Here is a 72,089-nt window from a genome sequence, read left to right as displayed (position 1 = left end):
ATGCTAGATGAGATGCATACACTAGATCTATATAATGAACCTCTTTGTACTCACTTTAAATCAATTAGTAATCCATTTTGTGTCTGCACTTTACTCCATTATTTAGTGTATAAGTGTTCATTATTATGCCAATGACATAAATGGTTATCATATTTATCCTCCCTAAACTCTACAAATGGTATAAGAGCCATTAAGTGTGATTACCACTTTCTAAATATTGTTAAGAATCATTGGTATTTCTTCTAGCTAGTTGCATAACTCTAATCTGGCTAGGTGTGTGCATGTCCTTGGTAAACCCAAGAGGCCACTACCCTTCGTAGTTAGGCAGGCTCAATTAGGAAGAGAAGTCTCTGAATAACAGAATTACGAGTACATTTTTTGCTAGTTTCTCTCCACACTCCGAAGCTCTAACTCATAAAGGGATTGTATGCTTCAAAAAACTTGCACAAGAGCTCTCATTAGCATCCCCAAGCTCCGCAGTCAAGTTCTATTAGCCTTGCTAATCACTACATTAATCTCTTCTATGTGTATGTGTAGTTTATCCTACATAGTCAAACACAATGCTCTATTTTGGGGAGCCTTTACACAAAACAAGCATGCATGGGCACGTGGTTAGCTCATCAAAAGTAGTGTGTTTACCTACAAGTCATGGGCTCAAGTCTCACGGGCTTTTTGGGCACAATGGACAGATGCCAAACCGCTTATCAAATGTTCTCTTAGCCTTGTGATGGGTCCACATGTGCTGATTCTCGCACACAAGGCCTTTTCGACTTAATCCAGGTGCCACCCTCCAATTCAAAACAATTTATCATCTTTCAAGTCCGTAGGGGTTCATCCTTGCAACCCTCCTTAACCCAAGGCCTTCAAAAGGATTAAACACTTAGCCCCCTTGCCTAAGAGCCCTTTCCCATGTCCAACTTCATATCAAATTAATTTGTTTGCACCAAGCCCCATCTTGGTAGAGGTTCCCACCAAGGCCAAAAGTATTGTCTTTAGCCGTGAGGAGTTTCTCGTAGGCTAATAGAAAGTAAAAAAAGTTACAATCGAAGGAGCCTCAAAGGAGTCTTGAGAAAAGCAAGGAGGAGGTGTTCTAAGTGCTCCCTATTGAAGGGTGACTTCACCTTGAGCGAAGATGTACTTCACATAGGTGAAGGAAGAACCTCTCTCTCTCTCTCTCTCTCTCTCTCTCTCTCTCTCTCTCTCTCTCTCTCTCTCTCTCTCTCTCTCTCTCTCTCTCTCTCTCTCTCTCTCTCCCTTTCTACAAAATTAACTAAAATCTAAAATTTGGAACCAAACACAATACTTTCAAAATGTATGCTCTCATATTCATCACATTTGGAGATGACTTTGCCATTATAAGGGGCTAGGCACTTGCTTCTAAGAGAGTTTCCTAAGCTAAGACCCCTCTATATTTGCACAAATGGAGGAGAAGGGAATTCAGGAAATTCAACGAAGATGGGTTTCACACGTGGTAGACCAAATTGAAAGGGTATTTAATAAAAAAAGTCGCTATGGAGAATAGTCAAACCAAAAATTAGTGACCCCTCATCTAGTGAAGGAACACATATGCAAACACATTCTATAAGCACACAAAATTGGGCCAAGGATGAGCAAGTAGTAGGAATGATAATCACTGCACTACATGCCAAGTATGTACATTTCACAAATGATTGTGAAACCTCGTGAGCTGCATGGGTGAGCTTAAAGAAATATCTCTACTTGTCACTAAAAATATGGAGCCTGACATTGCAAGCCTTGCCAATCGTCTTAAAAGCATGACCACACAGCTTGCCTCTATGAACTGTGCATTACCATAGGAGGAAAAGATTATAGTTCTTCTAGGGGTCTTGCCATATAGCTTTAACTAAATAGTGACCGTTATTCAAGAGAAGGATCCAACACCCAACTTGCAAGATGTGATCAACTCTTTACAGCTCGAAAAGAAGAAGTAAAGGAGGAATTCTACTTCAAATTGAGGAGCATTTGCAATTATTTTTAGCAATAAAGCTTTCTTTATGACAAACAAGGGACACATAGCCAAAGATTGCTTAGCATGGAAGGCTTGTAGTATTTGTGGGAAGAAGGGCCATCCTCCTTTCAAGTGCTTCAAGAGAGACAAAGGCAGCACTAGTAGAAAATTGAAGCCTAGAAGACAGTCTGTTTTTAGAAGAAGACAAAGAAGAAGATGAAACAAAAGACAGCAACATCCTTTTAGTCTCTTACGACTATGACCATGATGGCATTCTCTATCTTCTTTTTGCCTTTACCTCTAAGTGTATTATGTTGAAGATAGCATGGATTAGCTTGGTCTTTATACATCTATTCATTGAGAGGAGGTGTGTATTGTATTTTGGAATAGAGATGTATTCTCTTGGATTGGGGATGTTCTTCTAGATTGAATTGTCAGATTTCATAGTCTACACCCCAATGGGAGGGCTATTAGGTTTATGGGCTTTAGCCTAAGCTTGTGTGTAACCCCTCTTATCTATTGGGATGCTTAGGTGGCATGGAACCATTCGACAACAAGTAGAAAAGACACCTGAGGTTTGTAGGTACCCATGAGGGCTATTTCTAGAGGGTGTGGACTCACCTACACTTAGTTAAGAGGTCCCTAAAGTGCTATAAAAGGACACCCACTAGTTCACAAGTAGATTTGGACTGATTTGAAGTTCCGTATGATGTCATGTATGGTGCCATCTAAGATGCTTACACTATCTCTATATAATGGGCCTCTTTGTACTCGCAATTTAGTAATCAAGTTTGTGTCTACACTCTTGTGCGCGTCTATCGCACGTGTCAATGCAAGGGACTTGCCGATACACTGTGTGCGAGCCACAAATGGCTGCAAGTACACAACCAGACTAATCTAGCAAGCTCAAGAGAGCAAGGGTATATCACTCACCGCCCTATGCTCGCCTTCGTGGAGGATTCCTCGCCGCCAAGAAGAAGGAGCTACTGCCGTGTCACGCTCAACCGCCTCGCCGCCGCCGTGCCGTTGTCGCAATGCTCTCTCTCTCTCTCTCTCTCTCTCTCTCTCTCTCTCTCTCTCTCTCTCTCTCTCATGCACGCATACACACACACACAAGGAGATGAAGAAGAAGAAGATGAAGATGGAGCAAGAGCACTCTTCAATTGCACAAATGAGAGAATGAGTGATTTTTAGGTTTAGGTGACTTTTATATGAGCTCGCCCCATTCACACTTGGGCGCCCATACTTAGCCAACTAACCCTTGCATGTTCCTGTTAGAGTGCGCCTCTCATCGGTGATCACTCTTACCCTTTTCCTATTGGACAGACAAGCCCAGCCCATGACTACTAGAAGTGGACGCCAGTGGTTAACATGTCCCCCTTCCTGATGTAGATTCCGTCCTCGGAAGCTATTGAGTTGAAGTTCGTTCGTCGAGGTGGAAGAGCATTTGAGATGAATGTCCTTAGCCTTCTTCAGTCACTGCAAAATCAAACAACATTGGCACAGTAATTGCATTCTCATATACAATTAAAAAGCATATGCAGTTGTAGGCAGACAAATTGATTGGTAACAGAATAGTAAACCATTTGTCGGCAATAAACATTAAATTGTAATATAGTCAAATGCATAAACAGTTGTGAAGGTCAAAAACTAAACAAGTTTGGCGTTGCTAATTTAACGATCGAAAGGCACTAGAGATCAACTATTAATACCATGGGCAAGCTTCTCAATTTTCTCTAGTCGATTAAGTTGTTTAATCGCAAGAGCCAAATATTTCATGTCCGAGGGCTGACTAGAGGCTATACCTAGAAGACCTTGTAGTTAAGAGACGATAAAAGGAATTGCTCATGAAATCATCGCCTGACTGATTTCCTTTTCTTTGACCCCCCGAAAGTCTTTTCTCATTGATTTACTTTTGATGTGTGTGCTTATTTTGTGTGCCTTGGGTTTTTTGCTTTTCAAGGAAAAGCGCCCACACTGGGAACCTCTAGGGCTCTAGTACCATAGGTGATACATGTGAGTGAAGTACCAAATCAAGCTGAGATCTCTTCCAACTTAACATTTTACATTGTGGCACTTTGATTTTATTTTATTTTTTTGTTTTCAGCATTTGAATCTTGTAACTTTGGGGGGTCATATAACACTGTTACCCTCCCCAGGCTCATCACATTCGTAAACTCCCTCTATAATACTTAAGCTAAAGGTCAATAGGGACTAAGCCCACTAGAAAGCCCTAGTACATCGCACACAATGCTGCCTAAATCGGATTAAGAACCTAAGTAACCATTGATTATTAGGAAGGCATTCCCCATGGTATTAAGAGAAGATCTCTAACGCCTAGCATGGTCAAACTAGCTTAGTCATACTGCTTGCTTTTTAAACTTAGACAAGTGATTATGACAAAAAATTGCATTGAATTTAATGTTTGGTACTAAGCAAATGTGTTGAATATTATGCTACCAATCAGAATTAAAGCAGACAAACATAGATGCAAAAAAGATAAGGGACAATGCTAATGGACAAGAAACACCTGCTTGTGTTGATGATCGCGCTTGGTTTGAAGAGTGAACGAGAGAAAGATCCCATGAAGGTCTAAATCCTAACAACATTAACACATTCCTGTACACACTAGGAAACACAAAGAATACCTCTAGGAGGCACATCAGTGGGAAGAAAGAACTTTGCTAATCACTAAACTCTAAAACAGAGACACTCCTATCGTACTAATCCTACCTACCCTCCATCACTCAAGTCATGAGGATCAAAGGTGTTTGATGACATAGGTTTCTGTTTCAGTGTACTGGATGTGAATATGTAGGTCTAGGTCAATGTTTTGACTTTTATTGTGCACACTCGTTTTATTGTGCTGATTGCTCTTGCTCTTTACTATTTTTGTTTTTTGTGAGTATAAAGCTTTATATATACATTCCCTAAGATTGTGAGATTGAGAGGTTAGGGAGGAAGGTTGAGAGGGGAGTGAGTGAATGATGACTGTCAGCAAACACTCCCCCCTTCCTTGGATAGATCATACCGTTTGAAATGTGCTCGTCACCCTTTGAAACCAATTGTTCCAGTTGGTACTAGGTGAGGATTTTTGCTAGTATTTTTCTATTACCTTAGGTGCCTCGTCGAGTTGTAAGGGTGGTAAGGTACTCTCCCAGGATCGAACTTGAAGTGGTTCATCAGTTGATTCTTGAACACTGGGAGGTGTGGATTCCTTTGTAGCTTCATGGAGGTCCACTATTGTAGGTGGAGGCTGTGGAGAAGCTTTTACCTCTATGGATGCATTACATGAGGAGCTAGAAGCTTTATTCGTTTTTCCTATGGTTGAGTTCAACAAAACAAGACTTTCTCGCTTGGGAACCCATACTAGCTCCGGATCCGGTGTATAGTGTTCTGTGATTTTTCCTTTCCCACGATCTTTCATCGGCTTCGTCGTCTCACAGGGTTTGACACACATGGGTCAGGTGATAGGTAAGAACACAATCTACATTTTGGCACCCAGATTTGTGTTGGAATTAGGGTTGCAGAGAAACACACACAGCTTGGAGAAGATGAAGGAAGCTCAAGGCACACAATAGAGAGTGTGTACTTAGTGTGCAATGGAAAGATGGATAGCCCTATAGTGATGGGCTTATATACAATGCACGGGGGAAAAAACCTCCTAAAGAGGGAAAAAATGCCCCGGAGGTCCTACTGTGTTCACACACATCACTACCACATGTATATGGTAACAAATCCCCCCTGGAGTGATGCAATGAACGAGAGCTGGCACATGAGTAAAGGGAAGTGCCATGCCCTGAGGACAGGATCAGTCCACAAAGGGGAGTAAGCCCAAAGCTTTGCGGAAAGCTTCAAGCTTCTCACGAGACAATGCCCTTGTGAAAAGATCTGCAAGGTTGTCCTGTGTTAGCACATAAGCCAAGCTAATCTCTCCTGCTGAGAGCCTCTCCCTAACAAAGTGGTAATGCGCCTCAATGTGCTTTGTGTGAGCATGAAAAACTGGGTTCCTCGCAACTGCCAATGCGCTCTGACTGTCAGTGTAGATAGTGTTGGCAGTGTCCTGTCCAACACCCAAATTAGCCATAAGGCGTCTGAGCCATACACACTCAATCGTAGCTATGAAGACTGCCCTGTACTCAGCCTCACAACTCAAAGTTGCCAAAGTAGGTTGCTTCTTGCTCAACCATGAAATACATGAACTGCCAAGCATGAAACAAAAACCACTTGTGGACACTCGCGTGTCAAAACAACCAGCCCAATCTGAGTCCGAAAAAGCATGTAAGTCTGGCGGCAATGATCCCCCCTTGGGATAAAACAAGCCAAGATGTAAAGTGCCACTAAGGTAGCGGAAAGTCCTCTTGACAGCCTGCCAATGCTTAGACCCTGGGCTATGCATAAATCTGCTGACCTGTGAGACTGCAAATTGAATATCCGGCCTCGTGTTGCATACATAAATGAGGTAGCCAACAGCAGTTTGGTAAAGAGTGACATCAGCAGGATCGCCAGCATCATGTAGACTCAACTTCAAATCTGTTTCCATGGGAGTGGCAATAGGTTTGCAATCCTCAAGTCCAAACTTACATAGCAATGTCTCTATGTAACTTTTCTGACACAAGGCAATACCACCATCACACTGCTTAAACTGTATACCCAAGTAATGATGCAACATCCCCAAATCTTTCATCTTGAAAGTAGCATTCAAATCAGCCTTAAATTCAGCAATATGTCTCTCATTTGTCCAGTGATCAGCAAATGATCAACATAAAGAACCACAATGATAAGTACATCACCCTCACGCTTTACATACAATGTGCTTTCTGTTGGACTGTTACGAAAGCCTCGTTCAACCAAATGAGTGTCAGCTTTCTCATACCAAGCACGAGGAGATTGCTTCAACCCATACAAAGCCTTCTTACATCTGCACACTTTGTCCTCTTGTCCTTTTATGACAAAACCGCGAGGATGCGTTACATAAACTTCCTCAAATATGTCACCATTCAAGAAAGCAGTAACAATAACTGATTGATGTACATCCCAACCAAAATGAGCTGCCAATGCACATAGAAAGCGTACAGTAGTCATATGACAAGTGGGAGCAAAAGTCTCTTCATAATCTATGCCTTTTTGTTGTGCATAACCTTTTGCAACAAGTCGAGCCTTATGGCGATCGATCTCAGCATCCGGCTTGCGTTTCAACTTGTAAACCCACTTCATACCAATGGCCTTTTTGCTAAGAGGCAAATCACATAAAGTCCATGTGTCATTTTCTATAAGTGCATCATATTCTGATTGCATGGCAACCATCCAATTTTCTAAATTCTATGCTTCATCAAAAGACAGAGGCTCCTCAACATCATGTAAGCTAGACACAGCCAAAGCATAACAATCTAATGCATAAGATGCATGGCGAGAGCCTGAACGAGTATGACTAGACAAAGGTGCATCCAATTTACTGTCACGCAAAGTGTGCACCAACCATTTTGGCATACCTCTAGCCTGCTCATTTTCAGCCCTTTTCTCATCAAGTACATCATGTACATCTGCATCAGTAATAGGCTGATCTAAAACATTTTCAGAAACCCCCATAGGCTGTACATTTGCCTCATTGGAACTTACATTCGTATTTCCACCATTGAAAAGAGGCAACAAAGTGTCATAAATGTCCTGTGAGCTTACATTACTGTCTCTAGTACATGACAGCAAGGGCTGAACAGAATCTTCCACAAACACTACATCCCGAGAAATCAGAATACGTTTTGTTTGCGGATGATACAACCTGTAACCTTTGCTTTAAGCACTATAACCAACAAAAATACATTTGACAGCCTTATCATCCAATTTTCTACGCTGCACTTGTGGCACCAAAGCATATGCCAAACATCCAAAAACACGCATATGCTCAATAGAAGGCTTTCTATCATTCCATTCTTCATATGGAGTAATAGACTGCAAAGCTTTCGTAGGACACCTGTTAAGTACATAAGTGGCACACATGATGGCGTCAAGCCAAAAAGAATGCGGCAAAGCTTGACTTTTGACCATACAGCGTGCCATTTCCGTCAGTGACCTCTTTTTCCTCTCAGCAACACCATTTTGCTGAGGTGTATAAGGCACTGTACATTGGTGTTTTATCCCACGACTAGCCAGAAATGCATTAAATTCATGAGACATATACTCCCCCCCTCGATCGGAACAGAGGGTGCCCATAGTACATTTCGAGACATTTTCAGCCATAGCTAGAAATTGTTTGAAGCACATAAAGACTTCGGACTTCGCTTTAAGCGGAAATACCCATGCATGCCTCGAGTAATCATCAATGAAAGTCACAAAGTACAGGTAATTGCCCAAGGAAGGAATTTGCATGGGCCCACAAACATCACTATGCACAAGCTGCAACCTGCATGTGGCCCGAACTGAACCATCCTTTGGAAAGTTAGAACGCTTCATCTTACCCAAGATACAGCCTTCACAAACATGTTTGACAGGTGCTTCAAGAGGAGGCAAAGAAGCAACCATATCAGATTTCTGCAAACGCAGCAAACTAGCAAAATTCAGATGAACAAAACGTGCATGCCAATGTTTTGCATCTGAAATAGCCCTTGAATCTGTAACAGCATTTGCAAAATTTTGTCCACACTTGTCATACAAAGTGAGCTTATACAACCCATGGCACAAAAGCCTAGATGCAACAATTTCATCACCAAACCTGAGATCATGAACTGTACATCTGTCATCCACAAATTTGACTACAAGTCCAAGTCTAGCAAGTGCGGATACAGACAAGAGATTCTTCTTGATCCCAGGTACATAAAGTGCATCAACAAGTGTGAAGGAATTTCCATTAGCAGCAGTGAGAACAATCTTTCCAACTCCCTGAACTGGATAAGAGGCGTTGTTGGCACAAGTGACTGAATTCCCATGATGGACAGACTCGAGAGAGGTAAACAATTCACGATGTGAGGTAATGTGCTTTGTAGCACCACTGTTGAAATACCACACATGTGAATCTGCAGCATGGACAGCAGGATTGTAAGTGCACTCTGCGCTAAAAGCCCATTCTGTATCAACATCAGCATTACAGCCTCCTTTCACAGAAGAATCAACAATGGCTACATTTATAGTGGAACCAGCATTTGCAGTGGAACCACCCTCTTTCTTCTTAGCCTCTTTGGCCTTCAACTTAGGACACAACTTGATCAAGTGATCATTAGCTTTACAATAATGGCAACGCATTTTCTTTTTGCCCTTATCACCACAATTTCCAAACGAATTGCTGCCAGCAGAAGCATTAGGAACATAATTTTTGCCACTCGCAGTAGAACCATAAGAAGTGGTTGCATTGCTGTTTACCACCCTTTCTTTGAGAAGCAATAAAAGCCTGTTCAACTGCACGCTGTCTAGTCCTGTTTTTTCTAGAAAGTCACTCTTGCAACAGCAATGTGCATAATGCATCAAACTTAACAACTTCTGGATTTCCTTGGGTCATAAGACTCCAAGTACTAGCAAAAGTCTGGTAAGAATCTAGTAAGGCATCAAGAACATTCTGCACAAGGGAACTGTCTGAAATAACTTCACCTGCAGAAATAAGTTGCTCATTGATATCCTTGACACTAGCAAGGAAAGTGTCCATATCATCTTCCTCATGCATAATCTTCGACTCCAGCTCTTTACACAGCAAAGCAAGTTTAGCCTCATTGCAGCTTGCATAAAGACTTGCTAGAATATCCCAAGCCTGTTTTGCAGATTTTGCTAAATGGATGATAGGAATAATGGTGAGCTTCACAGACAACACAATCAATGCATGAGCCTACGCATCCTTAACATCCCAACGAGCTTGTTCTGCCGTAGGCAAAACAACTCTAACAGTTGCAATCCTTGCAGCAAGACCTGCAACATCCTCAACATCGCCTACATCCTCAGAACCAGGACGTACATCAATGCCCTGCACAATGTTCCAGACACCCTTTGACACAAGAACATGTTGCATCATATAAGCCCACATAGGGTAGTTGTCCCCATCCAACCTGTCCTCAACAGCAAACATCTTGAACACATCTGTGTTGTTGGCAGCCATGGTAAATGTTGCACCTGATGTGAAAACTGCCCGAAAATAGGAGAAACGGAGCGAGAATAACCTGTGCTATATAGCACAAACTGTAGAAGACTATAAGGCACCTGTTATGCAGAAAACGGCACTGACATAAATTCTGCACAAAATGACGAAATAGCCTGTGCAGTACTGCTTGTAGTTGAAACGGAGGACGAAATGAGTTCTCTCAAAATATTTGTCGACGTGCGAACGCTTGCCAAAGCTCACTGAAATTGGAGAAAGTGAGCAGGCATGTGCTGGAGCAGCTGGCAACTAAGCCCGGGAGGACGTAACCTGCTCTGATACCAATTGTTGGAATTAGGGTTGCAGAGAAACACACACAGCTTGGAGAAGACGAAGGAAGCTCAAGGCACACAATAGAGAGCGTGTTACTTAGTGTGCAATGGAAAGATGGATAGCCCTAGAGTGATGGGCGTATATACAAGCACGGGGGGAAAAACCTCCTAAAGAGGGAAAAAATGCCCCGGCGGTCCTAGTGTGTTCAGACACATCACTACCACATGTATATGGTAACAATTTGATCATTTCTTTGATAGTAGCCTTGGGCTTCCAATAGTCGTTTACGAATCCAATGCCACGTTTCCTTACATTTCTTGGAGCGAGTGGGACATTTCTTACAAGGCTTCTGTTTTTTAGCACTAGCTATGGTCTCTAAAGAAGCTTTAGGGACTCACTTGTATGTTTTCTTTGTTATATGAGAATGAGTCTTGTCAGAAGCTATATGCACTGATTCTAGCATATTTAAGGGTATGAGTGGTGGCATTTCATCCCCCTCATGGGTTACCCAGGTCGTCCCCCTATTTCCCCAAGTGTCTATGTTTGCTGCTAGGTGGACCCAATCCACATTGTCTGACTCCGTCATCCCAGGTAGTACATCCATATAAGGTGAACTGTGGTGTCAGATCTATGATCAATTATAAACCTGTTTCCTAGAGGATGTGCTCGACCATTTACAAGATCCACTCGAATGACAGAATCTTGGAACTGCAAGTAGACATGGTTTTTAGACCAGTCATGCACCATGTTTGCTTCCCTCATGAAAGGACGTCCTAAGATCATCTCCGATGCCATAGTGTGCTTGGAGAAATCCATAACAATGAAGGTAACTCTTATTTTATGTCCAAAGACCTTGATCTTGAGATCTTCTAGCATCCCTATAGGTTTAACAATAGACCCATTGGCCATCTTCAATACTATGGTTGTGGTCGCGTTGTGGTCACAAGGTGAGGTATTCCCATAATTTCCTAGCAATTTTTAGTCACAATGCTAACCCCAGCGCCACCATCAAGGATTCCCTTCACGGTTAATGGTCGCATTGGATTCATCACCCTCAAAGTATTGTCCCAACTTGTTAACATGTATATCTACCACAAGATTCTCATCTAGTTGGGTTGTGGATCTAAGGTCTTTATATAGTTTGGACATAATGGTGGTTCTAACTTTTGAAGACATGAAATCCATCAATTTGGCAATGTTTAATGGCACCTTTTGGGCTTCAGTCCTTCAGTCCCTTGACGTGGGAAAGATGGGATCTCCATTTCTTCGATAGGATCACGTAGTCCCTCTGTAAACATTCTTTCCATCAAGAAGTGAGTACGCCCACTTTCCCATGACTTTTGCCTAGGTGCTGGTTCTAGATCCCTTTGGGTATCTTCTACCAAACTCCTTAATTGCTTGACTCACTCGATCTCCTCTGTATAGTTTGAATAAGTTCCTATCTTCTTCTTGGATGCTGGCCATTGTGGCTCATGAAGATCTTCCTTGTTGGTTTCTATCTTAGTGGTTGTTTTGGTCTCCACGGTTTCACCTGAATCAGAATCCTCTTCAGCGTTGTTCATATATATGGGGTCTCCATGGTTTCACCTAAATCAAAATCCTCTTCAGCGTCGTTCATATATACGGGGTAATCACCAGTCCCTATGTTGGTCTTTGAACTGGGGTTTGACTTCGCTGCTTTTTGCGATCTCTTCCTTCGTGATTTCTTCTTTTTCTGAGATTGGGCAATTGATGTCTCTTTCCTCAAGAATATAATTTTGTTTTTGGAGCATCGATCATGTGAATACGTTTACCGGTACCACAGGTGTACTTTGTGATGGCTCCTCGGTAACCTCAATCAAGTTTCATGGCGTGATCTTCGGTGCATTTGGATTATTTGGACATTGGGAAATCAAATGATCTATGCCACATCGATTACACATGAGTATCGGCATTGTATACGTGCTCGCTTGATTGGTTTGCATTAGTGCGGCGTTCTTTTGTAGCCTAATAGGACACTCGGCCACACGATGTGGACCTCCACACTCATAGCATTGAAGAGGTGGTCTCTTAGCAGTGTAATTGATATTTTGGCCTCTTGCAGCAAGAGCGGCTACTTGATAGATAGGTTTGACTTGTCCCCAATAGTCCTCCATGTAGTATTGTGGACTTTCTTCAAGCGCATCCATCCCATAGGCAATATTAGGGTCTATATCTTCCTCATAGCCTTCCAAACAAGCAATGGATGACTCACAATCCACTTGATTCATAGAAGTGATTCTTGGATGTGGTGGTTGTGGTCCTAGCACTGGAGGTGGTAAGGGTGTTGTTTGAACAACATTTTGGGCCCTAGGGACCATGTGTTGTGACGTTTGTTCAAGAGGTGGGGCCATCATCAATGCAGGCACTCGAGGTGTATTTGTCCATGCTAACATTGGTTATTGGCCATCGCGCGCTTAAATACTATGCAATCCTTAGCTTGATGACCATACCTCCCACAGACATTGCAGTTCCCGTTGAATTTTACTCTAAAAGTAGGGCATTCACTAGTACTATGGGGTCCATAGCATAGTGAGCACCATTGTTGCTCCCTTCTTGGATACATATGATTGTTTTGCAGAGCACGATTGTCTCTAAGACTCTCTTGAATGGCCTTGGTGAGATTTGCTAAAGTCATCTCAAATATCTTTGGCTCCTTAGCAATAGGCTTTAAGGTCATTAATTGATTCCCTAATGCTTGCGAGCTAATATATTTAGGCTCAACAGACACTCTTTCTTTTTGAATCATTAAATTATCCTCCAATTGGATCGCATTGGTGGTGACCGCTTCCCAAGTTGGTGATACCTCTAATGACTAGGCCATTGTAGATATCCTCATGTCGTAATCCCCTAACAAATCTATCAAGCAATTGATTATTATTGAAGCGCTCATTTGAATTACAACGAGAATTCAAATACTTTAAGCGACTAAGAAAGTCTCTCACCGACTTTCCTTCCTCTCGTTGGGCTTTTTGGAGTTGAGAGGCTACACCCCAAAGCACTCCCTCTCGTATGTATTCTTTTAAGAACAGTCTCCTAAGAGTAGGGTAATTTGTTTTTTCTTCCACCCTTAGGGTTCTATACCAATCTTCAGCCTTTCCACTTAAGGTTAGGCTTAAAGCATTACTCTTATACATGTCATTGTGTTCTCCTAGAGAATCGCATATTTGTTCAAACACTTCGATATGCTTTCTCACATCCCCGTCTCCACTAAATTTTTGTGTGAGCTTGGCTATTTGTACTACCTTACTTCTAGGTTCTCTATCAGGCCTGTTACGCATATGCTCAGCAATAGATCGACCGATAGCTTGAGCAAATGTTGCCAAGTCATCTAAGTGAGCAGGAACCGTGGGTGGAGGTGCTCCAGACACTACATGTGGAGTAGGTATTGGCATTGGGCTTGGTGCATAGGAAGCCCTTGGATTCCAAGTTTGGTATGGTGTTGTGCCATGTGGCGGCCCAAAGTTCATATGTGTGGCCCTAGGCATAACAGACGTCGGATGTGACGTGCTAATGCTAGCCGGTATGGTCCCATGGAAATAAGAGCTTGGGTGTTTTGGTTGTGGAGCATAGGTAGTTGAAACAATGGGAGGGGTAGGGACTACATGAGTACGAGGACCTATAGGTATATACGATTGGTACACACTTGTAGGTACTATTGCAAGCATTGAGCTACCATGTAGTGGTGCTTTACTAACAAATGAGGTCCATGGCGTGTTTCTTGGCATGCCCATCATTGGGGTATGCATGGTAGTCGTGGCGTCATCAAGGGAAAGATGAGCTAAACTTGGAAAAGTAAAGCTATCACTGGTGGGCTCAGATTGCACTTAGACCCCTGGTGAAACAACATATGGGGGATCCATCGGACTTACCGAGAGAGTCTCCATTTGCGATAAGGTTGGTTGTTTAGCCTTCCTTGTATCCAAGAATCTCATGAGACCCGTTGAAGGCATGTGGATCCCCTTGTTCAGTCTCTCTAGCTCAATAACCCTATGGATGACCTCACAAACTCTTTGTTGTTGATCCTCCACACTAGTAGCACCCGTTGTGGATTGTAGAACATCTAACCAACCCACGTAATAGGTGTGACCTGTGTATAGATCGGTTAGAGTTTCCATTTGTAGTTCGTACTCCCAGTTCTCATTTAGGAACGCTCCATCTAGGCTTGAGATGATAGGGGTGTCCTTTGAACTAGATGCAATGTGGCTCTCTATGGGTTGACCCTTAGTGGTTGCTAAGTCAGGAGCACTCAATTGCTCTCCTAGCAAGGATATTGATATAGGAGCTTTCGCTTTTAACTCTCTTCATTGCTCCGCCTTGCGTAAGCTCTCAATTTTCTTTTCCCTAGCCGCAATGATATATCGCTCAATTTCTTGCACTTTGGCAAAGCTTCTACCATCAGGTAATATAACCTCGGAGGGAAATAGCTCTAAAGAGTCAGGGGTGCAGTGAATGGAGTATTCACGTGCACACTCTCAAGAGCATAGAGTCTACGTTGGTCATGAATGGAGAATTTACTTCCCCACCCCCCTCATTTACATCGTTAGCTCCATGTTCAGAGCGAGTGGCTCTATTAAAGATTTCCTTCAAGCGGCTAAGCACGCTCGGCCCAGACCGTGGACCCATGGCATGCATGTCTTGGCTTGAGCTATTGGGATTAGGCATTGGGAAATCCTCCATGACGTCGTAGTCAGAGAAAGAGTCACTAGCCGCTATGTTTGGGTCTTGGTTTGTACTACCTTAGGTCCCCGCCGAGGGCCCAGGGCCCGAAACCTAAGGTAGGTGGATACTGAGAACTCGCATAAGTCAAAATTCTCTCTAGTTGCTCGGCCTCTAGCACACGACTAGAGCGCAGATACATGTGCCTTTGGCACCCTACAAGCGTCGGCGAATAACCTCGAAGGTTAACCGCTTACTTTTTTAGGCGTCCGTTTTTTTATGTTTTTTAATGATCAGTTTTTGGATTAGAGCATGTGTAGTTTAAAACAAGTGTATCTCTCAGGGGATCGTGGTGTGCTTTACAGCACAGCGTTCGGTTACCCGAAGCTCCGTTGGTCCTCAAAAAGGTCAATTTTTACCTACGCGTGAGGCTAAAATACGTAATTTTAAAGGGGGCTTGAGGCCTGAGCCTGAGGGTGGGATTGGGCTTGGGTTTGGAAAATATTCTCGATCCCAATCCTACCTTTAAATTTTTATTTTTATTTTTGTAGATAAGGTCGCCGCGACCGCGCTGTACGCGCGAGTACACACACCTCTAACCTACCTACTTACAATTAATAGAGCTATTGTTACACACTAACACACTACTATAGCAACTCATTAGCTAACAGAACTACTTACTATACTTTACACAGAACAAACATTATCGATCTACTACCTTAATCCTAACACCTTATCACAGAGAAAACACCTTATGAACAAAAAAACACAATACCTTTCAATACCTTATTAACAAAACAATACACAGCAGCAAAAAAAACTCCTTCTGAACACACACCTTCCTTCTCTACCTTTCCTACATTTCAAAATGCACCACAAAGTAGCATAGAGTGCTACTCGAGCTTAATGTAGGGCATTCCCTGGCAACGGCGCCAAAAATGTGCGCGCCTGTCGTACGTGTCAATGCAAGGGACTTGCCAATACACTGTGTGGGAGCCACAAATGGCTACAAGCACACAACCAGACTAATCTAGCAAGCTAAAGAGAACAAGGGTGTGTCACTCACCGCCCTAAGCTTGCCTTCGTGGAGGATTCCTCGCCACGAAGAAAAAGGAGCTACTGTCGTGCCGCACTCAACCGCCTCGCCGCCATCGTGCCGTTGTCGCAATGCTCTCTCTCTCTCTCTCTCTCTCTCTCTCTCTCTCTCTCTCTCTCTCTCTCTCTCTCTCGCATACACACACACACGAAGATGAAGAAGAAGAAGATGAATATGGAGCAAGAGCACTCTTCAATTGCACAAATGAGAGAATGAGTGATTTTTAGGTTTAGGTGACTTTTATATGAGCTCGTTCCATTCACACTTGGGCACCCATACTTAGCCAACTAACCCTTGAATGTTCCTGTTAGAGTGCGCCTCTCATCGGCGATCACTCTTACCCTTTGCCTATTGGACCGACAAGATGACTACTAGAAGTGGACGCCAGTGGTTAACAAGTCTAATCCATTCTCCGATGTGTAGTTAAGTGTTGATTGTTATGACAATGCCATGAATGGTTCTCTACCATCATCGAGCTAAATGTTTTTGGGGATTCCATGCTGATAGTGAAACCAATAGTAGGTATATGGGCTTATAAGATAAATAATAGGGAAGCAAAATATTTGATGATGAAGTTCAAGGGTGTGCAAATTCACTTTATGCCATGAGATAGGAACAAAAAGAAAATGCTTTAACTATAGTGTAAGTAGAGAATGTTACGGTGGATGCAATTGCTATGAATACCCCATTGTTTCAAGGAAAAGAAGAGTTGTAAAACGTTCTCTATTTCTTGGAGCATTTTGAGACTCCAATACACATGAGTTGAAATGAGCGAAGATGGCTGGATAGAAAAGCTACCATATATTGTATAGTGAATGATGATTTGTATTGCAGAGGAAGGATGCATTCTTCAAGAAGGTACTTCTTCTTAGGATATTAAAGGCATTTTGAGTAGTTTCATGAGGGAGTGTGTGGTGGGCATTTTTCTAAAGAGATCACCAGTAGGAAAATTCTCCAAGCTGAGTTGGTTTGGCCAAGCCTACATCAAGATGTCTAGCATTGGTGTCACGCTTGTGAAGTTTTTCATAAAGCCGGACCTAGGAGGCCAACATATGAAAAAAAAAATCCCATCATGACATATGCTACGTTTGAGAAATGGGAAATTGATGCATTGAGACCATTATTATGCATAGAGTCTCAAAAAGAGTATGTGATTATGGGGTAAGACTACATGATAAGGTGGATAGAGGCCTAAAAAAGAATCACTTCTAAGGATGTGAGTGACTTCATCTCTGAATGTATTTGCTACAGGTTTGGCACACCTTTGGACATCCTCTCTGATCGAGGGTCAAGATTTCAAGCAGATTTGGTGGTAGAGTTAATGAAAAAGTTGAAAATTAAGCGTAGGCACTCTACCCCTTACTAAAGTCAATGCAATGGGGTTACTTGAAAAAGAAAATGAGCTTATTTGTAAAATTATCACCAAACAAGTTGTCATGTGGTGACCCAAAGGCTTGGGATAAACACTTAGATATATCAATATGGGCTTATAAGACTTCTTTTAAGACGTCTCTAGGGTACACTCGTTTTCACTTAATGTATGGGCTAAAGGCTCTTCTACCCATAGAAGTAGGATTAGCAACCCGCAAATCCTAAAGGCCTTTCATGGGGATGTCAAAAGGAAAAAGTGGAACAACGGATCATTGATTTGGATAGGTTATAACGAGGGTTATAACTAAACAAGGAAGAAAAGAGGTGAAGAAAATTCAATAGTAAGCTGACCAAGAAGGCCATTAAGGAAAGTTCTCTGGTGTTGCGATATGACAATGAATTTGACCACAGGAAAGAAGGTAAGTTTTTGCTAAAATGGGAAGGACCTTTTGTTGTGGTATGAAAGTTTTCGAATGGCAGTTGCACGTTGGGAGATCTAGATGGAAGTTACACCATACTTCAATGAATGGATGGCATCTAAAGCTTTATCATTCTTGTTTAATGCCACACGTAGAGGAAGTAGCTAACAAAGATACATGCTTTGGCGGAAGGTTACCAAGAGTAGGACATGGGCTAGAAACATGAATGTCTTTGGAGCATTATGGGAGGGCTATATGAGGCATGCTTTTTGCATCCCCCCTAAGAGGCCATCTGCATGTAACCAGGAGCCATAGAAATTTTAGTAAAATTTCTAAAAAATAAAAGAGCACTGTACGACGGAGGAAGCTCTAGAATAGACAATATATGGAATCTCATCCGACATGTATGCCAATGGTAGTGCTTTTTTGAGGATTCAGCAAGTCGCGAAGGACTTTCCGTTATCTCTTGGAATGTGTTAACTATCGATTATGCTCAATATGGCTATGGTAGGGAGGTTCCAGGTTGTTTTTAACTGAAGGCGAAGGGGTGGTTTTTGGTGAGAGGAAGTCTTGGAAGTAAGTATGGTGCTCTCATAAGATCACGTGAAGATCTTGATCAGCTTCCATCAAGTGATATCGTCCCTTGGAGCACTCTTCTCTCTAAATGCAATCACCTGTGTTTTTTATTTTGAAGCTGGCTCGTGGCCTTATCCAATACCTTCATGTGGGCAAGAGAATTCACGCTGCGATTGCTAGCCGCAATGGTTTTTTGGAACAGCATGTTGTGCTTGAGATTGCTTTTGTGGGTTTGATATGCTCTCTCTCTCTCTCTCTCTCTCTCTCTCTCTCTCTCTGAGCAGCTAGAGCCAGTGCTCTGCTCTCCTCCTTCATCTCTTCCATGCACACACACCACCCTCATACACACACTCTCACCCTCTCACTCTCTCCCTCGTTTTCCCTCTCGGATCAGCCCCACCCCATCACCATCTCTCTCTCTCTCTCTCTCTCTCTCTCTCTCTCTCTCTCTCTCTCTCTCTCTCTCTCTCACAGAATACACACTCTCTCTCTCCCTCTCTCTCATCATCCTACCCTCGTTTTCTCTTTCGGATCAACTCACGCAAGAATCTCTCTCTCTGTCTCTCTCTTTTCAGAAAACAACAGCACAATATCTTTCCGTGTCTCCAAACACATACACTCACCATCCACACACACTCACACACTCTCTCTCTCTCTCTCTTTCCCTTTCACCTTCATCCCTTCTTCTCTCTCAGCTTCGCCAGAGGAAAAACTCTTCTCTTTCGCTTCAATTTCTCAACACACATACACACACATTCTTGTTTTCTATCATTCCCATGAGCTGCGGGCAGTAAAAACACACTCTCTCTTCCGTGTAATCACATACACACACACACACTTACTATAAATACATACATGAACCTCTTGCTACATTGTCACTATACATCTCTACGCACAATACCATTACATATATGCATATTCTTTTACGCGCCACACACACAAGAATTAATACCATATTATGCATGTATACAAAGAATAAGAAAAACAAGGTTGAAGACCAACTTTGACGCTGAAGGTGACCATCAAAGGCGGTACCAACTAGGTACACCTTTGACTCGGTGTCGAAGGTGTACCCCGGCATGCATTGAGTTCAAAAACAACGGACAAGAGAATCCTTGACCATTTCTCATCGATGTTGGGCAGTCTTCTTGGCTAGTGAGTAGCCAGACAGCTTCTAAATTTTGTAACTCTCTTCCCTACATTGCCCTAGCAGTAAAACCCCATCCCCTCTCTCTCTCTCTCTCTCTCTCTCTCTCTCTCTCTCTCTCTTTCAAATTCAAACAATCATTATATATTCCACCCTTTCTAGGTAGTGGCCATGTGGGCCCTATCTAAAGCATAGCACCATCATCCTCCACAATAACACCAAACAAAGGCAAAGGCTCTTATTGAGCTCCCGACAATGGTCCCCCCCCCCCCCCCCCCCCCCCCCCCCCCCCCCCCCCCATAAGCTCGATTAGATGCTAGTAACACTCACTAATCACCTCTCCACACCTATAAAAAAAAAGGATAGTCTACACACAAATGGCCTCACACTTACTGTATCTAGAGGCTCATTCACACTTGTTCCATCTCTCAATGTCGCACACTCGCTCTACATTTCTACACTCTCTCCTATCTAGCACTCACGATCTCTTGATGGGATCCTCACATTATGCACCTTAGAAGGCTCTATTATTGCATACCATATCACCATCATGCTCATGCCATGTACCATATGGCATTTCCTTCAGCACATGAAAAGAGTTCCCTTATGTATGGATTCCATAAACAAATGGCCACACCCAAGGTTAACCTATCGTAGAAGTTTCTCGCATGGTATACCGTACTTCTCGTTATGCACGATCATTTACTTAGTACTTATTGGTGCATCAATTGATGTGCTATCTCTCGTACTCTCTCATTTGTTGCTCTTGTTTTAAGATACATATATGGTTTCTCTCTCTCTCTCTCTCTCTCTCTCTCTCTCTCTCTCTCTCTCTCTCTCTCAGACACACACACACGAGGTGCTTGAGATATATGTTTTTGTTAACTCTTGATCTTAGTTTAATCTTCATTATTGTCATCTATATTTTTTCATTTATTTCCTTTGTGTTTATGAAACAGATTTGCTTTCTCATTCTTGATAAGAGCGTTAATCAATTTTGCTTTTGATTTTCAACTCTTGGTCATATCATGAGTACTTTCAATAATTGGTTTGCATATTTATATAGCTTGGTTTTGTGAGTGTGGTTTGCATTTTTAACCTTGTAATTGTGTATGCATGTTCTTTATTGTATGCTTTTGTTTTGAATAGGTTTGAGTGTGTGTGCATATGTCTTTGCATGTAAGCCCTCCTAGTTATTACTCCTTGGATTGACAATTATGTTAGTCTATTGTATGTGGATTTGGCTTATGCTATGCAACAATCCAACATTGACATTTTGGGAAGATAATCTAAGTTAGTGGAGTCAAGGATGGAGTTGTAAGAATATTTTCATCATTAATATTTGCTAACTAACCATTAATCATATTGGATTTGAGTGTGTAGACTTTCGTCTCATATTTTTATGTGTATGCAAGATTCTGTACTAATTTCAAGTTATGTTTCCACCAAACACCCTCATTCTACATTCTAACCATTCACTAATTTTTTCAACAATTGATTAATTTTACTAGCTTAACCACTAATGTGTGTTGTATATGCATAATTTGTTAATCAAAGGATGAGTCATTACTGTAGTCAATTAAAGTGAATTTGTGCCAATTGATGCATAATCAAATGATTTGAGTATTTGATTTTTGGGTAAAATTGGAGAAGCACACTTAGGTGTTCATTAGCATTTGCTTGTGGAGCAAGGGTTTTTTTTTGGATGACAATTCAATATGTAAGTGTTCATACTTAATTGATTTTATGGTTGCTAATTTGGATCCAATTTTGCACTAAAATAATGCCAACATCATGTGTGCACTCAATTTTGAGTGTGTTTATTTAAAACCAAGGGTTTTGATCATAATTGAATGCGCAATTCATTCCAATGTTGTGTGGGCTATGATTGTCAATCACTATTAATACCATTATGCTACAACAATTGTTCAAGATTGTGTACCTATGCTAAAGCCACATTGATTTGGTGATTTGTGGCCTCACAAGACTCAAACTATATATCAACGACGAAATTGCAACACATTTCATGTGCAAACATTCAATTAGAGCTCAATTGATTGCAAATTGAGTGAGGCATTGTGATTATGAGGGATTTGATCTTCAATTTCTTGGGTGTGATCATGCAAACTTCTTGATTAAAGTGATTTTGGATGTCAAATATGAGCAACGAAAAAGTTTCAATGATGGCAATTTGAACTTGAGTTTTTCTAATGAGTAATTTATGCATCAACAAGTAACAAGCTTATCTTAGCTTTTCCAATGCCCCCCTAGAGAGAGAGAGAGAGAGAGAGAGAGAGAGAGAGAGAGAGAGAGAGAGAGAGAGAGAGCGCAAATCCCTCTTACATGCACAATCGGTGACACAAAAGTCACCACCTGTATATCTGTATGCTCCACTCATCACATTCAAACACCATGCATTTGAACTGAGCTTAATGAAATAATCACAAAGATGAGCACATGCATTATATCATTTACATACAATTCCACGAGGTCTTATTTGAAGTGGTTTGGGCATACACATTTGATCAAATGGAAGCACGATCTCATGTTCCTCTTATTATCAATGCTGTGTTGAATCGTGTAGATACTAATCACAATGGCGACACAATGCATCCTCATTTTTGCACCAATTGAGGTATAATTCCATTTTGAAGTCAATTTGATAGGGCATTCACAACTTTTGATGGCAAATAAACACATAAAATTAGATCAAGGAATCATGTACAATCTCTTCCAATTATCTCTCTTTGGACACACATTTCCATTTAGCATGCATGCATGCTCAAAAATTGGTTTCAATCCAAAATTGACTATGAATTCCACTGAGTGTACTCATGTATCCATCATTGCGCTATCCATACATAGCTCACGTGTTCTGATAATATGGCTCCTGTTGTGCGCTAACCCCGTTCCTTGACTTTTGCAGTTCAAACCCTGTTTCCTCACTACATGTTGCTATGCTACTATTTTCCCACAGATACCACAGCCGACAAAAACAACTCAAAAGTACATATATTGTCCACACCAGTAAGTGGATTAAAATACACGTTCAAACTTAGCAATAAAGAAGCAATAAGTAACACATCAACAACATACGTTCTCAACTACAAAGTACTACTGCACCTCATAAATACGCCCTAGCTTGATGGCCTCAACATATTTGTGCAGTAAGGTGACAAATAGCTGAACACCAGTATACACCCAATGAATTCTTCAAAAAAACAATTACCTCAAAACTTTGCTGTTACCAACATGGTCCTGCTCATATCCGACCTTTCAAGCACCCAAACGTTACAAGCTAGAAGCAGCAGCCTCCCTTTTTGGTTCCTTCTTGTGAATCCACAAGAGGAATCGGTTTGCCTTCCTTTGGCATAGAAATGGCCTCTTCCTCTAGGGAAAGCGCTTTTTTACTCACTATGTTGTAGATTTCAGTCAAAATGGTCTGAAAGGCAACCTCAACATTGGAAGCATTCAGAGCGGAAGTTTCGACAAAAGACAGCCCCTCTTTCTCTGCAAATGTTTCTGCCTCTTGGGTTGAGACTGACCTCAAATGGAGAAGATCTGATTTGTTGCCCACCAACATGATCACGATGTTCACATCTGCATGATCTCGGAGCTCCTTTAGCCATTTCTCAACATGAGTATAACTGGCTTGCTTTGTCATATCATATATCAGAAGAGCACCTACAGCACCTCGATAATAGGCACTTGTAATGGCTCTGTATCTCTCCTGGCCTGCAGTGTCCCATATTTGAGCTTTTATGGTCTTACCATCAACCTACAATGTGTATGAATTTGTATCATATAACAAACACAACTTTAACAGACATATGCCTCAAATCAGAGTGCAAAACTGCTTAATTCAAAGAGGCCAATTTCAAAACAAATTTACTAAGGTGCGACCAGTGTCTCCACAGGGGCCAAAATTCACTAGAATTCAGGCTTGTGCCTGGATTTCTTGTATATAACAAATACAATAACAGTACACTCTCAAACTAACAGTTTTGAATAGCTTTCCAAATCCAATCCGAGAGAATTTACGCCAAAAGATGACACAATCAAGTTGTTTCGAGGAAGCTCTATCCCTAATCAAGCTCCTATCACGTAAGGGCACTGATCTCAGCAGCGCATCTCTCCTGCTCGTCAGTTTCAGTTTTGGTCGTGCATTGGAGCCTCAGAGTCAGCCACCGGATATCTCACTTCGTGTGGATGATTGCACGCGCACGACTGGCAATTGGGCTACACGTACTCACCACAACCTGACACGTCAGCGATGCACTACACCATGCTTTTGGATAACCCCATATTTACCGTCGGTAAATATGGGGTTATCCATATTTACTGCCCGCGATACCGTCGGTATCGCGGGCAGTATGTTGTTTGCTTCTCAAAGTTGGCATTCATGATGGGTTTGCGACATGGGGGCGGTTGCATCTCTATTGCAATTTCTCAGGTCACACGCTCTATTCAAGGGTTTTCCTATAGACCTGGTCTTCATGCTCACATCTTTCGGTTACAGAGAAGCACTCTTGATATGCTTCTACCCACTATGCATCAATCTTCAGTTGAAGTCATGTAAGTAAGTTTTGTTGAGTTTTTAAGGGTCTGTCTGTCCCGAACAATGGCTGGAAAGGTCAGACAATAGTGTACTTTCGGTATTTCTTTCTTGATTGATGACAAAAGTACAATATATATACCTAGACGGATCCAGGATAATCCCAGATTCACCCTTGAAGGAAAGTGAAAGGTATAGACCCATGGTAGCCACCCACAAGACAATATAACCATCAGCTCCATCATGCATAGTACCTAGTTCTACACCCACTATTAGGCACTGACGACATCCCCACAAATGTCGTCAATGCCCAATAGTGGGTGTAGAACTAGGTACAAACATAAGCTCTCCCAAACAAAACACACACCACACGCACACACACATGAGCATACATCAACACAAAGTTCAGCGTACTGAGTTTCTGTCATGACTCAGGAGATCAAGGCAGACTCAGCCATAATGAAGCCTAGCACTAAAAGAAGTATTAAATCAGAAAAATTAGCTCAAAAATGAGGTAGTTGATAGGGCATATGCACCAAAAAGGATAGAAATAGTTAGCATAGTATCAACTGGTCGTAACGCCAACGAAAACTTCACAACATGAAGTTTGCATGTTCGCTATACAACTAAAAACTATACCTAGATGAATCAAGATTCACGCTTAAAATAAAGTGCAAGGTATCGACCCATAGTTGTCACCCACAAGACAATATAACCATCAGCTCCATCATGCATAGTATTGACTAAATACCACGACATCCCCACTAACGTCGTCAGTGCCCAATAGTGGGTGTAGCACTACGTACTAACATATGCTCCCAAACAAAACACACACCACACGCACACACATGAGCATACATCAACACAAAGTTGAATGTACTGAGTTTTTGTCATGACTCGAGAGATCAAGGGTAGACTCAGCCATAATGAAGCCTTAGCACTAAAAGAAGCGGAAAAATTAGCACAAAAAAGAGGTAGTTGATAGGGCATAAGCACCACAAAAGATAGAAATAATTAGCACAGTACTGATCGTTCATAACTCTGACGAAAACTTCACAACGTTAAGTCTGCATGTCCGCTATACGACTAAAAAATATACCTAGATGACTCCAGGATAAGCCCACATTCATCCTTGAAGGGAAGTGCAAGGTATAGACCCATGGTAGTCACCCACAAGACAATATAACCAGCAGCACCATCATGCATAGTATTGACTAAACACCACGACATCCCCACCAACGTCGTCATTGCCCAATAGTGAATCACAAAAGTACAATGTTCGAGGGTCTTCTTCTCCGCAGTTGCTCCCAGGCTAATCTGCCGGAAGAGGAGCCCTCACCAGGTTACAAGGGGAGCCCTAAATTGGGAGCCCCAATTGCCTTTCATGAAACCAAAAAGCTAGGCCTTCAAAAGCTCACACCAAAAACTGCCACAGACGTCTATACAGCCTGCCACGTGTCAACGCAAATGTAACCAGTTGTACTATTGCACAAGTGGTGCGAGAGAGCAAAATAGTAATTTTTAGCCTTGAAAAACCACAATTTCAGCACACAGAGAATGTAGATATAAAGCAAAGCAATTGAGAGAGAGAGAGAGAGAGTTCTATTATCGTCCTCGGAGGTCAAATATGACCTATGGGACCAAATGAACATGTCACGTAGTGTGAGTGGAGGTCATAAGTGCTCTCGATGCTCAAAAATGGCTGAAATGGGCGTCACAATAGAGAGTCCAAATCATGCTTGGGAGAGGAAGGTATGCAAGGAGAGCTCATGGCTGAATATATGGGGAAAAGGACCTAATGTGGTCAAAAGCTGAGCACTCAAGTAGAAAAATCTGTGGTACTCACTCTGGCGCACTCAAGTAGTCTGTGGTACTCACTCTGGCGCACTTGACGAGGGCATAAAGTGCAAGTCGATGAGACTCCTTCCTAGTGTCCCAACGTCATGTCTCGTAGCGTAGAGAATTGGAGCTAAGACGAATGGAGGCAATGGTGCGGATCGCACTCAACGGGATGGGCTCAAGGATGTAGGGATGGGTTCGGTTACCTCGTTCGGAGAAGAAGAGAGATCTGTAGTTTGGCACAATGTGTGTGGTGTAATGGCTGAAGCAAGAACCTCTGGATTTCTCCCAAACCGTGATAATTGGCGTTGTAAGGCGGCCTCATTAAGTTGGGAGTCGATCAACGCATCCTTGACCAAGTGACATGCATCCCATCTTCCAAACCATTTCTTGATGTCAAGCATCCACCCCGAACTTAGTATTTTGCTCTTGCATATCTTTTGGACCTTTTGACTTGCTTTATATGCGATTCTAGGCAAAGGGCTACGTTGTGTCTTAAGCATGTACTCCACAACCCTTTGTGTCACAAAGTGATGACGTGGCTACCAGAGAACCCTAATTTCTGCTAGAAACCCTAATTTGCAAAAACCCTAAATTCTGAAACCCTAATCTGCAGAAACCCCAAATGCTGCCAGAAACCCTAACCCTAATTTTGGGCATGACATGTGGCAGCAGTACGAACGCCCGCAGATTGCAGCGGAAATTGCGGAGTTGGATTCTCTGCGGCAGATTTGCTTTGTTGATAGTTTTTTGGATATTGCTTTTCCTACGCGAAGGATGAGAGAGAGACAGAGAGAGAGAGAGAGAGAGAGAGAGAGAGGGAAGCTTTTGCTTTATTCTTTATTGGCTCAAGAGAGCTTGTGAGAGAAAGAGCCTTTGCTTTATTTTTAGGCTTTTAATTTTAAGCGCTTTTGGGGCTCTGCTTTTGGCATCCCTTGTAAACAAATAAATAAGTGGTTTGGGCTTCCACTCGGCAGAGCATCTGGACACAGAGTCTGAGAGTGAGACCCAACCACTCTTCTACTTTGAACTCAGATTAATACAAAACGAAATACCGAAAGGGGCGCCAATCTTTGGGGCCAATATCTCTATGCACGGAACTCCGTCAGGCCAGTGTAAATCTATTGTGAACTGTGAACTGTTTTGAGGTGGTTATTTGGTGTTGTCGCGGTCGATTCTTGATTTGGAGTGTCCAAGTTTGTTACAGTGATATCAGAGCACGGCCGATTTCTCTTCTACGGGAAATCCGATCCCAAATTTTTTTTCCGCGACACCTATGGCTTCACGCAAGGATCAATCGACTCCCTCTGCATCCGGGGATGCGCGAAGGGATCACAACGAAAATTCCGGTAGAGAGTATTGCCCGCCTCGGCCTACTCAAGCGGAGCGACGAGAGATGGAGCGTCGTCAATTGATTGGCGATGCAACAAAGATGATGCTCACTTTTGCAAAGGACCCAAAATTTGCAAAATATATGAGCGAGACTTCCTTTCAGGAAGTGCACGAGCAGTGGCAGAAAACCACAACACCACCACCGACCCGCTCTCAAGAAACCTTCTGCTCACAAGAAATATTCAGAGAAGGAATTAGAAGAGGTGGTTGATGCACGGATTGCTCAACTTTTTGACTCGCATAACAAAGCGAAAAAGCACGGCAAAAAGCAGAAGAAAGGCATTGACTTCCCGGGATATTTGGGTCGTCGGTCGACATTTGATAAGGCAAAGAAACAGAAGAAGCGTGTTCGATTTGAAGGAGTACCCACTTCTTCTTTTTCTTCTTCTTCTTCTTCTTCTTCTTCTTCTGACAGTTCCTCTAGCTCTTCTAACTCGAGCAAAGAAGACAGAAAAGGTAAAAAGCGATGCAAGAAACAACGCTTCGGAAAGGGCAAGAAAAAGACAAAGAGGTCTAAATCTCGCCCAGTGAGTGACAGTTCTACAGAGGACTTGTGTACAGACAGTTCAGACACTGACGAAGGCAACTTTTATGCAAACAAGAAGAATTTTTATAAAGCCAACCAGTATGACTTTCTGGAAGATAAAAGCAAGAAAGTCTGAGAGTTTAAGAAAGGTAGACAGTCAATTAAATTTGACAGGTTTTCAGGATATAAAGATGCTTCGAAGGCTTTGTCTTTTATACAGCAGTTTGACATTGCTTTCGCAGGAGGACGCTACTCAAAGCACTCCAAGATTCGGAGAGCTGCCTCTTATTTTAAGGGGAACGCTCGAACTTGGTGGCCCACGCTTCTTTTAAACAAGACTACGCCAGTTAAATGGTTGAAATTTAAGAAGCTTTTTATTTCTTCTTGGCTAACTCAAGAGTATGAACGCGATATACGAGCTGCTTGGAACCATCTTCGGATGACCAAGAGAGATACAGTGGACGTTTATTGCGAGAGATTCTAGAGCTCTTTTCTACCCACCTCTTCATTCAAGAAGATTTCGTTCAGAGAATAGATTGAGCGGTTTACCTTGGGTCTACCTACAGAGATCCGAGATCACTGCTTGGAATAGAAGTCAGCTTCTATTCAGAAGTTGATGAGTCATGCGAAACGGGATAAACGGGATTTTGCCATTCACTCTGGCAGTCAGACCTACCCCACCGATGAGGTCATATCACAACGAGCCGAGCAGACTTCAGCGAATGAAAGTAAAAAGAGAAAGAGCAACCCAGAAAAGAAGGATGCACGACCTAAGCTTACTCCTTAGGAGAGAGCTCGCTTCATCAGAGAGGGGAAGTGCTTTGGATGCGGGAAACATGGACATATCTCTGCAAAGTGCCATAAAAAGGCACAGAAAGAACAGAATGAAAAGGACGACGAAAGGCCTGAGAGTTCGAGAGCTGCTAAGGAACGTGGAAGAAAAGGCAAGATGAAAACAGGACTGGTTCTAGATTGTGTGGGTACCGATCCCAACACCATGGACGAGAGTACAGAACTTTGTCGAGCTTGGGGCAAAGTGAAAGACCAAGAGGCCCTGATCTTCTTTGATGGAGGAGCCAAGGCCAACTTCATTTCACCGGAATTGGTGGCACGGCTCGAGATCACTCCCGATCAGATGGGACCACTTGCAGAGGCTGTTCTAGCGGCACCCGGCAAGGACGTAGCCATTACACCTATCATTGGCAAACTTCGGTTGCATTGTTAGGGGTATTTGGGGCATGAGGACTTTTACATAATGCCTTTGTAAGGTTGTGATGTTCTCTTGGGAATTCCCTGGTACCACAAGAACAACGCCGTGGTCGATTATCGGGCGAGGAAAGCGACATTGACTACAGAGAAGGGTAGAACCATTGTACTTGACATTAAACTGAAGGGCGAGTCTATCCCTATTGTATTGGCTTCGGCCATTTCTAAATTAATGAAATCCGGTCTGTTTGTTTACTCAATCTTTATGAAAGAATTGAGTGATAAGGATAGGACAAATATGTCTAAACTTGATAAAGAACGCCAAGATTTTCTCGATTCTCACCCCAATTGCTTCTCAAAGGGCCTACCAAGCAAGTTACCACCTGCTCGTCCTCTGATACCTGGAAGCACACCACCGAACCGGCCACCTTATCGTGTGAGCCAAGCACAGAATGAAGAGATTATGAACTAAGTGAAAGACCTCTTGGAAAAGGGTCTTGTCCAGCCTAGTACTTCCCCGTTGGTTTTGAAAAAAGACGGATCTTGAGAATGTGCATCGATTATAGAGCTCTCAACAAAATCACCATCAAGAACGGATTTCCGATTCCTAGGATCGATGATATACTCGACAGATTACCTCGTGCTTTAGCAGGATTGATTTGAAGAGTGGATATCATCAAATTAGAATCGCGCCAGGAGACGTCTACAAGACAGCAACCTTTTGGACGACTTTTGGGTTATTTGAGTTTTTGGTGATGCCTTTTGGCTTAACCAATGCTCCTGCGACATTTAACCGGATGATGGACAGGATTTTTCGAGAGTGCAGGCTATTTGTTGGCACTTTCTTTGACGATATCATTTTTTTCTCCAAGGATGAGGCAAAACATAGAGATCATCTGCTTCATGTCTTTCAAGCATTTCGAGATCACAAGTTAATGATTAATGCAAAGAAAAGTGAATTTTTCCTACCAGAGATACACTTTTTGGGACACATTGTCTCAGCAGCGGGAGTGCAAATAGATCCGGCCAAGATAGAGACTATCCGTGATGATTGACCCGATTTGAAGAATGTCCATGAAGTTAGAAGCTTCTTGGGACTGTGTTCGTACTACAAGCGGTTCATTCGAAAGTTTGTAGAGGTTACTTCACCTTTGCATATCTTGACACAGAAAGTAGTCCCTTTCTCGTGGGGACCCACAGAAGTGACAGAAAGAAATATTGACTACGGGACCAGTTTTGACTCTGCCAAACTTGCAGAAGTCTCTTGAAGTATATTGTGATGCTTGTGGTCGTAGTCTGGGTGCGGTCTTAATGCAAAAAGGCCATGTCATTGCTTACGCGAGCCGATTGTTCTCAAGGCCGGAAATGACAGCACAGATTTATGAGAAAGAGCTTTTGGCGGTTATCCATGCTCTTACTCAGTGGCGGCACTACCTATTCGGAGCGGATTTTACTGTCCTTATAGACCATCAGAGTTTGCGCTACTTCTTCTCACAGAAGCAGCTTTCGGAAAAGCAGATGACGTGGGCGAACATCTTGTCACAGTTTCACTTCCAGATTGTCCATGTGCAAGGACAAAAGAATGTGGTGGCAGATGCTTTGTCTCGGAAGCCATTGGTTCTGGCTATTTCCGTGATACATCATAGGAGCTTCGAGGATATGGTCGACCACTATGCCACAGATACAGATTTTGCAAACATTTTCACATGGATACGGGATGGGGAGACAATAGCGGGATATTCCATTCGGGATGACTACTTGATGAGAAAACCCATGATGTGCGTTACACAACCTTTGAGAAAAAAGGTTATGACTGAATGCCCCTGTCCACCTTTTACGGGTCACCGCAGCATTGCCATCACCATGAAAGGGGTAGAGAGATACTTCTTTTGGTCGAGACTCAAGAAGGATGTGGACGAGTTTGTGCGCAGTTGCTTGGTATGCTAGAAGGTCAAGTTTGACGGGCATAAAGCACAGGGATTGTTATAGCCTTTACCCATACCCACTCGCCCCTAGGAAAGTATTGCAATGGATTTCATTTTTTATCTCCCGAGAACACAGAGTGGTCACGATGGTATTTGAACTGTTATTGACAGATTTAGCAAGCAGGCTCATTTCATTCCAGTAAAGAAAACAGTTAAGCCGGATCACTTAGCGAGATTGTTTGTGGCCCAGATCTTCAGATTACATGGCATGCCTGAGACGATTGTCTCTGACAGCGACCCCAAATTTACGAGTTTGTTTTGGAAGGCAATTTGGGAGAACATTGGCACGCGGTTGCAGTTCTTGTCATCGTTCCACCCGCAGACTGACGGGCAATCTGAGATTGCCAATTCAGTGGTTTTAGATTTATTGAAGTCTTGTATCTCGGATCAGAAGACTCAATGGGAAAAGTACCTACCTTTGGTGGAATTTGCCTACAATAACACGATACACTCTTCGACGGGGAAGGCGCCATTTGAGATTGTTGAAGGTGCTGCGAAGGTTCCACCCTTCCTAAGCACGAAAGATAAGATTTTTGAAGCTGATGAGTATACGCGCGACTTAGACACGGCTTTTGCCAAGGTCCGCGAGGCTTTGCAAAAATCTCAAGAACGACAGAAAAAGGCAGCGGATCGCCATTGTCACGATTTGAAATTGAAGGAGGATGATTGGGTGCTCTTAGGTTTTGAGAAGGCACGCCTGAGAAAGAAGAAGGGAAAGGAGAGGCTTTTTCCAAAGCTTAGTATGCGATACTACGGACCTTTCCAGATCTCTGGAAAGATCAATGATGTCTCCTTCCAACTGAAACTGCCTGACACTTGGAGGCTTCACAATGCATTCCATGTGAGTCTTTTAAAACCTTTTAAAGGTGATGTGCCTGATGATGGGGAGCCTGATGAGCAATCCGAAGTGGAAGAAAACGAGAACATCCTTGTTCCTGAACAGATTTTGGCACATAAGGATACGAAGAATAAAGGTAAAGTCCGAAGGCAATTCTTGGTTAAGTTCAAGAACTATCCTGCATTGGATGCGAAGTGGTTGGAGGAGGAGGACCTAGCAGATACTCCTTAGATTGTGAAACTTTACCTCGAAGCTTTTGGTTTAGCATAGTCTACTCCAAATGGAACCCAGAATTCAGCTTGGCCAGAGATCTAGTGCAGTGGGATGCACAAGACTCGATTTTGATACTACAGTCACTCGTGTCTCTTTGAGCTTCAGGGATACTGAGAGCTGACAGTATTCTACTTTATGAAATGGAATTCCTGAATATGAAACTGATTTGTTCTCGACTTCTTTTTAAGTGCAGGAACTGATAGACGAAATGACTGCAGCATTTTGGTCTACTTGATCTCGAATAGACATGGTTGCAATAGGGGTTAGTCAATCAGGCATCGATGAGGTCCCGACTGGATCTAAATGCGATTGCTAGCTACATTGCTGATAAATCATTGTCTAAGATCCGAATGAATGTTGAATGTCATGTGATGTCCTGTAATGTCGTGTGATGTGATTGTCGATTGGTACATGTATTAGATGTGTGTTCCTAGCACATAGGTACTAACAATCAGTGTCTGCTAAGACGGTTTACGGCCTCTGTGTGCAGGCATAATCGAGAGCGATTACAATATATACCTTCATAAGTTCAGAATAGTCTCAACTCACGAATTATAAGAGGGAATAAAGCACTCATAAAACTATAAAAGCAAGGGACCAAGAAAAGAAAAGAAAAACAAAACCAAACAAACTAAATCACTTTGTTTGCTACGAAACAAAACTAAATAAAACAAAACATTATTAACTTAAAAATGTTTTTAGAAAAGGTATGTGTAAAATAAGTTGACGCAACTTACTTGGCTTAAAACAGGTACTCAACTTTAAGCAAAAAAGGATAAGACATCTTAAAAACTTAATCCTAAAAATCAAACTTCACACAACAACTTCTAACGGAACACATTCTTTAAGTCCTCAGGTAAGCTAAATACGAAATCGAAAAATGAATACTACTACAAACCTACAAAGAGCAAAGAACCAAACTTGACAATATGTGATCTCAACTTCGCTGCTTTCAAGAGGAGGATATGTCACAAAGTGATGACGTGGCTGCCATAGAAACCCTAATTCTGAAACCCTAATTTCTACCAAAAACCCTAATTTGCAAAAACCCTAAATTCTGAAACCCTAATCTGCAAAAACCCTAAATGCTGTCAAAAACCCTAACCCTTATTTAGGGCATGACACGTGGCAGCAGTACAGACGCCCGCAGATTGCGGCGGAAATTGCGGAGGTGGATTATCTGCAGCAGATTTGCTTTGTTGACAGTTTTTTGGTTACTGCTTTTCCTACCAAAGGATGGGAGAGAGAGAGAGAGAGAGAGAGAGAGAGAGAGAGAGAGAGAGAAGCTTTTGCTTTATTTTTTATTGGTTCAAGAGAGCTTGTGAGAGAAAGAGCCTTTGCTTTATTTTTAGGCTTTTAATTTTAAGCTTTTGGGACTCTGCTTTTGGCATCCATTGTAAACAAATAAATAAGTGGTTTGGGCTCCGACTCGGTAGAGCATCTGGACCCAGAGTCTGAGAGTGAGACCCAACCACTCTTGTACTTTGTACTCAGATTAATACAAAAAGAAATACCGAAAGGGGCACCAGTCTTTGGGACCAATATCTCTAGGCACGGAACTCCGCCAGGCCAGTGTAAATCTATTGTGAACTGTGAACTGTTTTGAGGTAGTTATTTGGTGTTGTCGCGGTCGATTCTTGACTTGGAGTGTCCAAGTTTGTTACACTTTGCATGCCCAAGACCTCAATTAGAAACGATCAAGACTCAAGTTTGTGTCTTGACTTGAAGAAAGTTGGTCAGAAAACGCTTTTGGACATTCTCAAACTCTTTCCAAGTAGACTTCCCGATGCTACCACCCCACACCTCCATTCCATAAAGAAGCATCGGTGTCACCAATGTGTCAAAGAGGTACTTTTTGAGAGCCCAACACTTGATCTCTCCAACATTGCACATGTTCTCAAATGCATAATAAGCCCTCTTTCCAGCTTCCAAGCGACGCATTGCATAATCCTTCCATTTATGATTGGATGGAACCTCAAGGCCAAGGTACTTGAAGCTATCTACCACTTCAAGTTGCTCATTGTTGTATACAATGCATGGATTTTCGTCATTGAGGGTCTTTACAAGCATAACCTTGGTTTTGGATCCATTCACGATCAGCTCGCTATGTAGACAAAAGCGTTCCAAGACACTCATAAGCTTTTGTGCGTCTTCTAAGGTACGTGCCAAGAGCACTACATCATCGGCATAAAGCAAAAGCATGATCACCGCATTTCCGATCTTAACCTCTTCTATGCCTTCTTGTTGCATAAAATCAAGAACCATGCATTCCAATTCATCAATGAGTAGCCCAAAGAGGGTTCAGGAAAGTGAACATTCTTGTTTGACACCAATGGTACTTGCAAAAAATTTTGAAATTCCATCTCCCATACGTAGTCGACATATCACTTGGTAGATGCGAAAGACTGCATGCATAAATTCTCTCAGCACTTGAAGGCTTTGCATACATATCCAAAGATTTCCTCGCGGTACCATGTCAAAAGCTTTCTTGAAATCTACAAAGCAACACTACAACTTTTTTCGTTTCAATCGAGACGCTTCCATAAGAACTCGAAGAGTGACAAGGTGATCAATAGTGCTATGATGCTTTCGAAAACCTGCTTGGCCAAGCGCACGTTTGCCGTTCTTTTCAACCCATTCACTTATCTTCATCTCCATTATCGCGTATCCAATAGCGTGTTTTCTTGCTTGTCCATTTAATCATTTCAGCCTTGACACCTTGAAGGTCCCCTGCCTTGCAAGTAGCAAGTTTCTCAAGCGCGCAGCATACATCTTCAATGGTAAAGAAGGGAGACATAAACGGAAGGGAGCTACAACCAGAGTTACCAGGGAACGCCCCCCTTGTGGGCTGGAAACGCCGGAACGGCGTTCCGGAGGGTTTTCATGGCCAAGAACGGCCCGGACGTTCCGCAGGGGGATTTGGTACTCGAACGGCCCAGAACGGTTAGGAATGGCAGATTTTCAGATTGTTGAGCTTTATCTTGTGAGGCTCCTCCTTCTTAAATGCCCTTCCCACCACCCCTTACTTTCACTGTGCACACAAGCTTTCAAGGGTCAAAGCTCAAGCTCTACCCTCTTGACTCTCAAGTCTTGACTCTCAAGCTCTAGCCTCGTTAGTCTAGACTCTAAACTATAGAGTCGACAAGGCTCTCTCCCTCTCCCCCTCTCTCTCAAGCTCTCTCAAGAGTAGAGTCTCCCACTTTTAAGCTCTTTCTCTCTCTCTCTCTCTCTCTCTCTCTCTCTCTCTCTCTCTCTCTCTCTCTCTCTCTCTCTCTCTCTCTCTGCGTCCCTCTCCCCTCAAGCTCTCAAGTCTCTACGACACACATTGGCCATAGTAAGGTTGAATGGTCTTCAAATCAAGTTTTTTGTGAGTATTAGAGTCAAAGGACTCTAACACTACTATTATTCAATCACACAGAGCTTAAAATTACATTATTTGGGTGTTTTTATGCCTCCCGTTCCGCGTCGTTCCGTTCCGGACCCCTCATCGTTCCCCCGTTCCGCGGGGAATCCTGTCGCCGTTCCCGTTCAGCGTTCCGGGTAACTATGGCTACAACACTCCATTTTATCAATATTAGGTTGCTCATAGAGGTTCTTGCAATGCGCATATATATCCTCAAGAGTCAAGTCACCAAAGCTCTCAACACGCTTGCCTTTTAGATTTTGCCAAAACTTGCCACATGCATGTGCTTTCTTTTGCGTTAATAGAAGTTGTTTTTTGACTTCCCACCTTCTCCTCTTTTTTTGAACAAAAGCTTTGTATGTGTGTGAACGTTCCAAGTAAACTTCCTTGTCTTTGCTTACATCCAACCTTAGCAAGTGTTTTCGGGCTCGACTACATTCCATGTCAAACCATTTCTTCTTAGTGCTACCCTTCTTAGACCTTTTGCAAGACGTGTTTCACCGAAAATCATTCCTTCGCACAAGGCAAATTACTTCTTTGCAAACTTTCCACTTGCATTCTTATGTTGAGCTCTCTTGATGTTCTGGCATGCTTAACATTTGGTCCACCATATCAACATATATAAGTGCTCGTTTGAAGTCTAGACGTAGGTACAAATGATTCACATCATGATTGGAGGCTACATGCTCGGGTCTTTTACCACACTTGAGGTCAATACATAACATCCTATGATCCGATTCCGGATTCCATTCACCAAGTGTAAAGCTTTGTATGCATTCTAGAGTGGCTTCCAAAAATAACATATAGTCAATCACGCTATCACCATTGTGCTTTTTACATGTAAAGTCATTGGTGCCTTGCCATAGAGATACACCATTTGCAATGTGCATTCCGGTACTATTGCACGTCTGTAGAAGTGACTTTCCATAGTGATCTAGTTCTTTTGCATCATTAGAACTTCGAATATACATGTATGAGTCATCCATTGTTCTTGAGAAATGCGGCATGTCGACTTGTTGTGTGTCGTGTTGTAACGTATTTGTACGAGCATTCATGTCTCCAAAGACAATGACTTCACCCTGGTCCTTGTAATGAGCAATGTCTTCCTCTAGTTTAACAAAGGGCTCATCTCTATCCATATCAAGCGAGCATAAAAGTTGGAGTCATAGTGAGGAATGTAGCAACCAGCCACAAACATGACTTGACTATTTGGTGGACTAATTTTTAGCCATAAGTAGCGTTTATACTTATCTTCTTTGACAATGGAAACATCTTTCAAACCCTTTTTGGTCATACATGCTACGCTCCTTGGCCTCTACGTTGCTTTGCTTTTTGGCCCACATCAAAGAATGCACATCGTATTTGTCAAATCCAGGAACTCGTTGCACATCATGCTCCCATGCTTCGACAAGAAGTATCACATTGGAGTCATTGGTAAGCTCATCAATGCCAATTCCCGCATTCCATGGATACCCGTTACAATTCCACAAGCTTATTTGTAAGCGTGAGTTGGTCTCAAAGATCATGTGTCCCTATTTGTTGGGTGGACTTGCATCCTCCTCAAGTGACTTTTCTTCTTGAGATGACACCTTAACCTTCTTGCTTGTGTAAGGTGCAGCGGAATGAATGTTTGAAATTTGCTCAAGATGAGTGCTCCGAACTATGCTCAAGATTCCTTTTATTCTTATGGAAGGGAGAGCCTTCCGTTCTTAATGAGAGAGTGCAATGGACACACAAAGTGAATGGACACTGTGCAAGAAAGTATATGAGATTGAGAGAGAGAGAGAGAGAGAGAGAAGAGAATACAACACCAAAATGTTGTCAAACCCTCCTCCAAGGGCCCCACTCTCTATGGCGAGAGCGGTCTACTTATGATTGCACAAATCTCTACAATGCTTGGACTTGCCGACGATGTCGATGACAACAAGACGGCGGGCTGAAATCTGAAAATGCTAAGGCTGAAATCTGCAAATCTTTATCTGCTGAATTCTAACTCTGTGTCGGTGACGATGTCAATGGCGACGATGCGACGACGACGCGCTGAAAACGCAGATGCTGAAATCTGCGTTTTCCGGGCTGAAACTGCAAACTTCGATGGATCCCACCGTGTGGCGAGGAACTACTGCGGGAAGGTGAGATCTACGAGGTTCAGGACTTGTTCTGCGAGTGCTAAAGGCTGAAAACTGAAAACGTTGGTCCTATGGCTGATTCTGTCGCCATGATCTGCAAAAACGCTGAGGTTGTGCTGCAAACCAAAAACGCTAGGGCTGAATTCTGTTGTCTTGTGAAATCTGCTATGGTATGCTGGTGCAACTGCTAACGCTAGGGAATCTGCTGTCTTGGGGTCACCGAGGCTGCTCTGCAATGCAAAAACGCCAAAGCTGATCTGGTGCAAAAACGCAGGCCTTCTGGTGAGAGAAAACGCCAAAGTTGTCGTTGGGGTTGGTCTTGCTGATAAGTTACCTGTTGAGCAAGGTGCTCCTGCTTCCTCTTCTGCCAAAAAGTGCTAGCTTTGGTTTGCTTATATACAAACTTAGCAAAATTGCCCTATCTACTTTCCAACAAAAGTCACTTAGTAAAAAATGTCAAAAATAGGAAAAATAGGTTTAATGCACTGGAAAATTCCCCTAATGGATTCTGATGGTAATGTTGATGATCATGCTGTGTGCAACCAGAGGATATGCATCTAATCTAAGTGTCTGGACATGCACGGTTTGCGAACACTCACAAAAGTACCAGATCACTTTCTATTCTAGACTGGCTTAACTGAACTGAACCCTTGTCGTGCTATAGCTTGTCCACAGACACATAGGGTTGGATGTGTCACGTGACATCCCCTCCTTTTCAAAGTGAGGTACTGGTACCGAACTGTATGGCGTCGAGGGAGATCGCCAATAGTGTAAGGTGCAGCGGAATGAATGTTTGCGCTTTGCTCAAGATGAGTGCTCCGAATTGTGCTCAAGGTTCCTTTTGTTCTTATGGAAGGTAGAGCCTTCCGTTCTTAATAAGAGATATGCTATAATCACAAACCAAGTGAATGGACACTGGGCGTGCAAGTGTATGAGACTGAGAGATAGAGAGAGAAGAGAGATACCACACGAGAGACGTTGTAAAACCCTCCTCCGAAGGCCCCACTCTCGTCGGCGAGAGTGGTCTACTTATGATTGCACAATCCGGTACAAACGAATGCAAGTGACTGATGCAAGTCTAGGCTATGTCGACGATGACGATGGGGATGACGAAGTCGACCTAAGGGCTGAAATCTGCTGCGGGTCCAAAAACGCTGATTTTTGGGGCTGTTACTGTGGTTCTTTGTCGCTGAAATTCTGCAGTTTAATGGATGAAAACTGAGGTCTTGCTGGGACTGAATCTGCTACTTCTTCATGGGCTGAATCTGCTACCTTTAGGGGCTGAATCTTGCTGACTCTTCATAGCTGAAAACGCTGCATTGCTGAAAGTTGTCAAGGCTGAAAAACGCTAGCCAAGTAGAGGGCGATCAGGGTTGGCAACGCTAGGGCTGACTGTGCATAGGCGAGGGTCCTCCTGATGGAAAACGCTAGGTGTTGTGACTTGCTGGCGATAGCACTTGCTAGAGAAAACGCTAGGTCCTCCTGATGGAAAAACGCTAGGTTGAATCCTCCTCCTTCTTGGAGGAAGTCCACCAAGGTCTTGTTGAGAAGATGCCTGCTGAGCTTGGCTCCTGTAGCCTCTTTTGCCATTTAGTGCTAACTTTGGTTTGCTTATATATTTTCTTACCCAATTTGCCTTACCTACTTTTGTTTGAAAGTTACTTAAATTAATAAGTGAAAAATGCCAAAAATAGGTAAAATAGGCTAAATGCACTGGAAAATTCCCCTGATGGAATCTGATGGGAATACTGATGATCATGTTGTGTGCAACCAGAGGATATGCATCTACACTAAGTGACTGGGCATGCACGGTCTACGAATAGACTCACAAAAGTGCCAGATCACTTCTAAATCTAGACTGACTGGACTGACTGAACCCTGATCATGCTGTAGCTTGTCCACGGACACATATGGTTGGATGTGTCACGTGACAAATAGCATCCAGAATCCTAGAAGTGACTCTTCGCTGGCCCACTTAGATGTGTGGGTCGTGCGGTACTTGAACTTCATAAAGGTCTGCAACGCTTGCTTCTTTGGGCCGCGCCGAAAGCGACACAAAGTCTTCTGTGGCTCCTTCAATGCTTCAACTACGTCGATAGTCATGCTTCTTTCTTCTTCAAGAATCTCCATGGCTGAAAATTCCTGAAACCATTTCCAACACAAAACCATGAACATACCTAATCCATATAAAGTGATGGGAAAAAATCTTGTCTTCCTAAAAGACTGTGCATGCCATGTTGATGAACAAAGAGATGGAGTGAAATATCCGTTGACTATCGGGCGTTCCCGTCTGTCCCCGGGATGCCTGCGTGCGTTCCTGTCACAAAACGGGAGCGTACACGAGCACTTAGAAATCTGAAAAATAAAATACTTTGCAAAAGGTGAGAGAAGGGAGAAGATCGACACAGTATTGGGGACCAGAAGATGGGCTGGTCCTCCCCCCCCCCCCCCCCCCCGTTAAGAGTATTCTTTTATTCAGGGAGAATTCTTATACAAGCACGAGAACCCGAGGAAACCCCTCCGTTCTGTAGTCTTAGACCCGAAGGTCGTGCTTTCCCGTAAAGGGCTTGGACCCAAGGCCGTTCCTTCCCATAAGGGACTTAGGCGCGAAGTCGTACTTTCCCGTAAGGGACTTAGGCGTAAAGCCGTACTTCCCGTGAAGGGCCTTCCCGTAAGACGGGAGATTCTTGCAAAACAAACCACACAAAACAACAATTCTCAATGCGTATCAACACCTTATACCTATCGCTCCTTGCTCGGAGAATCGACCTCCGTACTCAGTCGTCACGCGAACACTTGCAAGTTCCGTCACCAGCCTCTACTCCAGAATCTCAGCGCTAGCACTCTCTGCTGCTTCCGGCTTGCTGAAAACTGGAACGCTGGCTTACCCTTTTATAGGGTCTGGCACTCGGCGGGAATAGAGGCCCAAAAAGCAGAGCCAAGCGCTCCTAGAGAGAGGAGAGAGAAAGTTCGCAAATTCAGCCCCCCCCCCCCCCCCCCCCCCCTGCGTAGCTTTTTAGCGCTGCCTTTTTTGAGGGACTTGCTTTATTTTATTAATAAAGGCCTGGTCACTTAAAAGTGACCGGCCACTTTAATAAAACAAAGTGTGAACCTGTTCAAACTTTAAAAACTCACTTAGTTAATGAAAACAATGCTACACGGACACATTCCAGGCGTCCTCGGGTGTAGGACACGACACAGATGCAATGCAGACACAGACTCCTCGCGGGAAAACATATGTCCTCCCGCGACTGTTCCTGCTTTTCGTAAAAAGCTTCATTGAACCCATCTTTATTCTTGTGCTTGCGTTCTTACGCGTATTTTCTTACTCAGTTCGGATTTCCTCCTTAGCCTACAGGATGCCCCCTTACTGATGCACCCGTCACCCATCATGTGACGCATCAGGGGCACTCGTAACCCGGCCCTTTCCACCGAACTTACGGAAACTCCTTTGCGATGTTTACCGTCACCCATCAAATGACACATCAGAGTTGTCCGTTCTTGATGGCAGTTCCTGTAGCTACAATCTTTTAACAGTTCTTAGTGCACACAATAAAATATCCTCAAAAAGAGATTAATCATTAAAAATAAGAAAATAGTCCAATTAGCAACATCCCTCTGGCTTCTAAACAGTTGACCTCAACTGTAGTGCTTGGACATATACCTCCAGTATCTCGGGATAAGCTGCTAATTCCTCCTGCGTCATCCACTGAGCATCTAGATTCGAATAGTTCTTAAACTTAACCAAATACTTCCGTGTTATCTTTCCGGATTTGAGAGACCGCTCCTGATGACTTACTATCTGCTCCGGTTGGAGTATTTCTTCTGTTTCCTCAACCTCAGGAGGTTCCTCAGCACTAGGCTGGCTTGGAGGCGGTCCCACATACGGCCAGAGTAAACTGACATGGAAAGCATTATGGATCTTCCAATTAGGCGGTAGCGCTAATCGGAACGTGACATCATTTACTCGCTCAGTGATCTTAAACGGCCCATAATAACGGGTAGAAAGTTTTACCACCTTCCCCTTATGAGACGCTTGTTTCTTAAGTCTTGCCTTCTCAAACTTGAGTAAGACTAACTGTCCGACTGTTAAGTCGAGATTCCTCTTGTGCTTGTCTGCAGCTTTCTTATGCTTTTCCTGAGAGCTTAGAATAGCTCTCCTAACTTGCCCGTAGGCTGTGTCCAAATCCTGGACAAATTCATCTGCTGCAAAGATCTTATCCTTAGTTAAAAGGATCGGTGGAAGCAAAGGCTTACCATAGAGAATTTCAAAAGGTGCTTTCCCCGTCGATGAGTGTATGGTATTGTTATACGCATACTCAACAAGAGGCAAATCTTTCTCCCAATCAAATTGCCGGTCTGACACATAAGCTTTTAACATATCCAATACTGTGGAATTGGCTATCTCACTTTGCCCGTCCATTTGAGGATGGTAGGCAGATGAAAAATCCAGTTTCGTACCAAGATTATCCATCAAGGCACGCCAAAAATTTCTTGTCATGTGAGGATCTCGATCACTCACAATAGACTTAGGCATTCCATGATGCTTAAAGATCTGTGCTAGAAAGACCCTAGCCATATGATCTGCTTTGATCGTTTTCTTGACTGGTATAAAGTGTGCTTGCTTGCTAAACCTGTCCACAATGGTCCAGATTGCGTCATTTCCAGTCTGAGTTCTAGGGAGGTCCATGATGAAGTCCATGGCAATACTTTCCCAAGGTTCATTAGGCACAGGCAAAGGTTGTAGCAACCCAGGCGTCTTATGCCTATCATACTTCACTTTTTGGCAAACCAAACATTCCCTGGCATACTTATCAATGTTTGGCAAACCAAACATTCCCTGACATACTTATCAATGTCAGCTTTAAGGTTAGGCCAAAAGAAATATCTTTCCATTGCTAAGGTCGTAGGGAGAATACCCTGATGTCCCGCATAAGGCGAAGCATGTGCTTCATCCATGATCTTCTTTCTTAATGGTTCCGCCACACATATGGCCTGATGGTGGTAGAGATAACCGTCCCCAATGGAATAGGGAAACTCATTCTCTCCACGATGTAGCTTTCCCCAAATGGTGGAGAAATCTGGGTCATTCGGATACAAATCTGGTAGTGCTTCTAATTCTTGGTGATACACCGAAGGGATAGCGTTCACCCTTGGCCGCCTAGACAATGCGTCTGCGACCACATTCTTACTCCCAGCCGTGTGAAGGATCTGGAAGTGAAACATAGACAAAAAGTTTGCCCATCTCAACTGCTTCTCAGATAGTTTCCTTTGCGTAAGAAAATACCGCAAACTCTGGTGATCAATCTTGATCACAAAATCCGCTCCTAGAAGATAGTACTTCCAGTTGGATAAGGCGTGAATCACAGCCGAGAGTTCCTTTTCGTAGATTGATGCATGCAACTCTACATCCTTAAGCCGTCTGCTTTCGTATGCCACTGCATGGCCTTCTTGGTTTAACACTTCTCCGATGCAATCGCCTGAAGCATCGCAGTGAACCTCAAATGGTTTTCTTAAGTCAAGCACTATCAAAATAGGTCCATGGCTTAGCAAGTACTTGAGCCGATCAAAAGCTCCTTGTTGTCTCGATCCCCATCTGAAAGGAATCTTCTTCTTTGTCAAATCATGAAGTGGTCCTGCTACATGAGCAAATCCCAAACAAACCTTCGATAATATGAACATAATCCCAGAAAGCTACGTACATCATGTACCGTAGTGGGAATAGGCCAATCTTCTACCACTCGGATCTTGGCAGGATCCATACTCACTTGATTGTGAGAGACTATATGGCCGAGATAGTGTATCTCTGAGAGAAAGAACTCGCTCTTCTTTGCATTCACATGCAACTCATGCTTTCGCAATTCTTGAAACACTAAGTCCAAGTGCTTCCGATGTTCCTCTTCTGACTTAGAGAAGATGAGTATGTCGTCAAAGAATACTCCCGTAAAAGCTCGATACGGGCTGAAAATGCGGTCCATCATGCGATTGAACGTCGCAGGAGCATTGATCAAGCCGAAAGGCATTACCAAAAATTCATATAGTCCAAAGGTTGTGCAGAAAGCAGTCTTATGGACATGCTCAGGGGCGATCCGTATTTGATGATACCCACTCTTTAAGTCTATGCGACTAAAGACACTTGCACCCTGCAACTTATCAAGTATATCATCAATACGAGGAATCGGAAAGCGATTCTTGATCGTGATCCTGTTTAAAGACCTGTAGTCTATGCACATTCGAAACGTGTCATCTTTCTTCTGCACCAGTAGAACTGGAGAGCAGTAGGGTGAAGCACTTGGCCGTACTAACCCTTTCTCTAGAAGCTCGTTGACTTGCTTCAAAATTTCCTCTTGCTGAGCAAGACTTACCTGATAAGGGGGTTGATTGGGAGGCGAGCTACCCGGTATGAGATCTATGCGGTGATCTTCCGGGCGTACCGGAGGGAGTTCATCAGGGAGTGTTTGTAAACAATCCTTGTACTTTTCAATAAATTGAAGACGCTTAATTTCCGACTAGAGAGAGAGTCCCTACTAGTTTTATCCTTTTCACGTGCAAAACTCAAGTAAGCAGAAACACACTTCTTCATTTCTTTCTTAATGGAGATATGGCTTACAATTGGGAACTGCCAATCTCCTGCATCAGCTTGAATCTTTATTTTCTTACCCCCATGATCAAAAGTGAGGGTCTTTTCCACATAATCGGGAATAGGTGTCATGTGGAAGTGCCATGGCATACCCAAGATGATATCACATCCCTCGATGGGTGCCATCAAAAATGATTCGCGGTCCTTGTACTCGCCGATCCGAAGATTGCTCTGTCCTTGCACGGGAGTTGCATTGGTTGTCAACCCCTCGAATGCCGATCCGGATCCGGATGTAACTGGTGTGCCAAGCTGAGCCGGTGTGAGGCACAATCGTTCCGCAATATCCAGGGAGATGAAGTTATCCGTGGATCCTGGATCATAAAGAATCAGTACTCGCTGGTTGTTCAAAGACCCCCAGCCCTTCAGAAGTTGACGCTTCCCTTTCTCCGTTTCTGTGTTTCCTTGAACATCTGGAATTGAGTTCGAGCTTGACGGTGCGGGTTCCTTCCTTGCTTTCTCTTGCCTCGTAGAGGCTTGTTCTTGTCGTTGCTGCTTTAGCGGGCAATCCGGTTTCATATGTCCTTTCTCACCTCAGTAGAAGCATCTTCCTTCCTCTCTGAAAGTTTGAAGTTGAGTAGGAGAAAGATACTTAGTTCACTTGCCAGTGCCCTCTGGCTTCTTAGAATGATTATCGTCCCTAGATGGAGGACGTTTTCTTCCTTGGCCCCCATGGTCATCGTAGACCCCTCTTTGTCTTGCACGGTAAGTGCTATGCTTCATTTTTCTGGACGTCCCAGTTGAGTGCAAATCCTCAGCAATGATTGCTGACTCCATCATCCTTTGAAGAGTATCATGCGGATACACCTTCATACTCTTTCGAAGCTGCGGTTGGAGACCCGCTTCGAACTTTCTTTTCTTTTCTTCGTCGGCAATCTTCATGAAGGGAGTGACCTTCAGAAGAACCGACCAATACTTGTCCACATAAGTCGTTACTCTTTCATGTTCCTTCTGGGCAAGCCAGTCCCATTCCTTCCGTATGTCCTGCTCGAAGTCAGGTGGAAGAAATTGTTCATAAAATTCAGATTTGAAGCTCTACCAAGTTCTGGCCTGTGAACCTTCCAGAATCTTGGCTAACCACCAATTACTTGCCGTTTCCTTGAGGTGCATCCCCACATGGCGTAATTTGGATCTTTCTGTGAAGTGCCCATTGGTAAAGGCGACTTCAAACTGTCTGATGAAGGACAGTGCTTTGGAGATGTCTCTCCGTCCGTTGTAGGTTTCGAACTTGATGTCCTTGTCGCCCGATTTGAAGACTCTCATGCGATGTTGAGACTTGCGACCATGCTTCTTGAATCGAGGCTTATCTTTAGGTTGATGTAGGGTAGTGGCAGTAGTAGCGGCTTCCTTCTTCTGACGAGATGATCGAGAAGTAGAAGTATAATCAGGAGAGTAAGATGGAGATGAGATAGAGATGTCCTTGCTCTCGTTAGTAAAGAGAGCGCTTTTTCCTGGCCTTTCCTTGGAGTAGGCCGTTCATTCCGATCCGAAGATCCTTTGTGCACCTCGGCACGTTCTTCTTCTCTTTCCTCTTGTGGTCTCACGCCAACAGTGTTGTCTTCATGCCTCGCTGCATCGGTTCCATTCGTTTTCTTCATTCCGCCCAAAAGATTTTGGACGTCTGGCAACAGTAAGATTTGTTGCAACTCCGCAAGCTGAGCTTGCAAGCACTTGTTGAAGCTCCTCTTCAACGCTTCTCCCTTGGCTCGACATGGTTCTTCCCGTTCTTCCCGGAACCGTCCTTCTTTGCAGAGAAAGAGAGGAGTCCGAGCTCTGATACCACTGTCACAAAACGGGAGCGTACACGAGCACTTAGAAATCTGAAAAATAAAATACTTTGCAAAAGGTGAGAGAAGGGAGAAGATCGACACAGTATTGGGGACCAGAAGATGGGCTGGTCCTCCCCCCCCCCCCCCCCCCCCGTTAAGAGTATTCTTTTATTCAGGGAGAATTCTTATACAAGCACGAGAACCCGAGGAAACCCCTCCGTTCTGTAGTCTTAGACCCGAAGGTCGTGCTTTCCCGTAAAGGGCTTGGACCCAAGGCCGTTCCTTCCCATAAGGGACTTAGGCGCGAAGTCGTACTTTCCCGTAAGGGACTTAGGCGTAAAGCCGTACTTCCCGTGAAGGGCCTTCCCGTAAGACGGGAGATTCTTGCAAAACAAACCACACAAAACAACAATTCTCAATGCGTATCAACACCTTATACCTATCGCTCCTTGCTCGGAGAATCGACCTCCGTACTCAGTCGTCACGCGAACACTTGCAAGTTCCGTCACCAGCCTCTACTCCAGAATCTCAGCGCTAGCACTCTCTGCTGCTTCCGGCTTGCTGAAAACTGGAACGCTGGCTTACCCTTTTATAGGGTCTGGCACTCGGCGGGAATAGAGGCCCAAAAAGCAGAGCCAAGCGCTCCTAGAGAGAGGAGAGAGAAAGTTCGCAAATTCAGCCCCCCCCCCCCCCCCCCCCCCCCCCCTGCGTAGCTTTTTAGCGCTGCCTTTTTTGAGGGACTTGCTTTATTTTATTAATAAAGGCCTGGTCACTTAAAAGTGACCGGCCACTTTAATAAAACAAAGTGTGAACCTGTTCAAACTTTAAAAACTCACTTAGTTAATGAAAACAATGCTACACGGACACATTCCAGGCGTCCTCGGGTGTAGGACACGACACAGATGCAATGCAAACACAGACTCCTCGCGGGAAAACATATGTCCTCCCGCGACTGTTCCTGCTTTTCGTAAAAAGCTTCATTGAACCCATCTTTATTCTTGTGCTTGCGTTCTTACGCGTATTTTCTTACTCAGTTCGGATTTCCTCCTTAGCCTACAGGATGCCCCCTTACTGATGCACCCGTCACCCATCATGTGACGCATCAGGGGCACTCGTAACCCGGCCCTTTCCACCGAACTTACGGAAACTCCTTTGCGATGTTTACCGTCACCCATCAAATGACACATCAAAGTTGTCCGTTCTTGATGGCAGTTCCTGTAGCTACAATCTTTTAACAGTTCTTAGTGCACACAATAAAATATCCTCAAAAAGAGATTAATCATTAAAAATAAGAAAATAGTCCAATTAGCAACAGTTCCTACCTGGCATGAGCCCTTTCGTTCGTTCCCAGACGTCCAAGCCTATCCCCGTCCCGGTTTCGGCCATCCTCCGCCCCTAGGTCCCGTCCCCTCCCCCCTGTAACTATGGCAGGAGCCTAAGGGCCATGGAACAGAGACAAAAACCCAAGCTAAACATGGCTAGACACGACCCGACATAGCCCACACTCCCTGATCTGCTCCTGGGAGATACCGGAGCTACCACCGAACAGGAATATAAACTCTAACAGTAACTGCTATAACCAGTATACATCATCAAGAGTTGGAATCTCTACCCGAGATATACCTTCACGACTCTGATTTCAGTGAAATATGGCAACAGCTACAAACTAGTACTGAAATCCTTCCCTACTCTATTAAAAATGGTTACTTTTATTTTCATCAAGCTCTTTGTGTGGCAAGTCCACTTAGAACAAAGGTGATGGATGAAGCACATGCTTCTCCTTATGTAGGACACAAAGGCATAATGTCCACGACCCAGGCCTTAGAAAGATATTTATATTGGCCAACACTTCGAGCTGACATAAACAAATATGTCAGAGAATGTGTACCATGCCAACAAGCTAAGTATAATCGCCATAAGACTCCCGATTTGCTTCAGCCCCTACCGATACCTCAAGTACCCTGGGAAAATATTGCCATGGATTTTACAATGGATTTTCCAAATGGAAATGATGCAATCTGGACTATCATAGACAAATTCAGTAAGCAAGCTCATTTCATTCCAGTAAGAAAGACCATTGAAGTTGATCACATGACCAAGATCTTTTTGGCCAGATTTTAAGCATCATGGCATGCCTACAAGGAGTATCAATGATCGCGACCCACGAATGACGAGTAATTTCTGGCGAGCACTTTTTTCGAACCTAGGAACTAAGCTGAATTTTTCTTCGGCTTATCATTCTCAGACAGAAGGACAAAGCGAAATCGCTACCTCCACAGTCCCAGACATTTTAAAGTGCTATGTCTCGGATTTGGCCTCGCAAGTCTTCCCATTGCGTCCGGTACTTCGGTAGCCCATTGAGCCTCCTCTCGGCCATTTCTGCACCGTCATTGAGTGCTCCATTGTTGTCCATCAACCCGTCATCCAGATCTGCGTTTTCAGCCCTGCTTTACGTGTATTTTACGCCACAGATCTGCATTTTTACAGCCAGATTTCAGCCCTTCATTCCTCTCACATCGGGAGCGCAAATCAGCCCTAGACTTACCCCTTGGTGGGCATCCACAATTCCACATCGAGAAGGATCCAAAGGTGCCTCAAATCAGACCCAGAGGTGCCTCGTCTTGAGGAGTTGCCACAGCAACAGTCATCATTCGAGTCAGTAGAGTTTGCACTTGAGGTATTGCATGTGTGTACATTCCATTTAAGCAAGCAAAAGCAAATACCACATCGGCAACGGTGTGGGGGGGCCTTGAGAGGGTTGGTGGGACCCCATCGGGTGTCATTCTCCTCTCTCTCTCTCTCCCTCTACACATCTCTACCGCACTCTCTCATTCCCTCTCTCATGGAAAGGTAAAAGGAACCATCACTCAAGCTCAAAGGAATCACTAACACAAGGAAAGAAGTAAAGGATTGTGGAATTGTAGAACTAGATCTTCACCAGTGCAATCCGCTACACTTGACAATCCAAAGCATGTACATGAAAGCACGAGTTCTAAAAGCATCTTGTCCCAAAAGCAAGCGCCCATAGGGTTGTCCGTACATTGTTGCCACGTCATCAGCAGTCCGTGCAAATCTCGGGTTTTCGTACAGCAGGCTGCTACATCATCATCTCCACGCAATAAAGTTTGTATGTGTCCTGTCTTATTTTATTATTTAGGTCCCTCATCCAAGGATCTGTAAGTTGATTGGGGGTTAAGATTAAAAATCCTAACCTAATTATTATTAGGGCCACTCGGCCAAACTTCATAAGTTGGGATTTCTTTTGGTTCTAGTTCTTCTGCTGCTTCTCTTAGGGTTTATGCCCCTCAGCCACAATCTATAAGTTGGCTAGGGTTAGGCTCAAGGAGTCCTAACCCTGACACATCAACAATTTGTGACAAGGTAACAGGATTGTCTTGGTCATCGATGATTGGTTGAATACTCTTTGGACTTGTTTGAATTTGTTTGGACTTATACCTAGATGAATCCCAAAATTCACCTATGAAGGCAAGTGCAACTATAGTCTCATGGTAGTCAGCCTTAAGTTTGAATTTGTCTGGACTTGTTTAATCTTTATTAAACTTGTTTGGATGTGTTTGGAATCTTATTTGACTTGATCCTTCTTTGTAATTGCTGAGAGAATAGATGTTGTCAAACTGTTTTAGGAATTGAAGAGTTTTTACCCTATCTCTAACACTAAAGAATGTGAAGAACTTAATAGTGGACCCATCATCCTTAAAAGTCGTCAGTTCAGGAGGGGCCACCTACGGTGGCTAATATGGAAAGTAACCATAGTTATACCAATTCTAAAAGGGTGACGACGGAGGCAGAGAAAGTAGCGGATCTGGTAGAGGTTGTGCAAGTGGAGGTTCCACAACCATCTAACCAAAAAACACCTCCAAGTGGAATAGGAGTTGAATCTCCCGGTCCCCAGATTTTGTGTAGAAACTTTGGGACTCCCAGAAAAAAGCATTATGTTTTGTGTAGCGTTGAGATGTTCTCTCTTTTAAATAATAATTCATGGATCATATATGTTTACTTAGTTTATGTGTACTTGTCTCGCTCTTGTTCTCAATATAATCTCATTCTGAAATCCGTCCCTTCCTGTGTAACTACAAATTCATCCCCTTGACTTACTTATTCTATCCAGTTTGAAAGATGATCAGCATAGCATTCCTCCAGTTTCTACTTCTACCCAAATAAAATACGTCTTCAATTTTTTAGAAGAACGTGACATCCCCTCAACAACATGTGCCCTTCTTTCCATGGAGGAGCACCAAACTTGCTTTGAAGATGTGGGTACAATAATAAGTACACAACCATAGCAAAATCATTAACTCACACATGCGAACTACTTTCTGGGTGTGGGCTTTATGAACAGACCAAAGATTGTCAACTCAAAGGTTGAGGGTATTGTGCAGATCAGGACTCAAACTATTTACAAAAGCCACAGCCTTTGCACACAATAATAATCCATCCATTATGAACCACTAGAGATGACTCAAATTTGGGGCATTAAAGAACAATATCAGTATGGCTATTAGGTTGATGGTATTTTAAAGAGTGAATTGGGATGATTAGTCGGTGCAATGGAACCTATGAATGCTAAAGATAATTATCTGAAATGTTAACAGTGGCAAAGCTTCCCTCTGATGGCCATGCCTGTGCATCCTGAATAAGCAAAATTTGTGGTGGGCACACCTTTCGAATTCTATAGATTCTATATCCATATTGATCCGAAGACTAGTCTGTAGAGATGCAATTTCAAATATTTTGCATGCTGGCAATTCTGTCATCATTACTTCTGTATACAGGATTTGGCCTTCTCAAGTTCCTGAACATTTGGTAAGCTTCCAAAAATTATTGATTTCTGAAAAAAAAAAATACAACAACTGACACTACATATACAATGCATCCAGATCTCTCTCTCTCTCTCTCTCTCTCTCTCTCTCTCTCTCTCTCTCTCTCTCTCTCAGTAACAACAACACACACTCTCTCTCGCGCGCGCGCACACACACACACACACACACACACACACATACATATGAACAGCAACAACAACAGAAGGAACATGCCTGGATGGTGCGAGTAGCAAACTCGACCCCAATGGTGGACTTGGACTCGAGATGAAACTCATTGCGTGTGAAACGAGAGAGCAGATTCGATTTGCCAACACCAGAGTCTCCTATGAGAACCACCTTGAAGAGGTAGTCGTACTCCGCCTCATCACCACCTCTGCTGCTGCTTGCGCGGCGCATCTCCTTGAGGTCTCTCCTCTCTCTCGATAAGCAGAGAGAGAGAGAGAGAGAGAGAGAGAGAGAGAGAGAGAGAGAGAGAGAGATCCAACACGCGCGCACACAGAGATCCAGACTACGACTACGAGAAGAAAAACGGATCTCTGTCAAAAACGGAGAGAGATGACGAACAAGAACAACATCATGGACGTGTGCGTGCGTGCGTGAGAGAGAGGGGGCCGGGGGGTGTATTATGCAGGACAGGTTTTCTGAGTTCTCGGGGGGTTTGCCGCTGAGCTGGAAAGAGGCACAACAGAATGTGCCACTACGCATTTCAAATTTTGAAGGAATTTTATTTCAAAAAGTTCATTCCATCAGAAGAATGAGAGCTGCATGTTGAATTCAGAGAAGATTCATTTTCTAAGGATGGTTACACATCGCCATTTGGTTTTGGGGATGCCTGCCCAATTATATAATGGCGGCTCATTCGAAAGTGGTGGGCAAGCTACTCGCAGCTGATGTTACACATTGCTAAAAGAGAAAATCTGCTTAAAGTATACAGGTTTTTTGGCTTGGTGCATTCATTGATTCCCAGCTGCTAGGCGTAGGCAATGCCTTCTGAGCTCCACTCTGTGTAACATTTTGCCTATCTAATCCATTTTCATGCACTTATGGTTTTTTTTTTTTTTTTAATGCCTCTTGTCCAAAACGAAGAGAGTTTTGCAAGTATATGGCGGAAAGTTGGAGACGGTTGTGTGTACGTAGGATAACGCCAAATCTTGACATGCTCATTTTATGTAGGCGTTGTGCATTGAAATAGGGAGCGTGGTGGGTAGTGTGTAACCAACTAAATTGCACTGGCATTTGCCATCAGTATAGCTTAATGTATGCTTGGGTTCATGCGAATCGACAGCATCAAGCAAAAGATGACTCAACACCACATGGCTATCAAGGATTTTGCTACAGTCGGGAGTGAAGAGGCCTTGCAAAATACACCAAAACTACATACTAGCACGAATAAATCAACAGATCTACATACCTGATAAGCCATCCATGCACATAATCAAGTTATATGCGATAAGAGAGAGACAAAGAGTGAGAGAGTAGAAGAGCACGTGCAAGTGCACCTCCTAGAGTGGAGTGCTACACAGGCACGGCGAGAAGAGAGGTGAGAGAGAAGAAGAATGACACATACACTAGGTGCAATCTCCCCCTCTGCGCAAGAATGAGCATTTTCCTCTTGCACATATTTATTTATATATACTTCAATGCTCAAAAGTGTATACAAATTGTTTGCCCGGACATAAAGTGACCATAGCTCATGAAGAGCTCTTTAATTATACGATATCAATAAACATGCTATCCTTTTGCATTTTTCATTGATCAATTATGCTTTTGCACCTGTCAATTGTCATAAATAAATACTTTTTCATTTCCATTACATACCTCTCCGTTAGAAAAGCAATTGTCCTCGGTTGCTAAGTTAAGAATCTGCAAATCATGCTTGTCAAAAACAATGGTTCGATGTCAAAAATATTATGGAACAAAATTAAAAATTCATAAACTTAAACAAATAAATTTGCTTATGCATGTCCTCATCCACATACTGCATATTCTAGTGTCCCATACCACGAGAATAGGCAATATATGTTATATCCTAATGATATCCTAATGTATCAGGATATCATTAGTCACACTCATCATTATATGATTAATTATCATAAATTTCAAATCTAATTTCATACACAGTGTCGACAACTAATCATTATAAACCAAATCCAAATCATTTTCATTATTATACTCAGGTTAGCAAAATCATATTAGGGGTAATGGTGGCCAGCCATTGTAGTATGATTTTGTAGTCGGTGTTGCCTAAATTAACAGATCGACACCAATCAGTCATGCTGCCTAGATCGACGGATTTGCACTTGTATTGCCTAAATTGGTGAATATGCACTGATATTGTTTGAAGTAGTCAATTGGTTAATTGTTGATGTGCTGCCTAGTTCCCCAAATATACACTTGTGTTGCCTATATCAGCGTATCTACACAAATAATTGGTGTCGCTTAAAGGAGTGAATCTACACCAAGATGAGCATTTACGCCCTCCCTAAATCATCAAATCCATGTGTGGGTGACCAATGGACTCGGTAAAGCATAAAAAACAATACACCAACTACCTATTTGACCCAAAACTCGAGTAACTATGAGTAATGAAGTATTTCCAAATTGTTGTCAATTAGCCCAAATCACCTTAGCTCATGTAAAGAGCTATATAAGTGAATAAAAATAGTCTCAGTTTTAATTGTATTCCGTTCTAGTCCAATCGAACACTTACAAAATAATTTGTTTTCACATGTAGATAAGAAAAATATGAAAAGAGGACTTGCGTATGATGTACGTACCTAGAGGATATTTTTCATTTAAAAATATATGTATACCAGTGTATGCATGTGGAGAGAGGTACAAGTAGGAGAGAGTTGCACAACGATCGAAATGACACCAAATAATATTTAAGAAATCCAAAATGTGTCAATTTTGTGCTAATAATTGACTATGAAATAAAACAATGTGCCATCCTATTTAAGGTAGGTCAATTTATGTCAAATAAAATACTTTAAAAGAATAGCAGTGTCACTTAGCATCTAGAGTGATATAGTTATATATATAAAAGACTCAAAACTATCGCATGTGGGAGACTTTTATGATTGTTTACACCATATTAGAAAGTCACACCTGCAAACATATCCTTTGAAGGTAGGAATGACTTGCAAATCACTAGAATGAAAATAGTAATGATCACATATGAATCTTGTTTAATACAAACTGAAGATGATAATGAGAGGTGCATAGGTTAGGTAAATGTTCATCACACAAATTAGCCATCTAATATTCAGAATAATTTTCCTCAATAGTCAGTGTTTGCATTGTTATGAGGGGCCGTACTTTTCCACCCGTCATTCGCTTCCATTAATTGTTAGAGCATCAATAAATAACTAGTATGTGACCCGCGCATTGCTACAGTCAAGGAAACAATGCCTCTATTCTCATAGGGTTATCTTTTCTTCCAAGTGGAACACTGTCAATGCTCTCTTCCTACACGTATAGTCTATCGCATTTATAAAAGTGATGCATGACACGACCTCTTAATAGATGCTGCAAAGCATTCTTTTGATACCAAGATTGGAAGCTTCTCATAGACGTTATTTTTCATGAGGTGCTAAACCTTGTTCAACAAACTTAGGAGTGCTCTAATTGTGTGTGTGTGTGTGTGTAGATATATATATATATATATATATATATATATATATATATATATATATATATAGAGAGAGAGAGAGAGAGAGAGAGAGAGAGATTCCTTCATTTGGTCTACCTTGATCTAGCAACGCTACCAAGCTTGATTATAGAGATTAGATAAGTTAGCATGGTGTGAAGAGATGAAATCTAAGAGAATTCAATGTAATAATAAAACTTTTTTTTATAAATGGAGTGAGTTCTAGGATTGGTTTCAATGATAGGAACGCAATTGGATTCAATATCTCTGCTCCACTCTCTTACTTGCTTCTATCATTGTACATATGTATAAATGTATGTATACATATTATTTATATGTACACATAGTACACAGACACATATACATATACATACATATATATATATATATATATATATATATATATATATATATATATATAATATATATATATATATATATATATATATATACATATATATGCTTGAAGCGAAGATTTGTCACATAGTTCTTGAGACCTCATGATATGTTCCAATTATGTCATATGTACACATAGTGCACGCACACACAAACACACACATATATGCTTGGAAAGATTTGTCACATATATCTTGAGTTTGTCACATTTGTCACAGAGAGGCATCTTGCTATTGTTCCAATACAATAACTATGACATTCAAAGTTTCTATGCTCCCCTCGTCCCAGCCCCCCCCAAAAACCCTCTAGTTGAAGTGACTCTCCGAGGTGGAAATTTAAAAAGGAGAAGCGAACTCCTTTTTCTCATTTTTTTTGAAAAGAAAAATATAGATGGCTATGATTGGTCTCTCTCTCTCTCTCTACCATCAGATAGATCTTTGAGATTTCATTGGATGTTCCTACAACGTCGTTTCAAATTCTCCTTTTATCAAGACATGCGTGTGTGTGTGTGTGTGTGTGAGTGAGACAGAGAGAGAGAGAGAGAGAGAGAGAGAGAGAGAGAGAGAGAGAGAGAAGATGAAACAAAAAAAACTTTATTCTTACCCATGTTGTGAGATAAATCTTTGGGGATTGTTCCGATGGCATTAAAAATTTTCTTATTGTTTATCTTCTCTCTCTCTCTCTCTCTCTCTCTCTCTCTCTCTCTCTCTCTCTCTCCTCCTCCTCGTCCTCCCCATAGATATTCACTTTTGTTGAAGGCTTGTCTTGTAACTTTTAAGGTCACTTTAGATTATTCCTACACGCGAGCATTTTGTTTTGTCTTCCTCTCTCCTCTTGCGTCATTTGTTGGACTTTGCATTTCAACACATTAAATACGACACTTAACAATTGTCCCCCCCCCCCCCTCCTCTCTCTCTCTCTCTCTCACGCGCGCGTTGATTTTAGATTGACACCCTTGCCTGCCAAAATTTAAGGAATTTATACATTTTTTTATTTGGCAAAACTCACAATTGTGAGTGATATATTAGAGCATAATAGCAAAAAGAATTACATGAAAATCCATGCTTAGACAAAAGCCATGGATACCTAACATAGCTCCGATAAGCAGTTCAGACAACGGGGCTTTTTACAGGGAAGCCCATAATCCGCATACATAAAACAACCAAAAGGAGATACTGGATTGCCACCATGTGGAGAGCCCTGCCACACAAGCAAACCACATGCCCCAATAAACCCAAATAGAGCATATTTACATCAGCTAAATCACCTACCGAGAGTACAATGTCGTCGACCAAGGCCAAGTCCTCTCAGGAAGCCACCATTAAATCCATCCATGCCACCACAGGTGAGACCAATGACCCGACATAGCAGCATCAAGCCCGAACAGAAACACCTCCGTCCACACAAGCTCACCATGGCCCACATGTTAACTCTTAAAAATGAAAAGAACAAAATATCCAAGGATTGGTAAAAGATCCATCAACTAGGAAATCTCTCTACCCATTTGGGTTGTTCTCTCTCGTTGATTTTAGATTGGCACCTTTGCCTACCAAAAGTTAAGGAATTTATAGATTTTTAAGCATGGCCCAGATATTAACTCTTAAAAATGAAAAGAACAAAATATCCAAGAATTGGTAAAAGGTACATCAACTAGGAAATCTCTCTACTCATTTGGGGTGTTAATGTGAGGGTTGGTCTTTGTTGGGCATTTAATCCATTTTCTACGGGTGAAAAACTTTAGCTATCCTTTAAAAAATTACACTAATTCCAAAAAATAATATCTTGAAAATTTGAAAAGTACGTGAGCTCAACGATAAAATCTTTCTTTCTCTCTCTCCCTCATAAATGTACATGTGTATGCACACATGCAATGTGATGGTCTCTCTCTCTCCCCCCTTCTCTCTCTCTCTCTCTCTCTCTCTCTCTCTCTCACTCACTCATGGTCAATAATGTGGATAGCGATCCCTGCATTTGCATGTCATGTATGTCCTCAAAACAAGACAATCCCAAGTCGACGTTAGGTGAGCTTTTTTCTTTTTCTCAAGCTCTTTAAAGAAATACATACTTCCAAAATTTTCTAAAACATACCAATATTGGTCTTGAAAAAAGCCCCTTGAAAAGATAAAACAAAAAAAAATCACTAAATTTTTTCTTCTTTGTTATATCTTCAAAAAGTAAATTCGCATTAAGTAACAAAACCTCCACTAAAGTTATTCCTTTTTTTGTTATGTGTAATCAAACTTCAACATTTATTTTATGTGGAATAGAAAGTCTCTTGACTTTACATTTGAAAAGGCTTGTCACTTATTATATTCTGAAAAGGCTGTCATTTCTTACAATCTTACCCTTTACTTTTGCATTTTAGATTAGATGCTTTGTAAGGTGTTTTTTGAAATGAACCAGGGAGTGACACATGGACGTCCTCTACTTCCTTGAAAATTTTAAGCTGCATTATAAAGAGTACAGATTCCCTTGCATATCCACGCTCTTCAATATATTCACGTCATGTATGTCCTCAAAGCAAGACAATCCCAAGTCGACGTTAGGCGAGCTTTTTTCTTTTTCTCAAGCTCTTTAAAGAAATACATACTTCCAAAATTTTCTAAAACATACCAATATTGGTCTTGAAAAAAGCCTCTTGAAAAGATAAAACAAAAAAAAATCGCTAAATTTTTTTTTCTTTGTTATATCTTCGAAAAGTAAATTCGCATTAAGTAACAAAACCTCCACTAAAGTTATCCCTTTTTTTGTTATGTGCAATCAAACTTCAACATTTATTTTATGTGGAATAGAAAGTCTCTTGACTTTACATTTGAAAAGGCTTGTCACTTACTACATTATGAAAAGGCTCTTCTTACATTCAAACCTCCACTAAAGTTATCCCCTTTTTTGTTATGTGCAATCAAACTTCAACATTTATTTTATATGGAATAGAAAGTCTCTTGACTTTACATTTCTTGTCATTTCTTACAATCTTACCCTTTACTTTTGCATTTTAGATTAGATGTTTTGTAAGGTGTTTTTTGAAATGAACCAGGGAGTGATACGTGGACGTCCTCTACTTCCTTGAAAATTTTAAGCTGCATTATAAAGAGTACAGATTCCCTTGTATACCCACGCTCTTCAATATAGTCACATTAAAATAGAAGGGTAAATTTCAAATGATTTATTAACAATTGTTTCATGTCTAGCACGTCTAAGAGAGAAAAGTGCTAAACATGAAGTATAAAAAGAGAATTTCTAAAGAGAACATGCCACCTCACTTAGAAAATAGGTGGTTTGTTTATTTATCATCCATCACAATACTACTAAAGTTTAGCACTCAACTAATCAGTAAAAAGAATCAAACACAAAATGTTGTTACCCATCATGGAATCTTGACATCTAGATTAAACAATAACTAAGAAAAAAGAAAAATTATGCTTGAACAGAAATGAATGAATAAATGAAATAATCCTTACTTATAAAAACGTAAATTTCCTAAAATCTAAGCAGGAGAAAAATTTATACATTTGTGACTAGAACCACAATATAAGTAAAAAGTACGACAACCAAGTTTATGTGTTTTGCGAGTCAAGCAACTAAAAGGAAGAAGAACCACATGTAAGTAGAAGCTCTACATCAATTGTATATGGAATTGTAGAAGGCAAAATCACAAAAAATACTTGGAAAGGTCTACCATGGCTTGTCTTAGTCGGGAGAGAGGACGAAAAATTACGGGGAACTAATGAGATTAGTCATTTTAATATATAGCACTTCACTCGCATGAATAACAAGGAGACGCGGATTAGATGTCTAACTAGAGCTCCTAGGTCTTTGATGTGGGTGGGCGAGTGGCCAACTTTTCAAGCCCACCGCATACATCCTCAATGGTAAAAAAAGAGGGCATACATGGGAGTGAATTATAAAATGGATTTTTTTTCAGCATTTGCTTGCTCATATAATTGCCTACAATGTGTGTACATACATATCCACAAGACTCAAGTTACCAAAATTCTCAACCCGCTTGCCCCTCAAGTTTCTCCAAAATCTTCCACATGCATGTGATTTTTCTTAGACTTGAAAAAGTTGTTGCTTTACTTCCCATCTTCTTCTCTTCTTTTGAATCAATGCCTTGTATGTATGCAAATGACTTTGATAGTTGTCTTTGTCCATAGTTGCATCAAGCTTTATCAAGGACTTTCCAGCATCTTGACATTCTTTATCAAACCACCTTTTGAGTGATCTATCTTTGTTGATACCATGGAGATGCTTTATAGCAAAGCATTCTTCGGCACAAAAACGAATAACTTTCTTGAAATCTTCCCTTTTAGTTTCCAATGGTGCATCATATTGAAGCTTATTCATCCATAATTTTTGCTCAACCATTTCAATGTACATTGGTGCCCATTTGATATCCATACATAGTGATAATTTCTCTTTCCTTTGGTCGAGATTATCATGCTTAGTTGCTTCTCCACATGAAAGGTCAATACATAAGGTGCGATGGTCAGATTCTGGGGTCCATTGGCCAAACATAAAACTCTTTATGCGATACATGATGGCTTCAAAGAGTAGCATATAGCCAATCACACTATCCCCATTATGTCTCCTACATGTAAATCCATTGGTTCCACTCCACAAAGATACACCATTGGCAATGAGTATACCCGTGCTATTACACATGTGTAAAAGTAACTTTCCATAGTGATCCGGCTCTTTCTTATCCATTGAAGAAAGATCATACAAGTGAACTTCCTCCAACTCCCTTGAAATGTATGGAATATCAAATTGTTGAGTATCATGTTGCAATGTTTTTGTGCGAGCATTCATATCCCCAAATACAATAACATCACCTTCACCTTTGCTCCATCTCGTCTTCCTCCTGGTGTTTTCTTCAACCCAATGAGAGCGATTGCCCCCGGGCCCTCTCCTCCTTGCTCCCTATCAACTCCTTGCTCTCCTTAGGAAGGTTTTCCAGCCAAGGAAGTGCGACAATCACAAAGAGAGAGAGAGAGAGAGAGAGAGAGAGAGGTGCCATGTTTGGAGACGAGGGATCTTGATGGTGGTCGATGGGAAGTGGCAAGAGCAGGAACGTGATCGCAGAGCAGGCAGCACACTGGTGATGTTGCACAACAATGCTAGAGAGAGAGAGAGAGAGAGAGAGAGAGAGAGAGAGAGAGAGACATTATTCATGTCCACAAGGAGTAGAAGCTGCGAGAACGAGACGTTGTAAGATCAGCTTGCATCGACCTACTGCAGGGTTGGGTAGAGGGGAAAAAAGATCTCTCTCTCTCTCTCTCTCTCTCTCTCTCTTTGATTGTCGTAGGTCCTTGGCTGGCAAGACCTTCCTAAGGAGAGCAAGGAGTTGATAGGGAGTAAGGAGGAGAGGGGCCCGGGGGCAATCGCTCTCATTGGCTTGAAGAAAACACCAGGAAGAAGACATATGGAGCAATAGTAGGAGCCTGACGAGGGTAGAGAACCCATGCTGGGCGCAGGCAGGGGGGATGTGGATGAGCAAGACTGAGGAGTGATGCATGTGATGCAGCCTATGGGCGGGAGTGAGAGGAATGAATCTGTGTGTGTGTGTGTGTGTGTGTGTGTGTGTGTGTGTGTGTGTGTGTGTGTGTGTGTGTGTGTGTAGGTGAGACCGTCAATTCAGGGGGGAACTTGCTTGCGAGGCGGAATAGGGGCAAGTGCAGATGGTGAGGGTGGATTGTAGGGAAACATGTAAGCTTGTGGATTGAATGGGAAGATCATCCATTGCAGCAAATCAACAGTCGAATGCAGGGGGGAAGGGTGCAAAGTTGCAAAAGGAATGCATGTTGCACCATGCGGGGAAGAGAGAGTGGTTCTATCTGAGCGCAAGCACAGAGAGAGATAGAGATGTCTGAGTGCGAGGGGAGGGATGGGGAGGTAGCGCAGGTCTATACAAGGTGCATGATGCCGATGACAACGAAGGCCTGCCATTTTGCTTTGCAATAGAAGATTCCTTGGCATCTTGAGAACTAATTAATGAGTTTGTGTAGAATGGACCGAGTAGGTCGCCCAAAATTTCATGGTAATTTTTATGTTTGTAGAAGGATTTTTTAAGATGTGTTTGTGCACGTGCACCCATTTGCCCTTCCCTTACTCTAGATATTCTGGCCAAGGTGGCTAGGTCATTCTTGATTACTAGTATTGCTTGAAGGTTGGAGCTTATGAATTCTAAATTTTCCAGATCATGCTCTAAATGTTTCAATGTAAATCTTTTTTTTTTGCAAAACTCACAATTGTGAGTGGATAGTATTAAGAACAAAAATATACACCAATCCTCGAGCTCAGACCGAGTCTTGAGGGTCAAAGGATTATAAGTTATCTACTTGGTAGAGAAACCATTCCTACTCCTCGCTTTACTAATTACAAGATGTTATGTATTGTTCTAGACCAGTCCTCTGAGGCTTGTTTGCATCCGATCATGTGGATCATCAATGTGCTCTCTTGCGTGATTTCACAAAAGCTTGCCCCACAGCTAGATCCCCCTCAAACACGCCGCGGTTCCTTGCTTGCCAATTATGGTGGAAGAAGTAGTACCTGATTCTTTGAGTGCAGACGAGAAGAGCAGGACTTCCCATCCTGCTACTACCAAAGAACAGATCATTCTTGAAGAACTTAATTTTCCATGTGCTTTGAATCCACTTGCACATTTTCCCATCCATGCCCCTGATTGCCTGGCATCCCATGAAAAGGTGGACTAGGTCTTCACTGGCTATTCTGCACCCCGAGCAACGATTCGGACCCGATGCCTCTTTCTTGTATCTTTACGCCCGTTGGCAGAGCACCCCACATCACTTTCCACATAAATATCTTCATATACTGAGGCCATCTTAGCTTCCAGATGTTATCCATGACTCCCTCCCACCGTTTTCCGTCCAGTGCCTCTTCCATTTGTTGATGGGGGCTACACCAATCAGCCTCGTGCATTAATGCATGGTAAATGCTTTAGAGTGTGGTTTCCAAAAGAGGCTACTCCCACGCCATCTCCAAGCGTCCCATTCAAAGTTGGACTCACAAATTGGCATCACCACCTTATCAAGCTCTTTAATCACCCTATAGACTAGTAATATCTCAAAGCCATCCAATTTGAAATTGGATGGCTACAGAGTCAGTAGATTTCCAGCACCAGCTGTTCGTTGGCCAGGTGAGATTTAGCTTCAAGCCATTGCTTGTGCTCATCTTCGGTAGGCAATCCGGCAGACTTCCTAGAGGCTAATTGCGCTACCTCCTCTGTGAGATGTTTGATATGTGCCTCATTGGATTTTTTTACCCGAGGACCCAAGTTTTGATAGCTTTTTGTACACTCCGAACAAATACATTCCAAGCACTAGGTTTATTCATCCCCACATCTTTCTTGAGCTTTCCCAATGCCTTCTTGGTAATGCTTCTGAAGAGAGGGTCTTTGAACAGGTGTGTCCCTGTAAAAAGAAGCTTTTTCTCCCCTCTCGAGGATTGCCCCCCCCCCTGCCCCCCTTTTTCTTTCTTGAGTTGTAAGTGTAATGGCATGTGATCGCAGAGGCTTTTTGTTGAGATTACCTTCATCTCTAACGTCGATGAGATCTAGTCAGCTTGATGAGAGCAGTAGCATCTATCCAGTCGGGAGGCAGTGCGGGCATACTGAAGGCTTGTGTAGGTGAATCCAGGCATGTTGTTCCATGGGCCCACTTCCCACAAGTCAGTCATAGCCCACTTCTCACATAAGCTCAGCCATTTAGACTTTTCTGAGCCAGCCAGTAGATTGGCGAAGCCTGTTCTGTCCTTGCTTTTCTCGACCATATTGAAATCTCCAACCATCAGCCACTCCCCTTCGATCAGAGTATCCCTGAGCTGCATCCACAATTTAGCTCTATCCTTTGCGTTGCAGGGGCCGTAAACATTTACAATGGTGATAGATTGATTGTCCCATCTGATTCTAACACTACGGACTCTTCCGGAGGGGTTTCGATGTAAATCTTTTCTAGGGAAACCTAATAAGGAGGCTTAACAAAAAGGGTGCAGAATCTTTTCTCTCTTCTTTTTTTGGGTGTGTGTGTTTTTTTGGTGGTGGTTGGGGGGGGGGGGGGGGGGGGGGGGGGGGGGGGGGGGGGGGGGGGGGGGGGGGGGCATTATTGAATTTTTGATTTATTTACAGATTCTCAAGTCTCTCAATTCCATATTTCATATTTATCTATTTGCAAAAGCTATAAATGTTTGCTAGACTTGCACTTGCTTTTGCAATGAAAAGGGGCAGTTACTTTTCCTTGAAACCCCCCCTCAGAAGATGATTGAAATAGAAAGAAATTTCAAAGTTCAAACCGTATACAACTAGCCACATGGGCAAAAACTCAAGAATTAGATGAACTAAAAAGGTCAAGGGAAAATATTTCCTCTGAAGAGACTGAAAATTGCCCTCCCCATCTAAAGAAAAGAGTGATGAGAGATCAAGTCCCTAGGGGTCTATGCAAATGTCATATATTCACAACCATTAATAAAATAGAACAGCTTTCAGATTTTACACTCCTCGTGACATAGGCATCTACCCAATAGAGGCGGATCTTTGCACCCGCTCAAAGCTAGCACGTTGAATGGACTCACTTACGAATCCCCACCATCTAGTGCTATGCTTGAGTAGAGATATGAGGGAGAGAGGGAGGAGGAAGAAAATATGACACAAGTATGATGAGAAGATGAAACCCTATATGAGTTATGCCATCTTTTAATTTTATCCCAATGAAAAAATACATATATGTAATTCAACACATAAATACATAAAATACATTAAAGTAATTCAACACAATAATTTTAAATTTTTATTGCCATACTCACAATTGTGTGTGGATGTATTAAATTCACCAAGAAGGAATGTAAATAACCCTTAAGTATGACTCGTTCCTTGAGGGGCCACAAGATACATATAGGAGCTACACAACCCTAGATAGATGTAAACTACTGTAGTAGATACCTTTCATGGTGTTATCTAGAAGTGAGTATGATGGCTTGGATTGTTTGATGCCACTCACCAAAGCTCCTCCCTTTTCCAAAAGATATAATCACTTTTTTGTTTTCTTGAAGCCAATGATTGAGGGGTCATTTTTGAGGACGCATCGAGTCCTAGTCCTCTAGACTTGTTTTAAGTAGCAAAAGCAAACAATCTACGTGCAGATTAGAAGAGAAGTTTTCTTCATGACCTTCCCTCCTAGGAGTAAATTGTTCTTGCAGAACATAATCCTTTGAACAAGTGCAAAAGATCTTCACTTGCCACTTTGCAACATAAGCACATATCTGAGCCAATCTCTCTAGCAAAGAATCTTAGTGTCGGCTGAGAATAGCCCACAAAAGCACCTTCCATAGGAAAATCTTCATCTCTTGGGGCCAGGGGAGGGTCCCATATGTTACTGGCTATCATCCCCCACCTAGATTGTGGCCATTGCTTATACCACTGTTTATTGAGGGGGGAAAAGAATATGTTTTAAGCTTGTTTTAAGCATCAGGTTGTAGTAGATTTCCTTGGTTTGCAGATTAGAGAATTTTCCTTTCATGGGCCATAGCAAGGCTTTCTAGTCGAATTTAGCCTCGCAAATGGGCATCAAAAAATTATCCCAATTCCATTGAGGTGAAATTGGGTAGCTAATTGGTCTTCTTCTTTCCATCTTGTGTTGTTGCCATCCCAAAATTGGGCCAGATGTCAAAATCCTTTGATATTGATCTTTTTGGCAATTTCTCTCCAAATTGGATTCACTAATTCACTTCTTATGGAGTTTTGGAAATATCTTGCTGCCTCCCCCCATTCAAGTGTCTCTGCGACTTTGGTACACTTCCATACCAGCTCGCCCGTGGCACCACCTAACCTCAAGTTCGTCCATTGAGGTGCCAAAAATTTGTCATGGAGAGCTTCCCCCTGTCAATAATATCCCTTATCATAATGGCACATGCTTGGTTTTGTTTGGCGATTAAGACCATAAATTTGGCACACTAGGCCTCTACATGAACTGCAGGGTTGAGGATCCCAATACCACCTTGCTCTTTGAGTCTAGCACCATACTCCCATTTGGCCCACTGCCAGGGCACCAAATCTTTGGTGTTACTTTTCCATGGGATTTTTTTCACCAGTTTCAAGAATTCCTTTTAGTTGCATTTAGCTATTTCTATGTGTGGACCTATGAGGACTGGGGATTGGAGCATGCCACTTTCCACCCAATTGTGCCCTATATAGGCCCTGCCTTGCTAAAATTAGGAACCACCTGTACCGCATGTCCATCTTGGCCTTTGGCCTGCTCGGTCTTACCCTAGGCTCGACATTACTTCCCCTTGGAGAAGCGTTTTTGTCCTAAAAACAAAAGTGATGGTATCTTCATAAGAACACTAATGTTTTCCATAGTGGCATCCTCCATGGATCCAACTGTCCATTTGACATGAACACGGTTCAGTAGGAGGTTCAATAAAATTAAGAATAACATCTTGATTTTCCACATTGTTGTCCGTTTGTAATCGTTTTGTGTAACTGGCCCATATCCAATATAGCATATATACTACATTAAGAACTCACTTGCGTATACTAATGAGTTATCGCAACTAGGAGGTGTCTAAAAGAATACCTCCTCACTTTTCATGAAAGTAACTATTGACATAACTCATCAGCAAGGCTTAAGTCCTTGACTTGTTATCCTATCGTATCAGTAAACAAACCCACCATAACTAGTGTTCAAGGTTGAGAACCTAACTTAAACATGAAGAGACTAAACCTAGTCACAAACATGCTTTACCTTATGGTAGGCAAACTCCAATTAGAGCGATACATGCTTTCTACTTGGATTGCTTGGTGCTAATGTACGCACTTCACATATCCTTTAGCACAAGACTACACTTGTAATTTACCTATCCTCTTTGGATAAATGACAATACTTAGGTGTATTTCCCCATTGTTTATAGAAAATCTTCCAAAATGACTAGTACTAGGGATTACAATGCCTTACAACATTGATGAATAATGTTATGAATAACCATCTTGGTCAAATTGAAAGATCCACAAGCACCCAAACTGAGCCATGACCTCTATTGGTGATTGTTAGATCTATGTCATGAATGTGCATGCTGCTCCAAATTAGCCTTTGCTAAACACTAGGGCCCATAATACCTAGTGTGCATGATCTAGCAAAAATAGATTTGAACCTGTCATAAAATATAATATCTAACCAACCCAAATGATTTTCTCATATTAAACTGATCATTTAATGTGGGAGAATAAATGGGAACAAGGGTTAGAATATAGACATGTGCTTATAGATCTATCTCAACACGGGGCCAATGGTAAAGGGGTCCAAATGAGAGGGTCTGTCAAAGGGTGAGGCTAACCAATGGAACTTAAAAGACCTTAGGGTTAGCTTCATTAAAGACCTCCAAAGGTTAGTGTAAAAGTCCTTTGACCTTATGTAAGGTAGGGTTGAGCTTGAGGTGGGAACCCGGTCCAATCTTAAGCTGCTTGAGGTGCTTGTCGTACTTAATGACTAAGGTGCTTGTTGTGCTTGATGACTAAGGTGCTTGAGGTGCTTGATGACTAAGGTGCTTGACGTGCTTGCCGACTAGGGAGCTTGAGGTGCTTGTGGGAACACTACCCAAGCTTGAGGTGCTTTGTCATGCTTGTTGACTAAGGTGCTTGGGGGTAAGGTGTGTAAAATTCACAACTATCCCTACAAGGAGGGGGCGAGCCCTACAAGAGGGGGGTAGAGAGAGAACACACACACCCTCACACAAGGTAAGCTTGGTTCAAAGAAAGTAAATAGGACACTTGTCAAGTTCCTCTTCATGTTGCCCTCATGGTGTGTCTAAAGCCTATTGGTTGGCCTCCCAAGGGACTAAATACTATGTTTATGTTGCAACCATCAATTAAGTTCACCCTCTATGCTCACAAAGTAATTCCACAAAAGTGCTATCTCTAATTTCCGCTACTCTCAAAGTTCATAGGCCATTTCCATTACATTGGTATCAGAGCATTTGGTTTCTCTTTTCTTGCTTAAGAAGAGAGGTCCTTAAGTAGCCTATAAGTTGTTGATTTTGTTAATTATATTAGGGTAAGTGGGACTGGGATCTATTATCGGTTTTGTTGAGCCCATTATGTGGGATATGGTGCACACCTCGAGAGCTTTGGACTTAATAATGGGGTCATTTTAGACTTGCCTACAACTTTACCATTTTTGAGCCATAAGAAGTCCGAAAGGAGCTAGCCCTTGGCAACGCCCTTGGCAACTCTGCAATATTAGACCCACTCCACTACTCTCTATAATTAACCACTTCGATCCGTGGGTGTAGATACTTTAGTGCCGATTTTCAAAGGCTAAGAGGAGTAGCAACTAAGGTTTTTAATTGCCAAAGCATACACTAAGTTAGTACAAAAATTTTGTTAATATGGTTGACAATAACCAAGAGAGTAGAATGAATATTGATAACTTTGATTTTGCACATGACGGTGCTAATGATGATGCCCCCATGTTTGTCAATTATCTTGTTACTAGGTTGCAGAAAGCTATGGGAAACCCTGCTTTGCAAGCCGAAGTTACTCAACAACTTCGCGCTTATGGGATTTCCCTTCCTCTCCAAGAGGAGTGAGAGCTTAGGAGGCCTCTTGAGGAGACCCCCAAAAGAAGACTCTCTCTTATACAAGAGGAGGAATCCAAAGACCAAGAAAATAATGAAACTTTAAGTTCTTTCGAAGATATGGCTCCACGAAGATGACGGTCTAGACGATCGCCAACTCCTCCCAAGAGGAAAAGATCAACACACAGTCCTCGTCACTCCGAAAGGGAAGAGAGGAAACAAAGGAAGAAAAGGTCAAGAAAGAGGTCAACCTCTTCTCCTTCTTCTTCACCTTCCTCCTCTTTCGACGAAATCTATGGCTATTCTCTAAGAAAAAACAAGAGGGAAGGACATCACAAATCATACCCTGCATGGCAAAGGTCACAAAAGCTCAACAAGTTTAAAGAGCGAGGAAAGAGTATCTCTTTTCTCACCTATGATGGCACCTTTGGTGCTAATGACAAAGTGTTGGCCTTCATCCAGCAATTTGATGTGGCCTTTGGAGACGAGGGCTTCATAGAGTCCTTCAAGCTACGCCATGTAGCTATGCACTTCCAAAAATCGGCTCGTCAATGAAGGGCTAGCCTTTGTGGTAACGACGGCGAAGCCCCAAAGACATGGAAAACTCTATGAGTTTACATCATGAAGAAATTTCTTGCAAGCGATGCAAAGGAAAAAGTGCTTACCGAATGGCGCAGTTTAAAGCTTCGCTCTCATGAGTCTATCCATAAGTATGTAGACAAGTTTTGGGATTTACATCTCAAGGCTACTATCTTTAAAAAGATAGACTTTACCGAGAAAAAGCAACAGTTTTGTGCGGGGTTACTTGAAGAGATGGCCGAATATGTCAACTCTCAACGGCCTGGTTCTATCACCCAAGTAATCCACCACACTATGGTTGGCTTCGCGCATTAATTTCCAACAAGGGGCTAGACGGAATGTCAAGCCCATGGAAATAAAGACAAAAATGATGCCAAGGGGAAAACCAATGCCCAAAATTCTTCCCAAGGCAATTCCACCACCACCACCAACAACAATCGGTCCAAGGAGAAGGGAGACTACAAAGGAAAAAACAAACTCTCTCCTAAAGAGCTTGAAGTTTTTCGCAAGGACCATAAATGTTTTTAGTGTGGGGAGCAAGGACACGGCTATCGTTCTTGCCCCAAGAAAAATGCTAGCAATGAGACTCCTAGAGCTTCCAAGATAGAAGCTCAAAAAGAGGATGCTCATTGCAAAGGTGCACCTCTCTCCTATGCTTGGGGAAAGGTAAGGGAGCATGTCAATGCCTTCATCTTGTTTGACCCTAGCTCTACTCACAATTTCATATCAACGGAGTTGGCCACCAAGTTGGACATTCAAGCTTTCGAGATGGGAGATGCTGTAACACCCAACACTGCTTTCAAGGGACAGTGAGCCTCTATTACTCCCTTGATTAGGAAGTTGAGGCTCCGTGTCCAAAGCTATGTCGACAAAGAAGACTTTTTCATCTCTCCTCTCCAACATGAAAATGCTATCCTAGGGGCACCATGGTTCAACCGCATGGCTGCCAACATGAAGTTCCCTAAAAGGAGAATCTACTTCACCTATAGGGAAAAGAACATAATATAGATGCTAGTGAGTTTGGTCGTACTATACCACATGTAAATCCTCCTGCTTTTGATAAATCAATGAAGAGCTCATTTTCTGCGTACATGATTTTTGTCAAAGAGTCTCTAAAAGGTCCTAATGTTTCATCAAATGTAAATGGTAAGAATCAAGAAGAGTTAGACTTGTCTATTTTTCTAAAAGGATTCCAGATGTGTTCATCGATAATATCCCTATGGAATTACCTCCAAAACGACGGGATGATGACAATCTAATTGAGCTCCTACCAAGAAGCTCACCGCCTAACTAGCCTCCTTATTGAGTTTCCCAAGCTAAACAAGAGGAGATCATGAGGCAAGTACAAGAATTGGTTGACAAAGGGATGGTGAGGCCTAGCTCCTCTCCCTTTTGTTCTTGAGTCCTTTTAGTGCAAAAGAAAGATGGTATATACCGTATGTGTGTGGATTATCAAGCACTAAACCATATCACTATCAAAAACAGATTTCCCATGCCTTGGGTAGAAGATCTGTTTGATAAGCTACAAGGCTCTACCTACTTCAGTAGAATTGACCTTAAAAGTGGCTATCATCAAATAAGGATAGTGGATGAAGATATCCTAAAGACCGTATTTCGTACAATGTTTGGCCTTTATGAATATCTAGTGATGCCTTTTGGCTTGACTAATGCACCGGCAGTGCTCTTTGATGATATCATCATCTACTCCAAGTCCTTGGAGGAACACAAGCAACATCTCCAAGTCATTTTTCAAGCATTGAAGGAGAACAAGCTTTTTCTCAACCAAAAGAAAAGCGAATTTTTCCTTCAAGAGATTCAATACTTAGGTCATATTATCTCTCAAGATGGTATACGTATGGATCCATCGAAGTTAGAGGTAATAAAAACATGGCCTAATCCAAGGAATCTACATGACCTAAGAAGCTTTATTGGTATGTGTACATACTACAGACATTTCATAGCTAATTTTTTGCAAATAGCAGGACCATTACATGACTTAACAAAGAAGAACGTTAAGTATTCATGGACTGCTAAGGAGCAGAATGCTTTTGACAAGCTCAAAGAGAAGATTACCTCCCAACCAGTCCTCATGCTTCCAGATCTCTCAAAGCCATTTGAGGTCCAATGTGATGCTTGTGGTGATGTCCTTGCAGCAGTCTTGCTTCAAGAAGGGCATGCCATAGCATATGAGAGTCCAAGGCTCAATATGGATGAACGAGTCTTGGGCATTTATGAGAAAGAGCTTTTAGCTGTTCTACATGTCCTAGACACATGGAAGCACTATTTACTGGGGACTCCATTCATTTTAAGAACATACCAACAAAGTCTCAAGTACATAAATCAAGATTTCCGACAAAGAAATGAGATGAGTATGCTACCAACCCTGACTATAGAGACATTATGTTAGTCTTTTGCTTTGGGGAAGAAACAGGAACCATTCACCTTGTAGGATGATTATCTTCTCCACGTCAATAGGCTATGTGTTACCCACTCCCTTCGTGAGAAAGTCATGTATGAATCCCATGCTCCTCCCTATGCGAGGCATAGAAGAATTCAACCTACTCTCCAAGAAGTAGAGACATATTTCTATTGGCCTACCATGAAAGTGGACATACAAGAGTATGTTTCAAAATGTGTAGTATGCCAAAAGACCAAGTATGATAGAGGGAAGCAACCTGAATTACTCCAGCCATTGTCTATCCCAAATTCACCATGGGAGAGTATATCCATGGATTCATCTTTGGATTACCCAAGTCTATCCATGGGAATGAGGGAATATGGACAATAGTTGACAGGTTTAGCAAGCAAGCACACTTCTTTCCTGTCAAAAAGAGTATTAAGACACACCCCTGAGGGATTCACTCTATATACAAAACGGGATGCCACATGCAAGCAAACAACTTTGATAAAACCCCTATATACGACTCATATTAGGAAATATGACTCCCCTTTCTATGCTTATACGATAATCAATGAAGAAAACTATCATAACCATATTTTACATATAAAATTTAGGTCTCACATGATCTAACTAAGTAAAACTAGTTAAAGAGTGTATAGCATAGTGACTAGCAATGTACTAAGGAACCACATATGCTGATAACTAGATGTACCCTCAATATGTCTTAGTTTGACTTTCAAACTATGTGCCCGATCAACCTGCACTCTAGCTACTCGTCCAGTTCTGACCCATCCAAAGCTGGTGTAAATCAACCCTTGACCTACTCCAAATCAACCCTTATCTATGATTGGCTTGATGTAAAATTTGATGTATGACTTGATAAAAAACTTTCCCAAAATTCATCCAAGTTCTAGTGCACATTAATGACCAATCGTTACAAGTAATCAACCCAGATCAGGTCACCCCCCCCCCCCCCCCCCCCCCCCCCCACCCACAAAATATGATACCCTCCTCCCTAATTTTAAAGCTTGGGAGATAAACTATTGGGGGCCTGCCCCTAACTTATACACTTATGTAACTCGTAAAAAAACTCCCCTCCTGTGCACTTACGTGGTGTGCTAAGTTTTCCATGGTGAATCCCCCCAGGGGCACACCAAATGGCAACTCTCTTCATATCTTAGATTTTCAAACACCATGGATTACCAACATCCATCGTGTCATATGAGATCCTAGAATGACCATTAATTTTTGGAAAGGCCTCTTTGAAAATCTAGGAACAAGATTGAATTTCTCTTCGGCCTATCACCCACAAACAAATGGCAAAAGTGAGATAGCCAACCTTACGATACTCGATCTACTAAAGACTTATGTTACCGAAGTAGATCAACGCTTACAATGGAAAAAGTACTTACCTCTTGTAGAGTATGCGTACAATAATATTG

The 72,089-nt window shown here is 42.3% G+C and overlaps 1 protein-coding gene and 1 long non-coding RNA gene across 2 annotated transcripts; one reads left to right on the top strand and one right to left on the bottom strand.

Annotated features, from left to right (window-relative positions):
* Positions 1-19,970: 19,970 nt before the first annotated feature.
* On the top strand, positions 19,971-23,032 carry LOC147428941 (uncharacterized). The gene is made up of 2 exons (XR_015185887.1): positions 19,971-20,315; positions 22,571-23,032. It is a non-coding gene; the product is annotated as an uncharacterized LOC147428941 (long non-coding RNA).
* LOC147428940 (ras-related protein RABA2b-like) lies at positions 22,700-51,715 on the bottom strand. Its single transcript, XM_086495793.1, has 2 exons — positions 51,251-51,715; positions 22,700-23,422 (listed from the first exon to the last, which is right to left on the bottom strand). The coding sequence occupies exons 1-2, from the start codon at positions 51,431-51,433 to the stop codon at positions 22,943-22,945; spliced, it is 663 nt and encodes a 220-aa protein (XP_086351919.1). The 5' UTR covers positions 51,434-51,715; the 3' UTR covers positions 22,700-22,942.
* Positions 51,716-72,089: the final 20,374 nt, after the last annotated feature.

The sequence above is a fragment of the Adiantum capillus-veneris genome, chromosome 22 (genome assembly GCF_014529385.1).
Source record: "Adiantum capillus-veneris isolate H3 chromosome 22, ASM1452938v2, whole genome shotgun sequence".
In the NCBI taxonomy this organism is placed as follows: Eukaryota; Viridiplantae; Streptophyta; class Polypodiopsida; order Polypodiales; family Pteridaceae; genus Adiantum; species Adiantum capillus-veneris.
Note: the sequence above shows the minus strand (reverse complement) of the source record. Positions and strands in the feature narration are given on the sequence as shown.

Bases quoted from the DNA above. Each gene is read 5' to 3' on its own strand.
- LOC147428940 (XM_086495793.1), bottom strand. From the start codon at position 51,433: ATGCGCCGCGCAAGCAGCAGCAGAGGTGGTGATGAGGCGGAGTACGAC. The intron at 23,423-51,250 runs GCATGTTCCTTC...TACACATTGTAG, and splicing joins TTGCTACTCGCACCATCCAG to GTTGATGGTAAGACCATAAA.